The sequence below is a fragment of the Triticum urartu genome, chromosome 6A (genome assembly GCF_056163025.1).
Source record: "Triticum urartu cultivar PI428250 chromosome 6A, HENAU_Tu73, whole genome shotgun sequence".
NCBI classification, from domain to species: Eukaryota; Viridiplantae; Streptophyta; class Magnoliopsida; order Poales; family Poaceae; genus Triticum; species Triticum urartu.
In genome coordinates, this window is record NC_141878.1 from 593,084,912 (window position 1) to 593,157,000 (window position 72,089).

At 43.7% G+C, this 72,089-nt stretch overlaps 3 protein-coding genes and 1 long non-coding RNA gene across 6 annotated transcripts in view; 2 read left to right on the forward strand and 2 right to left on the reverse strand.

Annotated features, from left to right (window-relative positions):
• The window catches only part of LOC147966899 (phragmoplastin DRP1A-like), a 10,150-nt gene extending 7,756 nt beyond the window's left edge, over window positions 1-2,394 (forward strand). Inside the window, exons 11-13 of the mRNA XM_087527406.1 lie at window positions 692-942; window positions 1,598-1,926; window positions 2,166-2,394. Of these exons, the coding sequence (XP_087383532.1) occupies window positions 692-942; window positions 1,598-1,926; window positions 2,166-2,394 (809 nt within the window). The remainder of the gene's footprint in view (window positions 1-691; window positions 943-1,597; window positions 1,927-2,165) is intronic.
• A 30,642-nt stretch (window positions 2,395-33,036) lies between these two features.
• Window positions 33,037-36,194, reverse strand: LOC147966901 (rust resistance kinase Lr10-like). Its single transcript, XM_087527407.1, has 3 exons — window positions 35,364-36,194; window positions 34,362-34,385; window positions 33,037-34,224 (listed from the first exon to the last, which is right to left on the reverse strand). Exons 1-3 carry the CDS (start codon window positions 36,139-36,141, stop codon window positions 33,146-33,148), a joined length of 1,881 nt encoding a protein of 626 aa, XP_087383533.1. The 5' UTR covers window positions 36,142-36,194; the 3' UTR covers window positions 33,037-33,145.
• A 228-nt stretch (window positions 36,195-36,422) lies between these two features.
• Window positions 36,423-39,166, forward strand: LOC125513064 (rust resistance kinase Lr10-like). Its single transcript, XM_087529145.1, has 3 exons — window positions 36,423-37,489; window positions 37,597-37,766; window positions 37,943-39,166. The coding sequence occupies exons 1-3, from the start codon at window positions 36,750-36,752 to the stop codon at window positions 39,025-39,027; spliced, it is 1,995 nt and encodes a 664-aa protein (XP_087385271.1). The 5' UTR covers window positions 36,423-36,749; the 3' UTR covers window positions 39,028-39,166.
• A 124-nt stretch (window positions 39,167-39,290) lies between these two features.
• LOC147966902 (uncharacterized) lies at window positions 39,291-41,559 on the reverse strand. Of its 3 annotated transcripts, XR_015609093.1 has the most exons (5): window positions 41,445-41,559; window positions 41,256-41,329; window positions 40,907-41,018; window positions 40,337-40,442; window positions 39,291-40,245 (listed from the first exon to the last, which is right to left on the reverse strand). It is a non-coding gene; the product is annotated as an uncharacterized LOC147966902 (long non-coding RNA). The 3 variants fall into 3 exon arrangements; XR_015609092.1 differs by having other exon boundaries at window positions 39,291-40,442; XR_015609091.1 differs by lacking the exons at window positions 39,291-40,245; window positions 40,337-40,442 and having other exon boundaries at window positions 40,458-41,018.
• Between the last annotated feature and the right edge of the window lie 30,530 nt (window positions 41,560-72,089).

The window sequence follows — 72,089 nt, forward strand, 5'->3', positions numbered from 1 at the left end:
GGTCCATAATGATCAAGGCTCTATCTGGACATGTGGTGCACAAAAGTGTTAGCTAGGGTCTGACCTAGGGCCATAGCATTTGTAACGTCAAGTGGCGGAGGGTGCATACATTTGTAATAACCGACTTAGGTGCTCTCATGGTAATTTGTTCAGCATTTCACATGGTTTGGGGTATATTCTGTTTAGATTCTTTGGGGATATAGATGGTAAAGCTCCATTGCATGCAGTTGTACTTATACATGTACTGCTCATTTCCTTGTCATGTAATCTTCACAGGCTTCATGGGACCACACCCTTTTTTTTATCCAATGTTGTTGAAATGGTTCAGGTTGGATGGCTACTGTGGTGAATGGCGTAATTGGTAGTTAGATTTTCCGTTTCGAAAAATAATAATTGGTAGTTAGATTTGTATTTGCGTGGTATGCATATTTTTTTATCATAAAAGTTTGGAAGCTTGCTTTATCTGTTTTGAGGATATCTGACTCTTTCAGACATTGTCCCAGTTGATTAAATAGTTATGTATGTTTATGATCGCTGTGCTGCAGCCGGGGGGGGGGGGGGGGGGGGGGGAATCCGAAATACTGGGAATTTCTGATGTTTTGCAGTCACAAAAAACAAGCTGTACTAATTGTCTTTCTATTATCTGAGTTGATTAATTGTGTGTCACTAATTATCTTCTTCTCTTATGCAGTGAGAAAGAAAAACTGGCTGCAAGGCTATACACTCAGAGCCTATGGTACATTTCCCACATACCACATACGTACGGAAGGCGGGCCACATGATATGTACTTTGAATGCACAGTGCACGTGCAGGACCGCAAGTTCATTTCAGCAATGCTTCACCGCCGTCGCAAAGATGCGGAGGAGGACGCTGCGGATGTTGCCTACACAGCATTGATGGGAAATGAGACGCTGGAGACTTTACTTGGGCTGCTTAACAAGGTAAGCATTATCACGATCTTCTTTTGTGATTTAAAGGCAAGTGACACACATGCTTTAATTGCAACAAAGCATCATCATCTTATGTGTGTAAATCTATGTTCGGACTTCTAGAGCTGAAAAGCATATTCTATGCATGTCCAACATATGCAGATCCTTATTCTAATTCAATAGTTGCAAACAAAGAATTTGATGGTATGCATAAGATTTGCTTGTCAAACCTATTTGATTAATAGCAAAATTCATTTTCCATATTAGTGCCTAATCTATGTATTGCAAATAGTGAAGATGCATCCCTTCAAGCATTATGAGCTAATACCGTCACACATCATTGCGCATGAACATCCTAGAGCGCCTTACTCTGATAGACATATCTGTACTACATATCCAAACTACAACCTTCAGTTTTCATCCTAGATTTGTTTTAAGTGTTGGATGCATGTATTATTCTGTAAACAAGGTGTTTTCCTTTGCTGCCACTATTAAACATGCAGGACTAATCCACAACATTATTAGTCTTGGTTGAAGTTGTTTGGGGTGTACACATAATATCCTCATCGAAAGGTTTTGTCGCCTTTGTCATAATAAATTGTACATGCATGTTCCTAGAATCACCCATCGCTACATAACATCAAGTCACTCTTACTCTTCTGTACAGGATACAATATGCAAGGTTGGCCTTCTGCTACAATACGCACGCAAGAAGAAGGTTGCAGACCCAGTATATGTGTCGTCCTCCTCCAAGGTGGCTGTAGAGAGCCAGAGGACACTTTGGCTTTCCACGGTTGTCTTGGAAGACAAGACTTATATCGGGGAGGTTGCAAATACAAAGCGCCTATCAATTCAGAAAGTTGCTTCCGCAGTCGCGTCCTCGATGCTGGAGGTTGGAGATGACTTGATGATCCAGTTGCTTCTTGCCAAGAGGCTCAAGACCGAGGTGCCCAGAAGAAAGAGAGACCGAGGTGCCCAGGAAGAAGAAGATAGATTGTACTCCCCCAGGTCTTTTTTACTCCGCATATTAGATTTGTGTCAAGTCAAACTTTGCAAAGTTTGACCAATATATATTAAGAAAATATGAACCTCTAAAATACCAAATATATATTCCATGACACTACATTTCGTAATGAATCTAAAAATATTGATTTGACATTGTTAATGTTGATACTTTCTTCTATTAGTTTGATCAAAGTAGAGGTACTTTAACTTCGAACAAAATTTATATGCAGAGTAAAAAAGACCCGAGAGAGTAGTTTGTTGTCGGTAAAGATGTCGGGAAAGGCCCCCCTAGGGGAAGAAGTAAAGGAGGAGGAGCTTGTGGGCGACTACGGTGCGGCAGACGCGCCTGGACTTGGCGAGGGGACGGCATTGGAGGTAGCGGAGAATGTTGAGGAGCACGGCGCAAGGGAAGCCGATGGCATTGCCGTTGCCATCGCTCGCGTCCATCTGGCGGGCTAGCAGGGTGCTCGGAGAAGGCGCACATCTTGCGATCAAACGAAGGCGAGTAGTATAGGATAGGTGGCAATCGATCGAGTTGTGTAAATAGTAACACTGGCTGCTGGTTGAATTTGTTGTGCATATTGATCTGGCACGTGAGTTGGTTCCGAGTCCATGTCCAACACGTGTTTTGGTTTTGTGTCAGTTGAAGCTTTTTTTTTCCTCGTAGATAATTACACCCTTGTACTCGCTGGCATGTATCAATATGATCCTCGAACTCGCGGAGTGCTGCACTACTGTCCTCAAACAGAAGAATACGCTTCAATACGGTCCTGACTACATCTCCCGCTACTCTCTGTAATACCGTACAAATGTTGCCATACAGGTGTGGGTCCCGCATGTCAGCTTGTGTGAGGGAAATTTCGTAGAGAAAATTGCAAAAATGGGCTTTGAACTTGAGACCTGTTCACTAAGCTTGTGGGAGTAACTAACTTTATAAGGAGCATAAAACGGAAAGTGCATTTTCTTCGCATAGGGGATTTGGCACACGGAATTTGGTTCCAGTAATACTATGCTCATGCGTGCTCCAAGATTGCTATTCATGGCGTCTTGGCTGGCATTAATAAATTAGTCCTACACAATACAGTGCAGTATTACCCCCTTCATGTACACGCTAGGGACAAAACGCGTTGTTGCCGAAAGAATCCCTCTTAACAGGAATTTTTTTTTGAACGAAGGCTCGAGAGAGAGCCCGGCTTTGAATTAACAGAGCCATCAACCGGCCAGGAGTTACATCGGACAGCACCTTACAAGAGGAAAAAAGAAAAAGACGGCAGATACGTGGTGCTACTAGACAGCTTACAAACGTCAACAACACCAAGCACTACAACATAATGGACAACAAAGCTTCGCTTGATGTCGATGATGTCCCCGGCCGCAGAATGAGCACCATAGGCGGAGCGGAAGCACTAACAAGATGAGACCCATCATAGGCAGGGAGCATGCCCTCATCTGCACCAGGAGTGGTGAGCTGCAACAAACTACCCGAAACCATCTCCGAAGAGGACCCCTACCCCTCGTCCTGGCTCGAAGGACGCCGTACCGTCGGAAGATGGGGAAGCTCACCCTAGAGCCAGATAAGATGGCAGCCATGAACAACCTTGAGAGATACTCAGCCCCGCCCCCAGCTGAGACGAGCTCGCCTTGGAAGATCCTCGCCCACACGCATAGAGCCACACACGAAGGGATGAAGCTATCAAGATCGAAGGTGCTGAGGAAGGAAGCGCAGAACGATAAAATCGGACCACGCGACCGTCGATCCCCCAATCCCCAAATCAGAACGCCCTCGCATCTCTCGAACCACCTTAGCGGCACCTCCAGGAAGGTGACGGCGTAGAGCGCCGCTGCCGCCCCATCCAAAAGGATGAGGTTTTCACCCGGGGCGAGAGGGGGAGAGGGGAATAGAACCTCGACGGAGCCTCCAGGGAGAGGCACGGCAACAGTTGATGTCGTCACCGTCGTGGCTGGGCCACACCGGCCAAGGATTTCTCCTGGACTGCCGCCACTCCCGTACCCCAAACGCACTAGATCCAGCGACCAGGGACCGCCAAGGACCAGCAGCGCCGGGGTGGAAGGAGCTATGAGAGAGGGAGGGAAAGACCTGCAGATCTGGCGCCGTCCGCCGGGGAGAAGACCGCATGCGAAGATCAGCCACCAAACGACCGCCGCCACCACGCCGTCGGAGAGCCAGTCGTCGCCTCTCCTTCTGAGGCCGCCGCCTCGGCGTCCGTGCCTCTCTGCACGGAGGCGGAGCAGCAGATCCTCGCCGCCACCGTCCTCGTCAGCCGCACTGCCTTGCCCGGAGACCTACTCTGGTGGCAGCGAGGGAGGAGCTAGCAGGGGGGCGGTGGCGCACGTTAGGGTTTCGTCGCCGCCCGAGTCGCCCCGAGCGGAGCGACGCGGGGGCTGGGGGAAACGAGTCGTTCCTATGAGGTGATTTCAACAATGAAGTTGTAGTTTTCCTCCTAACAGGAATGAGCCATCGATAAGATCATATGGTCATGAAACTCTCATAGATTGGTCCATCTTGCGATGTCCAGCCAATGGAAAAATAGGGCGCTATACAAAATAGTGTCGCCCCTTAAATCACGCTATTAGAGCATCTCTAGCAGACCCCGCAAAAAGCCTGACCCGCAAAATAACCGCCAAAATGCGGGTCGGCACGGAAAATCCCGCCCGAACAGACCCCCAAATGTGGCCGGCCCGCAAAATATTTTGCAAGGTTGCCCTCCGCTCCCCCTCCCTCCTGCATCGGCAGGCCAGAAAGTTGCGGATCTGCGGCCCTTCATCACGGGCAGCCGGATTTGGCTTTTCTGGCCGCCGGTGGCTGCGCCAAGCGATGGAATGCTCGGGGAGCATCTCGAGCAGCCCCGGCAAAGTCGCATCACCTTGTGCAGATAGGGGTTCGTCATGTCGCCACCGCCGACGGTTTGCGGGCATGGATTTGAAGGAAATATGCCCTAGAGGCAATAATAAAGTTATTATTTATTTCCTTCTATCATGATAAATGTTTATTATTCATGCTAGAATTGTATTAACCGGAAACATAATACATGTGTGAATACATAGACAAACAGAGTGTCACTAGTATGCCTCTACTTAACTAGCTCGTTAATCAAAGATGGTTATGTTTCCTAACCATGAACAAAGAGTTGTTATTTGATTAACGAGGTCACATCATTAGTTGAATGATCTGATTGACATGACCCATTCCATTAGCTTAGCACCCGATCGTTAAGTATGTTGCTATTGCTTTCTTCATGACTTATACATGTTCCTATGACTATGAGATTATGCAACTCCCGTTTGCCGGAGGAACACTTTGTGTGCTACCAAACGTCACAACGTAACTGGGTGATTATAAAGGAGGTCTACAGGTGTCTCCAATGGTAGATGTTGGGTTGGCGTATTTCAAGATTAGGATTTGTCACTCCGATTGTCGGAGAGGTATCTCTGGGCCCTCTCGGTAATGCACATCACATAAGCCTTGCAAGCACTGCAGCCAATGAGTTAGTTGCGAGATGATGTATTACAGAACAAGTAAAGAGACTTGCTGGTAACGAGATTGAACTAGGTATTGGATACCGACGATCGAATCTCGGGCAAGTAACATACCGATGACAAAGGGAACAACGTATGTTGTTATGCGGTCTGACCGATAAAGATCTTCGTAGAATATGTAGGAGCCAATATGGGCATCCAGGTCCCGCTATTGGTTATTGACCGGAGATGTGTCTCAGTCATGTCTACATTATTCTCGAACCGTAGGGTCCGCACGCTTAATGTTACGATGACAGTTATTATGAGTTTATGCATTTTGATGTACCGAAGGTAGTTCGGAGTCCCGGATGTGATCACGGACATGACGAGGAGTCTCGAAATGGTCGAGACATAAAGATTGATATATTGGAAGCCTATGTTTAGATATCGGAAGTGTTCCGGGTGAAATCGGGATTTTACCGGAATACCGGGAGGTTACCGGAACCCCCCGGGAGCTATATGGGCCTTAGTGGGCTTTAGTGGAAAGGTGAAAGGGGCAGCCCATGGTGGGCCGCGCGCCTCCCCCCTCCCCTAGTCCTATTAGGACAAGGAGAGGTGGCCGGCCCCCTCTCTCTCTTTCCCCCCTCGGGGATTCCTATTCCAACTAGGATTGGGGGGGGGGAGTCCTACTCCCGGCAGGAGTAGGACTCCTCCTGCGCCCTCCTCCTGGCCGGCCGCACCCCTCCCCTTGGCTCCTTTATATACGGAGGCAGGGGGGCACCCTAGAACACACAAGTTGATTGTTGAGATTGTTCCTTAGCCGTGTGCGGTGCCCCCTGCCACCATATTCCACCTCGATCATATCGTTGTAGTGCTTAGGCGAAGCCCTGCGTCGGTAGAACATCATCATCGTCACCACGCCGTTGTGCTGACGGAACTCATCCCCGAAGCTTTGCTGGATCGGAGCCCGGGGATCATCATCGAGCTGTACGTGTGCTAAGAACTCGGAGGTGCCGGAGTAACGGTGCTTGGATCGGTCGGATCGGGAAGATGTACGACTACTTCCTCAATGTTGTGTCAATGCTTCCGCAGTCGATCTGCGTAGGTACGTAGACAACACTCTCCCCTCTCGTTGCTGTGCATCACCATGATCTTGCGTGTGCGTAGGAAATTTTTTGAAATTACTACATTCCCCAACAGTGGCATCCGAGCCTAGGTTTTATATGTTGATGTTATATGCACGAGTAGAACACAAGTGAGTTGTGGGCGATATAAGTCATACTGCCTACCAGCATGTCATACTTTGGTTCGGTGGTATTGTTGGACGAGACGACCCGGACCAACATTACGCGTATGCTTACGCGAGACCGGTTCCCCCGACGTGCTTTGCACATAGGTGGCTTGCGGGCGACTGTCTCTCCAACTTTAGTTGAACCGAGTGTGGCTACGCCCGGTTCTTGCGAAGGTTAAAACGGAGTCTATTTGACAAACTATCGTTGTGGTTTTGATGCGTAGGTGAGATTGGTTCTTGCTTAAGCCCGTAGCAGCCACGTAAAACTTGCAACAACAAAGTAGAGGACGTCTAACTTGTTTTTGCAGGGCATGTTGTGATGTGATATGGTCAAGGCATGATGATGAATTTTATTGTATGAGATGATCATGTTTTATAACCGAGTTATCGGCAACTGGCAGGAGCCATATGGTTGTCGCTTTATTGTATGCAATGCAATCGCGATGTAATGCTTTACTTTATCACTAAGCGGTAGCGATAGTCGTGGAAGCATAAGATTGGCGAGGCGACAACAATGCTACGATGGAGATCAAGGTGTCGCGCCGGTGACGATGGTGATCATGACGGTGCTTTGGAGATGGAGATCACAAGCACAAGATGATGATGGCCATATCATATCACTTATATTGATTGTTGGGGAACGTAGTAATTTCAAAAAAATTCCTACGCACACGCAAGATCATGGTGATGCATATCAATGAGAGGGGAGAGTGTTGTCTACGTAGCAACGCAGACCGACTCCGGAAGCGATCAACAACGTAGAGGAAGTAGTCGTACGTCTTCCCGATCCGACCGATCCAAGCACCGTTACTCCGGCACCTCCGAGTTCTTAGCACACGTACAGCTCGATGACGATCCCTGGGCTCCGATCCAGCAAAGCGTCGGGGGAGAGTTCCGTCAGCACGACGGCGTGGTGACGATCTTGATGTTCTACCGACGCAGGGCTTCGCCTAAGCACTACAACGATATGATCGAGGTGGAATATGGTGGCAGGGGGCACCGCACACGGCTAAGGAACGATCTCAAGGATCAACTTGTGTGTCTAGAGGTGCCCCCTGCCCCTGTATATAAAGGAGCAAGGGGGGAGAGGTGCGGCCAGCCTTGGGGCGCGCCAGGAGGAGTCCTACTCCTACCGGGAGTAGGACTCCCCCCCCCCCAATCCTAGTTGGAATAGGATTCATCAAGGGGGAAAGAGAGAGAGGGGGCCGGCCACCTCTCCTAGTCCTAATAGGACTAGGGGAGGGGGGAGGCACGCGGCCACCTTGGGCTGCCCCTTTCTCCTTTCCACTAAGGCCCACTATGGCCCATATGACTCCTGAGGGGTTCCGGTAACCTCCCGGTACTCCGGTAAAATCCCGATTTCACCCGGAACATTTCCGATATCCAAATATAGGCTTCCAATATATCAATCTTTATGTCTCGACCATTTCGAGACTCCTCGTCATGTCCGTGATCACATCCGGGACTCCGAACTAACTTCGGTACATCAAAATGCATAAACTCATAATAACTGTCATCGTAACGTTAAGCGTGCGGACCCTACGGTTCGAGAACAATGTTAACATGACTGAGACACATCTCCGGTCAATAACCAATAGCGGGACCTGGATGCCCATATTGGCTCCTACATATTCTACGAAGATCTTTATCGGTCAGACCGCATAACAACATGCGTTGTTCCCTTTGTCATCGGTATGTTACTTGCCCGAGATTCGATCGTCGGTATCCAATACCTAGTTCAATCTCGTTACCGGCAAGTCTCTTTACTCGTTCCGTAATACATCATCCTGCAACTAACTCATTAGCTGCAATGCTTGCAAGGCTTAAGTGATGTTCATTACCGAGAGGGTCCAGAGATACCTCTCCGATAATCGGAGTGACAAATCCTAATCTCGAAATATGCCAACCCAACATCTACCTTTGGAGACACCTGTAGTACTCCTTTATAATCACCCAGTTACGTTGTGACATTTGGTAGCACCCAAAGTGTTCCTCCGGCAAACGGGAGTTGCATAATCTCATAGTCATAGGAACATGTATAAGTCATGAAGAAAGCAATAGCAACATACTAAATGATCGGGTGCTAAGCTAATGTAATGGGTCATGTCAATCAGATCATTCAACTAATGATGTGACCTCGTTAATCAAATAACAACTCTTTGTTCATGGTTAGAAAACATAACCATCTTTGATAAATGAGCTAGTCTAGTAGAGGCATACTAGTGACACTCTGTTTGTCTATGTATTCACACATGTATTATTTTTCCGGTTAATACAATTCTAGCATGAATAATAAACATTTATCATGATATAAGGAAATAAATAATAACTTTATTATTGCCTCTAGGGCATATTTCCTTCAGTCTCCCACTTGCACTAGAGTCAATAATCTAGATTACACAGTAATGATTCTAACACCCATGGAGCCTTGGTGCTGATCATGTTTTGCTCGTGGAAGAGGCTTAGTCAACGGGTCTGCAACATTCAGATCCGTATGTATCTTGCAAATCTCTATGTCTCCCACCTGGACTAGATCCCGGATGGAATTGAAGCGTCTCTTGATGTGCTTGGTCCTTTTGTGAAATCTGGATTCCTTTGCCAAGGCAATTGCACTAGTATTGTCACAAAAGATTTTCATTGGACCCAATGCACTAGGTATGACACCTAGATCGGATATGAACTCCTTCATCCAGACTCCTTCGTTCGCTGCTTCCGAAGCAGCTATGTACTCTGCTTCACATGTAGATCCCACTACGATGCTTTATTTAGAACTGCACCAACTGACAGCTCCACCATTTAATGTAAACATGTATCCGGTTTGCGATTTAGAATCGTCCGGATCAGTGTCAAAGCTTGCATCAACGTAACCTCTTACGGTGAGCTCTTTGTCACCTCCATATACGAGAAACATATCCTTAGTCCTTTTCAGGTATTTCAGGATGTTCTTGACCGCTGTCCAGTGATCCACTCCTGGATTACTTTGGTACCTCCCTGCTAAACTTATAGCAAGGCACACATCAGGTCTGGTACACAGCATTGCATACATGATAGAGCCTATGGCTGAAGCATAGGGAACATCTTTCATTTTCTCTCTATCTTCTGCAGTGGTCGGGCATTGAGTCTGACTCAACTTCACACCTTGTAACACAGGCAAGAACCCTTTCTTTGCTTGATCCATTTTGAACTTCTTCAAAATCTTGTCAAGGTATGTGCTTTGTGAAAGTCCAATTAAGCGTCTTGATCTATCTCTATAGATCTTTATGCCCAATATGTAAGCAGCTTCACCGAGGTCTTTCATTGAAAAACTCTTATTCAAGTATCCCTTTATGCTATCCAGAAATTCTATATCATTTCCAATCAGTAATATGTCATCCACATATAATATCAGAAATGCTACAGAGCTCCCACTCACTTTCTTGTAAATACAGGCTTCTCCGAAAGTCTGTATAAAACCAAATGCTTTGATCACACTATCAAAGCGTTTATTCCAACTCCGAGAGGCTTGCACCAGTCCATAAATGGATCGCTGGAGCTTGCACACTTTGTTAGCTCCCTTTGGATCGACAAAACCTTCCGGTTGCATCATATACAACTCTTCTTCCAGAAATCCATTCAGGAATGCAGTTTTGACATCCATCTGCCAAATTTCATAATCATAAAATGCGGCAATTGCTAACATGATTCTGACGGACTTAAGCATCGCTACGGGTGAGAAGGTCTCATCGTAGTCAACTCCTTGAACTTGTCGAAAACCTTTTGCGACAAGTCGAGCTTCGTAGACAGTAACATTACCATCAGCGTCAGTCTTCTTTTGAAAATCCATTTATTCTCAATTGCTTGCCGATCATCAGGCAAGTCAACCAAAGTCCATACTTTGTTCTCATACATGGATCCCATCTCAGATTTCATGGCTTCAAGCCACTTTGCGGAATCTGGGCTCACCATCGCTTCTTCATAGTTCGTAGGTTCATCATGATCTAGTAGCATGATTTTCAGAACTGGATTACCGTACCACTCTGGTGCGGATCTCACTCTGGTTGATCTACGAGGTTCAGTAGCATCTTGTTCTGAAGTTTCATGATCATGATCATTAACTTCCTCACTTATTGGTGTAGGTGATGCAGAAACAGTTTTCTGTGATGTACTACTTTCCAACAAGGGAGCAGGTACAGTTACCTCATCAAGTTCTACTTTCCTCCCACTCACTTCTTTCGAGAGAAACTCCTTCTCTAGAAATGATCCATTCTTAGCAACAAATATCTTGCCTTTGGATCTGTGATAGAAGGTGTACCCAGCAGTCTCCTTTGGGTATCCTATGAAGACACATTTCTCCGATTTGGGTTCGAGCTTATCAGGTTGAAGCTTTTTTACATAAGCATCGCAGCCCCAAACTTTAAGAAACGACAACTTTGGTTTCTTGCCAAACCACAGTTCATAAGGCGTCGTCTCAACGGATTTTGATGGTGCCCTATTTAACGTGAATGCGGCCGTCTCTAAAGCATAACCCCAAAACGATAGCGGTAAATCAATAAGAGACATCATAGATCACACCATATCTAGTAAAGTACGATTACGATGTTCGGACACACCATTACGCTGTGGTGTTCCGGGTGGCGTGAGTTGCGAAACTATTCCACAATTTTTCAAATGTACACCAAACTCGTAACTCAAATATTCTCCTCCACGATCAGATCGTAGAAACTTTATTTTCTTGTTACGATGATTTTCAACTTCACTCTGAAATTCTTTGAACTTTTCAAATGTTTCAGACTTGTGTTTCATTAAGTAGATATACCCATATCTGCTTAAATCATCTGTGAAGGCGAGAAAATAACGATATCTGCCACGAGCCTCAATATTCATCGGACCACATACATCGGTATGTATGATCTCCAACAAATCTGTTGCTCTATCCATAGTACCGGAGAACGGTGTTTTAGTCATCTTGCCCATGAGGCACGGTTCGCAAGTACCAAGTGATTCATAATCAAGTGGTTCCAAAAGTCCATCAGTATGGAGTTTCTTCATGCGCTTTATACCGATATGACCCAAACGGCAGTGCCACAAATAAGTTGCACTTTAATTATCAACTCTGCATCTTTTGGCTTCAACATTATGAGTATGTGTGTTACTACTATCGAGATTCATCAAGAATAGACCACTCTTCAAAGGTGCATGACAATAAAAGATATTACTCATATAAATAGAACAACCATTATTCTCTGATTTAAATGAATAACCGTCTCGCATCAAACAAGATCCAGTAATGTTCATGCTTAACACTGGCACCAAATAACAATTATTTAGGTCTAATATTAATCCCGAAGGTAGATGTAGAGGTAGCGTGCCGACCGCGATCACATCGACTTTGGAACCGTTTCCCACGCGCATCGTCACCTCGTCCTTCGCCAGTGTTCGCTTAATCCGTAGTCCCTGTTTCGAGTTGCAAATATTAGCAACAGAACCAGTATCAAATACCCAGGTGCTACTGCGAGCTCTAGTAAGGTACACATCAATAACATGTATATCACATATACCTTTGTTCACCTTGCCATCCTTCTTATCCGCCAAATACTTGGGGCAGTTCCGCTTCCAGTGACTAGTCTGCTTGCAGTAGAAGCACTTAGTTTCAGGCTTAGGTCCAGATTTGGGTTTCTTCTCCTGAGCAGCAACTTGCTTGCCGTTCTTCTTGAAGTTCCCCTTCTTCTTCCCTTTGCCCTTTTTCTTGAAACTAGTGGTCTTGTTAACCATCAACACTTGATGCTCCTTCTTGATTTCTACCTCTGCAGCTTTCAGCATTGCGAAGAGCTCGGGAATAGTCTTGTTCATCCCTTGCATATTATAGTTCATCACGAAGCTCTTGTAGCTTGGTGGCAGTGATTGGAGAATTCTGTCAATGACGCAATCATCTGGAAGATTAACTCCCATCTGAATCAAGTGATTATTATACCCAGACATTTTGAGTATATGCTCACTGACAGAACTGTTCTCCTCCATCTTGCAGCTATAGAACTTATTGGAGACTTCATATCTCTCAATCCGGGCATTTGCTTGAAATATTAACTTCAACTCCTGGAACATCTCATATGATCCATGACGTTCAAAACGTCGTTGAAGTCCCGATTCTAAGCCGTAAAGCATGGCACACTGAACTATCGAGTAGTCATCAGCTTTGCTCTGCCAGACGTTCATAACATCTGGTGTTGCTCCAGCAGCAGGCCTGGCACCTAGCGGTGCTTACATGACGTAATTCTTCTGAGCAGCAATGATGATAATCCTCAAGTTACGGACCCAGTCCGTGTAATTGCTACCATCATCTTTCAACTTTGCTTTCTCAAGGAACGCATTAAAATTCAACGGAACAACAACACGAGCCATCTATCTACAATCAACATAAACAAGCAAGATACTATCAGGTACTAAGTTCATGATAAGTTTAAGTTCAATTAATCAAATTACTTAAGAACTCCCACTTAGATGGACATCCCTCTAATCCTCTAAGTGATCACGTGATCCAAATCAACTAAACCATAACCGATCATCACGTGAGATGGAGTAGTTTTCAATGGTGAACATCGTTATGTTGATCATATCTACTATATGATTCACGCTCGACCTTTCGGTCTCCGTGTTCCGAGGCCATATCTGCATATGCTAGGCTTGTCAAGTTTAACCTGAGTATTCTGCGTGTGCAAAACTGGCTTGCACCCGTTGTAGATGGACGTAGAGCTTATCACACCCGATCATCACGTGGTGTCTGGGCACGACGAACCTTGGCAACGGTGCATACTCAGGGAGAACACTTCTTGATAATTTAGTGAGAGATCATCTTATAATGCTACCGTCAATCAAAGCAAGATAAGATGCATAAAAAGATAAACATCACATGCAATCAATATAAGTGATATGATCATCTTGTGCTTGTGATCTCCATCTCCGAAGCACCGTCATGATCGCCATCGTCACCGGCGCGACACCTTGATCTCCATCGTAGCATCGTTGTCGTCTCGCCAATCTTACGCTTCCACGTCTATCGCTACCGCTTAGTGATAAAGTAAAGCATTACATCGCGATTGCATTGCATACAATAAAGCGACAACCATATGGCTCCTGCCAGTTGCCGATAACTTGGTTACAAAACATGATCATCTCATACAATAAAATTCAGCATCATGCCTTGACCATATCATATCACAACATGCCCTGCAAAAACAAGTTAGACGTCCTCTACTTTGTTGTTGCAAGTTTTACGTGGCTGCTACGGGCTTAAGCAAGAACCAATCTCACCTACGCATCAAAACCACAACGATAGTTTGTCAAATAGACTCTGTTTTAACCTTCGCAAGGACCGGGCGTAGCCACACTTGGTTCAACTAAAGTTGGAGAGACAGTCGCCCGCAAGCCACCTGTGTGCAAAGCACGTCGGGGGAACCGGTCTCGCGTAAGCGTGCGCGTAATGTTGGTCCGGGTCGTCTCACCCAACAATACCGCTGAACCAAAGTATGACATGCTAGTAGGCAGTATGACTTATATTGTCCACAACTCACTTGGGTTCTACTCGTGCAAATCCCATCAAACCATAAAACCAGGCTCGGATGCCACTGTTGGGGAACGTAGTAATTTCAAAAAAATTCCTACGCACGCGCAAGATCATGGTGATGCACAGCAACGAGAGGGGAGAGTGTTGTCTACGTACCAACGCAGACCGACTGCGGAAGCGATCACACAACGTAGAGGAAGTAGTCGTACGTCTTCCCGATCCGACCGATCCAAGCACCGTTACTCCGGCACCTCCGAGTTCTTAGCACACGTACAGCTCGATGACGATCCCCGGGCTCCGATCCAGCAAAGCGTTGGGGGAGAGTTCCGTTAGCACGACGGCGTGGTGACGATCTTGATGTTCTACCGACGCAGGGCTTCGCCTAAGCACTACAACGATATGATCGAGGTGGAATATGGTGGCAGGGGGCACCGCACACGGCTAAGGAACGATCTCAAGGATCAACTTGTGTGTCTAGAGGTGCCCCCTCCCCTGTATATAAAGGAGCAAGGGGGAAGAGGTGCGGCCAGCCTTGGGGCGCGCCAGGAGGAGTCCTACTCCTACCGGGAGTAGGACTCCCCCCCCCCAATCCTAGTTGGAATAGGATTCATCAAGGGGGAAAGAGAGAGAGGGGGGGCGGCCACCTCTCCTAGTCCTAATAGGACTAGGGGAGGGGGGAGGCGCGCGGCCACCTTGGGCTGCCCCTTTTTCCTTTCCACTAAGGCCCACTATGGCCCATATGACTCCCGGGGGGGTCCGGTAACCTCCCGGTACTCCGGTAAAATCCCGATTTCATCCGGAACACTTCCGGTATCCAAATATAGGCTTCCAATATATCAATCTTTATGTCTCGACCATTTCGAGACTCCTCGTCATGTCCGTGATCACATCCGGGACTCCGAACTAACTTCGGTACATCAAAATGCATAAACTCATAATAACTGTCATCGTAACGTTAAGCGTGCGGACCCTACGGTTCGAGAACAATGTTAACATGACTGAGACACATCTCCGGTCAATAACCAATAGCGGGACCTGGATGCCCATATTGGCTCCTACATATTCTACGAAGATCTTTATCGGTCAGACCGCATAACAACATGCGTTGTTCCCTTTGTCATCGGTATGTTACTTGCCCGAGATTCGATCGTCGGTATCCAATACCTAGTTCAATCTCGTTACCGGCAAGTCTCTTTACTCGTTCCGTAATACATCATCCTGCAACTAACTCATTAGCTGCAATGCTTGCAAGGCTTAAGTGATGTTCATTACCGAGAGGGTCCAGAGATACCTCTCCGACAATCGGAGTGACAAATCCTAATCTCGAAATATGCCAACCCAACATCTACCTTTGGAGACACCTGTAGTACTCCTTTATAATCACCCAGTTACGTTGTGACGTTTGGTAGCACCCAAAGTGTTCCTCCGGCAAACGGGAGTTGCATAATCTCATAGTCATAGGAACATGTATAAGTCATGAAGAAAGCAATAGCAACATACTAAATGATCGGGTGCTAAGCTAATGTAATGGGTCATGTCAATCAGATCATTCAACTAATGATGTGACCTCCTTAATCAAATAACAACTCTTTGTTCATGGTTAGAAAACATAACCAACTTTGATAAACGAGCTAGTCTAGTAGAGGCATACTAGTGACACTCTGTTTGTCTATGTATTCACACATGTATTATTTTTCCGGTTAATACAATTCTAGCATGAATAATAAACATTTATCATGATATAAGGAAATAAATAATAACTTTATTATTGCCTCTAGGGCATATTTCCTTCATTGATTGCATGTGATGTTTATCTTTTTATGCATCTTATCTTGCTTTGATTGACGGTAGCATTATAAGATGATCTCTCACTAAATTATCAAGAAGTGTTCTCCCTGAGTATGCACCGTGGCCAAAGTTCGTCGTGCCCAGACACCACGTGATGATCGGGTGAAATAAGCTCTACGTCCATCTACAACGGGTGCAAGCCAGTTTTGCACACGCAGAATACTCAGGTTAAACTTGACGTGCCTAGCATATGCAGATATGGCCTCGGAACACGGAGACCGAAAGGTCGAGCGTGAATCATATAGTAGATATGATCAACATAACAATGTTCACCATTGAAAACTACTCCATCTCACGTGATGATCGATTATGGTTTAGTTGATTTGGATCACGTGATCACTTAGAGGATTAGAGGGATGTCCATCTAAGTGGGAGTTCTTAAGTAATTTGATTAATTGAACTTAAACTTATCATGAACTTAGTACCTGATAGTATCTTGCTTGTTTATGTTGATTGTAGATAGATGGCTCGTGTTGTTGTTCCGTTGAATTTTAATGCGTTCCTTGAGAAAGCAAAGTTGAAAGATGATGGTAGCAATTACACGGACTGGGTCCGTAACTTGAGGATTATCATCATTGTTGCTCAGAAGAATTACGTCCTGGAAGCACCGCTGGGTGCCAGGCCTGCTGCTGGAGCAACACCAGATGTTATGAACATCTGGCAGAGCAAAGCTGATGACTACTCGATAGTTCAGTGTGCCATGCTTTACGGCTTAGAATCGGGACTTCAACGATGTTTTGAACGTCATGGATCATATGAGATGTTCCAGGAGTTGAAGTTAATATTTCAAGCAAATGCCCGGATTGAGAGATATGAAGTCTCCAATAAGTTCTATAGCTGCAAGATGGAGGAGAACAGTTCTGTCAGTGAGCATATACTCAAAATGTCTGGGTATAATAATCACTTGATTCAGATGGGAGTTAATCTTCCAGATGATTGCGTCATTGACAGAATTCTCCAATCACTGCCACCAAGCTACAAGAGCTTCGTGATGAACTATAATATGCAAGGGATGAACAAGACTATTCCCGAGCTCTTCGCAATGCTGAAAGCTGCGGAGGTAGAAATCAAGAAGGAGCATCAAGTGTTGATGATTAACAAGACCACTAGTTTCAAGAAAAAGGGCAAAGGGGAGAAGAAGGGGAACTTCAAGAAGAACGGCAAGCAAGTTGCTGCTCAGGAGAAGAAACCCAAGTCTGGACCTAAGCCTGAAACTGAGTGCTTCTACTGCAAGCAGACTGGTCACTGGAAGCGGAACTGCCCCAAGTATTTGGCGGATAAGAAGGATGGCAAGGTGAACAAAGGTATATGTGATATACATGTTATTGATGTGTACCTTACTAGAGCTCGCAGTAGCACCTGGGTATTTGATACTAGTTCTGTTGCTAATATTTGCAACTCGAAACAGGGACTACGGATTAAGCGAACACTGGCGAAGGACGAGGTGACGATGCGCGTGGGAAACGGTTCCAAAGTCGATGTGATCGCGGTCGGCACGCTACCTCTACAGCTACCTTCGGGATTAATATTAGACCTAAATAATTGTTATTTGGTGCCAGCGTTGAGCATGAACATTATATCTGGATCTTGTTTGATGCGAGACGGTTATTCATTTAAATCAGAGAATAGTGGTTGTTCTATTTATATGAGTAATATCTTTTATGGTCATGCACCTTTGAAGAGTGGTCTATTTTTGATGAATCTCGATAGTAGTAACACACATATTCATAATGTTGAAGCCAAAAGATGCAGAGTTGATAATGATAGTGCAACTTATTTGTGGCACTGCCGTTTAGGTCATATCGGTATAAAGCGCATGAAGAAACTCCATACTGATGGACTTTTGGAACCACTTGATTATGAATCACTTGGTACTTGCGAACCGTGTCTCATGGGCAAGATGACTAAAACACCGTTCTCTGGTACTATGGAGAGAGCAACGGATTTGTTGGAAATCATACATACCGATGTATGTGGTCCAATGAATATTGAGGCTTGTGGCGGATATCGTTATTTTCTCACCTTCACAGATGACTTAAGCGGATATGGGTATATCTACTTAATGAAACATAAGTCTGAAACATTTGAAAAGTTCAAAGAATTTCAGAGTGAAGTTGAAAATCATCGTAACAAGAAAATAAAGTTTCTACGATCTGATCGTGGAGGAGAATATTTGAGTTACGAGTTTGGTGTACATTTGAAAAATTGTGGAATAGTTTCGCAACTCACGCCACCCGGAACACCACAGCGTAATGGTGTGTCCCAACATCGTAATCGTACTTTACTAGATATGGTGCGATCTATGATGTCTCTTATTGATTTACCGCTATCGTTTTGGGGTTATGCTTTAGAGACGGCCGCATTCACGTTAAATAGGGCACCATCAAAATCCGTTGAGACGACGCCTTATGAACTGTGGTTTGGCAAGAAACCAAAGTTGTCGTTTCTTAAAGTTTGGGGCTGCGATGCTTATGTAAAAAAGCTTCAACCTGATAAGCTCGAACCCAAATCGGAGAAATGTGTCTTCATAGGATACCCAAAGGAGACTGTTGGGTACACCTTCTATCACAGATCCAAAGGCAAGATATTTGTTGCTAAGAATGGATCCTTTCTAGAGAAGGGAGTTTCTCTCGAAAGAAGTGAGTGGGAGGAAAGTAGAACTTGACGAGGTAACTGTACCTGCTCCCTTATTGGAAAGTAGTACATCACAGAAAACTATTGCCGCGACACCTATACCAATTAGTGAGGAAGCTAATGATGATGATCATGAAACTTCAGGACAAGATACTACTGAACCTCGTAGATCAACCAGAGCGAGATCCGCACCAGAGTGGTACAGTAATCCTGTTCTGGAAATCATGCTGCTAGATCATGATGAACCTACGAACTATGAAGAAGCGATGGTGAGCCCAGATTCCACAAAATGGCTTGAAGCCATGAAATCTGAGATGGGATCCATGTATGAGAACAAAGTATGGACTTTGGTTGACTTGCCTGATGATCGGCAAGCAATTGAGAATAAATGGATCTTCAAGAAGAAGACTGACGCTGATGGTAATGTAACTGTCTACAAAGCTCGACTTGTCGCAAAAGGTTTTCGACAAGTTCAAGGGGTTGACTACGATGAGACCTTCTCACCCGTAGCGATGCTTAAGTCTGTCCGAATCATGTTAGCAATTGCCGCATTTTATGATTATGAAATTTGGCAGATGGATGTCAAAACTGCATTCCTGAATGGATTTCTGGAAGAAGAGTTGTATATGATGCAACCGGAAGGTTTTGTCGATCCAAAGGGAGCTAACAAAGTGTGCAAGCTCCAGCGATCCATTTATGGACTGGTGCAAGCCTCTCGGAGTTGGAATAAACGCTTTGATAGTGTGATCAAAGCATTTGGTTTTATACAGACTTTCGGAGAAGCCTGTATTTACAAGAAAGTGAGTGGGAGCTCTGTAGCATTTCTGATATTATATGTGGATGACATATTACTAATTGGAAATGATATAGAATTTCTGGATAGCATAAAGGGATACTTGAATAAGAGTTTTTCAATGAAAGACCTCGGTGAAGCTGCTTACATATTAGGCATAAAGATCTATAGAGACAGATCAAGACGCTTAATTGGACTTTCACAAAGCACATACCTTGACAAGATTTTGAAGAAGTTCAAAATGGATCAAGCAAAGAAAGGGTTCTTGCCTGTGTTACAAGGTGTGAAGTTGAGTCAGACTCAATGCCCGACCACTGCAGAAGATAGAGAGAAAATGAAAGATGTTCCCTATGCTTCAGCCATAGGCTCTATCATGTATGCAATGCTGTGTACCAGACCTGATGTGTGCCTTGCTATAAGTTTAGCAGGGAGGTACCAAAGTAATCCAGGAGTGGATCACTGGACAGCGGTGAAGAACATCCTGAAATACCTGAAAAGGACTAAGGATATGTTTCTCGTATATGGAGGTGACAAAGAGCTCACCGTAAGAGGTTACGTTGATGCAAGCTTTGACACTGATTCAGACGATTCTAAATCGCAAACCGGATACGTGTTTACATTAAACGGTGGAGCTGTCAGTTGGTGCAGTTCTAAACAAAGCATCATAGCGGGATCTACGTGTGAAGCGGAGTACATAGCTGCTTCGGAAGCAGCGAACGAAGGAGTCTGGATGAAGGAGTTCATATCCGATCTAGGTGTCATACCTAGTGCATCGGGTCCAATGAAAATCTTTTGTGACAATACTGGTGCAATTGCCTTGGCAAAGGAATCCAGATTTCACAAAAGGACCAAGCACATCAAGAGACGCTTCAATTCCATCCGGGATCTAGTCCAGGTGGGAGACATAGAGATTTGCAAGATACATACGGATCTGAATGTTGCAGACCCGTTGACTAAGCCTCTTCCACGAGCAAAACATGATCAACACCAAGGCTCCATGGGTGTTAGAATCATTACTATGTAATCTAGATTATTGACTCTAGTGCAAGTGGGAGACTGAAGGAAATATGCCCTAGAGGCAATAATAAAGTTATTATTTATTTCCTTATATCATGATAAATGTTTATTATTCATGCTAGAATTGTATTAACCGGAAACATAATACATGTGTGAATACATAGACAAACAGAGTGTCACTAGTATGCCTCTACTTAACTAGCTCATTAATCAAAGATGGTTATGTTTCCTAACCATGAACAAAGAGTTGTTATTTGATTAACGAGGTCACATCATTAGTTGAATGATCTGATTGACATGACCCATTCCATTAGCTTAGCACTCGATCGTTTAGTATGTTGCTATTGCTTTCTTCATGACTTATACATGTCCCTATGACTATGAGATTATGCAACTCCCGTTTGCCGGAGGAACACTTTGTGTGCTACCAAACGTCACAACGTAACTGGGTGATTATAAAGGAGCTCTACAGGTGTCTCCAATGTTAGATGTTGGGTTGGCGTATTTCGAGATTAGGATTTGTCACTCCGATTGTCGGAGAGGTACCTCTGGGCCCTCTCGGTAATGCACATCACATAAGTCTTGCAAGCACTGCAGCCAATGAGTTAGTTGCGAGATGATGTATTACGGAACGAGTAAAGAGACTTGCCGGTAACGAGATTGAACTAGGTATTGGATACCGACAATCGAATCTCGGGCAAGTAACATAGCGATGACAAAGGGAACAACGTATGTTGTTATGCGGTCTGACCGATAAAGATCTTCGTAGAATATGTAGGAGCCAATATGGGCATCCAGGTCCCGCTATTGGTTATTGATCGGAGATGTGTCTCAGTCATGTCTACATTATTCTCGAACCGTAGGGTCCGCACGCTTAATGTTACGATGACAGTTATTATGAGTTTATGCATTTTGATGTACCGAAGGTAGTTCGGAGTCCCGGATGTGATCACGGACATGACGAGGAGTCTCGAAATGATCGAGACATAAAGATTGATATATTGGAAGCCTATGTTTGGATATCGGAAGTGTTCCGGGTGAAATCGGGATTTTACCGGAATACCGGGAGGTTACCGGAACCCCCCGGGAGCTATATGGGCCTTAGTGGGCTTTAGTGGAAAGGTGAAAGGGGCAGCCCATGGTGGGCCGCGCGCCTCCCCCCTCCCCTAGTCCTATTAGGACAAGGAGAGGTGGCCGGCCCCCTCTCTCTCTTTCCCCCCTCGGGGATTCCTATTCCAACTAGGATTGGGGGGGAGTCCTACTCCCGGTAGGAGTCGGGAGTAGGACTCCTCCTGCGCCCTCCTCCTGGCCGGCCGCACCCCTCCCCTTGGCTCCTTTATATACGGAGGCAGGGGGCACCCTAGAACACACAAGTTGATCCTTGAGATCGTTCCTTAGCCGTGTGCGGTGCCCCCTGCCACCATATTCCACCTCGATCATATCGTTGTAGTGCTTAGGCGAAGCCCTGCGTCGGTAGAACATCATCATCGTCACCACGCCGTTGTGCTGACGGAACTCATCCACGAAGCTTTGCTGGATCGGAGCCCGGGGATCGTCATCGAGCTGTACGTGTGCTAAGAACTCGGAGGTGCCGGAGTAACGGTGCTTGGATCGGTCGGATCGGGAAGACGTACGACTACTTCCTCTACGTTGTGTCAATGCTTCCGCAGTTGGTCTACGTGGGTACGTAGACAACACTCTCCCCTCTCGTTGCTGTGCATCACCATGATCTTGCGTGTGCGTAGGAAAATGTTTGAAATTACTACGTTCCCCAACAGGATTCGGCTGGCCGTCCGCCGGGCTCGGCGTTCGAGCAGAGGCTCTATGGCTCGTCGATGCCGCTGATACAGTGCGACGACTGCACGCGGACAGTGCTGCGGCTAACTTCGGGCATGCTGAAGCACCCCGGATGGGTGTTCCTCAAATGCAAAAAAGACGGGGTACGTGTTGTTTTCATTCGGGTCATTTCGATAGCTCATTCTTCGGTTCAATTGCCATAGCTCATTTCAAACATCATCGTGTGTGTAGGAAGATGGATGCTCATTTGGTTTTGGGAAGGCGAATACATTGATTTATTGATAGAAAGAAAATTAATAGACGTTTGTGCACTCCTTAGTAGAACCAAAGGCAATGATGCGGCTGCATGTGCAACTAGAGGGGAAGCAATGTCTACTTCTTTTGAACCAAAGATGAAGAATGAAGAATGCAAAATCAAGAATCCACATATCAACAATGAATGCATGGAGAAAATATTGGTCCAACTAGTGGGAGCAGTTATGGAAGTTGGAAATCTTCTAAAATGCATGCTTTTGGCTCTTGTTTTCTTTGGTCTTGCTACTCTAGCAAAGATTTGGTGATGTCCTATCAGTAGTGCAGAACCGGGCTATAGCACCGGTTCGTAAGGTCCTATAGTATCGGTTCTGTAACCGGCACAAAAGGGTGGGGACTAAAGGTCCCCCCACCTTAGTACCGGTTCAACATGAACCGCCACTAAAGGGCCACCACGTGACACGAGCCAGCGCCGAGGGCTAGAAGACCTTTAGTACCGGTTGGTAAGGTTTAGGGGGTTTTGGATTCATGATTTCTTTTTTCCTTTAATTTTGTGTTTTCCATTTAATTCTTTTTCATTTGCTGGTATTTTACGATACTACATATTGTACACGTTATGCATATATATAAATAGAATTTCTCGTAGGACAACACTATTCTAATCCCAGGATTAGAATAGTTATTTGGATCACAGCATCCCTATATAGGGCCCGACAGAACCCACCTGGTCCTGATCCCGATTCAGCCGCCCTAGCCCCCCTCCTCGCCGCTCCTTCCCTCGATTACCGGGCTCCCCCCGTGATTCCCGCCGAACTCCGCCGGATCCAACGCCTCCCCTCCGTCTCCAGCTCGTGGCTGACCGGATCCAGCGCCCCCTCTCTGTCTCCACCTCCTGGCTGGCCGGATCTAGCTCTGCCGCCTCCGTCGCCACATTCTGTCCGACCGCCGACGCGGGCGAGCGAGTGACGGTGGACACCAGCACGAGGGAGCCCGCGTCGCCTGGAGCGGCGAAGCCGCCAGACTTTCTGCCAATAACAGCCATGGACTTCCGGAAGCCTCCTCCTCGGTCCATCGTCACCGCCCGACGGCTTAGCAGTGCTCATGAAGGCCAAGGCGCAACCTACGGAGAACAGCGCGCCCAAGGAAGCATCTCGGCGGCGGAGGCCGCATCGGCGGCGCCTTCAAATCTAAGAACGGTATATGAAGTTCCTCCCCGATCTTGCGGACTCCTTCAATATTCCCTTACCTGACCTTCTTGCTTCATGTAGGTGAACTTCGCGCCCTATGCAAGACATGTATTGCCATGCGGTTCCTCTCCCAGCTCTTCGACAAATTGCTCTCAAGGTGGCCTATCAGCTGCTGGAAAAAGGTTGGCCGAACTTCTAGCCAGGGTATGGTTGAACTTCTTCCTTCTGTTTGTTATTTTCTTACAGCTATGTGAAGTTCAGGTGGTGTGTGAGCGTCAGTCCAGGCTAGAAAAGTTTTTTTTATATCTGCCTGCTTACAGCCATGTGAAGTTCAGGTAGTGTGTGAGCATCAGTCCAGGCTACAAACAGTAGAAAATCTGCCTGCATTCACATGTAAAAAGCCATGTGAAGTTCAATTATTAAGTGTATAAGAGTTCAGGTTGGTATGTATCTGGTTCTGTGGAAAAAAAAGGAAAAATAGAACATGCATGTGATCTCGCATGAAGGTCAGGTTGGTATGCACTAGTGGTTCAACCATTCAAACTCATGAAGGTTCAGGTTTTTTAACTGTAGACAGTATTTCCCCTTTGCAAAACCAGAAGTTCGGGCTATGGAGAGTGCTCATTTCAGGTACATATAAGTAATCAAATAGTGTAGAATTAACAGAATGTGAGGTTCATTCTGTGAAGGGTGCTCAGTTCAGGTACAAAAGTATTGGCAGATGCTCAGCTCAATTAAGAGTGTGACGCCTGTCCTAGGGTAAAAAATATGTACATGAACATCACTTTTATATGAGAAGTTCAGGCTATGAATAATACTAAGTTCAGTTACAAAGGTATAGGCAGATGTAACTTGTGTGCTAATAGACATTTTTTCATTTATGTCAGCAAGACGAGAGACGCATGAAGAAGCTTAGAAGTTCCCAGCAGCAAGTACACAATCCTAAGCATGTACGCGTTGCACCACCCCCTCAATGGGTCACACCTCAAACGCACCAACAACATTGCCAACCTGCTCCAGACCAAAAATGAATGACACCCGAAACACATGGAGACTTCCAAGATGTTGGGTCACAGCCCTATCCGCGCAACTTTGCGCCTCCACCTAATTGGGTGACGTCGGAAATCCCCCGCGGATTCTTTGTATCCACCAACAGACTTCTAAGCACGCCGATGGAGGAGGGGGGGTTAGCTCAAGTCCTGCGTGTAACTCTGGAGGTTATCCTGGTGTGCCTCATCAATGCCAAAGGGAAGCAACTAAACCGGATCCCAGGACAAATCCAACAGGAACACACGCACGGAGGAGAGTGCTCTGCACACTACCACCATTTGATCCTGTTGCTGCTGCTGCTACAAGTCAGAATTGTACGAGACATAAGATAGATGGATTGCTTCACAAAACAAAAGAGCAAACCAAGACCGGGATCGCAATACCTCCACAACCACCTCAAGCAAAAAGGACGCAAACAAGAGAGAGGCCATCTTCAGCCCTCCTTCCTCCTCGTGATCCACTCATGCATCCTGCTATGATTACTCCGCCGTGCCCCATCCCAGAGGGACAGCAGCAGACTCCGGTGGAGTTGTGATCATACATGCACGTAAGTGATACAAAATATTTATATACGCATCTTGTATTATCTGCAAATTTTCTGCTCCCTCTAGGATAACAAGTTCATAAACTGCATTTTAACATGCCGTTTAGATTATTTTTTCTTTTTCTGCAGACGCCGGATCTCCCAGATTATCTAATACCAAGACTAAAGATGTGATTCCAAGATGTAGAGAAAGCAAGGGAATTTTATAATAGATACGCCAAACATGCTGGTTTTGGAATCAGGAAGATGGGGGGATGACAACCACAAGTATTTTGTTTGCGTTTTCCAAGGGATACACACATCTTTTGTTTCAGAGGCTAACAGGAAGCGAAACAAAACATCGCAGAGGACAGGCTGCAATGCAAGAATGAGGGTGACGGTGCAGGAGGAAAACACATGCGTGGCAGTGGACATTGAGTACAATCATAATCACCAACTCATGCAAACTGATGACATGCTGGTATTCTTGCACTCACACAAGAATTATGACCCCACTATTTTGGAGTACGTAAAGCTCCTGCAGTACCATGATGGATAGATCCATGAGGCCCCCCTTTGGTCAATGAAATTGTTTGAAGGATAGGTCCATGATGCAAAGTTTATACTCTAACGTCCTTTTGAAACTTTCTACCTCTACTTTTGAACCTAGGAACGCATGGAGATTAAGATGATGTGTTATTTGTACTACAAAATATCACACAACAAAAAGATAAGCAAAAAAAACATGGATGAAAATTTATGCACATCCTTATATATGATAACTTAAAACAATATTCTTTTGCTTCATGAAGGGGAAATTTTGTATTGATCGACCATCCACATGCATCTCTAGACCTATCAGAATGATTGTACTATGTGGAATGCTACGCCAAGATCATCACCACCCCGACTATTGAAAATAGAATAACAGAGCTCGGATGGTAGCAAAAAAAGAAGAGCTACAAGTGCCTTCTTGGTACGTATGGCGAATCTAGAACGAAAGTAGAGGGTAGGCTAAAAGTTAGGACACAAATCTAAAGTATAAAAAAACAACGGCTATATTTTCATCTAATTTAAATTTAAACATGGCATACAAAAAATTTAAATTCATTTCATAGATCAAATATCATGGCATTCATGAAATTCCCTGCTTCTCCTAAAATTATTAACGAAAGTTTAAAGTTGTGGAATGTGAGTAACAAAAATTGATCAACCGCGGTAAGATTGTTAGAATATGGTGTACCTTCCTCGGTGTAGATTATGTTTAACTTCAGTGAAGCGGGTGAGGAATCCAAATAGGCCTTTAACTAAAGAGTCTAGGTTCTGCTACCTCTTGAGCATGCGTTGGTTTTCCCTTGAAAAGGAAAGGGTGATGCAGCAAAGTAGCGTAAGTATTTCCTTCAGTTTTTGAGAACCAAGGTATCAATCCAGTAGGAGACTACATGCAAATCCCTAGTACCTGCACAAACAATTAAGAACCTTGCAACCAACGCGATAAAGGGGTTGTCAGTCCCTTCACGACCACTTGCAAAAGTGAGATCTAATAAAGATAATAAGATAAATATTTTTGGTATTTTTGTTGTATAGATTGAAAAGTAAAGATTGCAAAATAAACGGCGACAGAAATAGCTAGTTGACGGAAGATTAATATGATGGAAAATAGACCCGGGGGCCATAGGTTTCACTAGTGGCTTCTCTCAAGATAGCATATTTTACTGTGGGTGAACAAATTACTATCGAGCAATTGATAGAAAAGCGGATAGTTATGAGAATATCTAGGCATGATCATGAACATAGGCATCACGTCCGTGACAAGTAGACCGAAACGATTCTGCATCTACTACTATTACTCCACACATCGATCGCTATCCAGCATGCATCTAGAGTATTAAGTTCATAAGAACAGAGTAACGCATTAGGCAAGATGACATGATGTAGAGGGGTAAACTCAAGCAGTATGATATAAACCCTATCATTTTATCCTCGATGGCAACAATACAATACGTGTCGTTTTCCTTTCTGTCACTGGGATCGAGCACCGCAAGATTGAACCCAACACTACTAGGAAAAGGGCTGCTAGTGGCGCACCTATTTTTGCTACTAATGGCGCAGTACAGGTACGCCACTAGCACCACCCCATTAGATTTTTTACTAATGGCGCACCACTGGTGCGCCATTAGTATCTGGTATACTAATGGCCATTAGTATAGCCTACAGTGCGCCATTAGTATCTGGTATACTAATGGCGCACCACATAGAAGTCGCCATTAGTAACAAATTTTTTTAAAATTTATTTTTTCAGAATTTTTTAAAAAAAATCAATTTTTTATCATTTTTTTCTTAATCTCAAGTCACTATGGCTTAATCTCAAGTCAAATCGCACTCTGTGGTCAAACTTCTCGGAAGGTCACCCATCCTCACACTACTCCAGCCCAAGCATACTTAACTTTGCAATTTTATCCAGCCCCGGTACCAGCTCACTTCACACGCACTTGTTGATATATCTGTCATATCAATCCTATTAAACCTTGTTGATGTCTAGGACTTTGTTCATGTTCATGAGTACGATGAAATTTTGAAAAAATATTTCAAACTTCCCGGTCATATTACGTATCATATTTTGAAAAAAAATCGTTTTTTTAAATCATTTTTTTCTGTTACTAGTGGCGCACCTAGCAAACGGTGCGCCACTAGTAAGTTTGAAATTTTTTCCATTTTTTTCCCTCTAGATCTTAAAAGCCCCGTAACTTTTTTTTGTTAGGTTTTTGGGGATTTTGAAAATGTTTAACGGGGTTCCCCTGTTAAATTCGGAAAAATGAAAAAATTGAAAAAAATTTACTAGTGGCGCACCGTGGATGTGGTGCGCCATTACTAGTTTAACAAGTAATTGCGCACTATCCACTGGTGCGCCATTACTAGTTTTGAAAAAAAATGAAAAAAAATTGTTACTAATGGCGCATCGTGGGTGTGATGCGCCATTAGTATTCGGACACTAATGGCGCACCATGTGCGCCATTAGTATATAGTAGTGGCGCACCACATGTCTGGTGCGCCATTAGTGGCCATATCATATATAGCCCTTTTCCTATTAGTGCAAAGCTAAGCACTTCTCCCATTGCAAGAAAGATCAATCTAGTAGGTTAAACTAAACCGATAATTCGAAGAGACTTGCAAAGATATTTAAATCATGCATAAAAGAATTCAGAGAAGAATCAAATATTGTTCATAGATAATCTTGATCATAAACCCACAATTCATCGGATCTCGATAAACACACCGCAAAAAGTATTACATCGAATAGATCTCCAAAAAGATCGAGGAGAACTTTTTATTGAGATCTAAAGAGAGAGAAGAAGTCATCTAGCTAATAACTATGGACCCGAAGGTCTGTGGTAAACTACTCACACATCATCGGAGAGGCTATGGTGTTGATGTAGAAGCCCTCCGTGATCGAATCCCCCTCCGGCAGAGCACCGGAAAAGGCTCCAAGATGGGATTTCACGGGTACAGAAGGTTGCGGCGGTGGAAAAGGTGTTTCGTGGCTCTCCCCGAAGGTTTCAGGGTATAAGAGTATATATAGGCGAAAGAAGTATGTCGGTGGAGCTGCGATGGGCCCATGAGGGTGGGGGGCGCGCCCTCCTGCCTTGTGGCCGCCTCGTGGCTTTCTTGACCTCCACTCCAAATCTCCTGGATTGTGTTTGTTCCAAAAACGATCCTCGCGAAGGTTTCATTCCGTTTGGATTCCGTTTGATATTCCTTTTCTGCGAAACACTGTGACAGGCAAAAAAAACAACAATTTATACTGGGTCTTCGGTTAATAGGTTAGTCCCAAAAATAATATAAAAAGTATATTAAAGCCCATTAGACATCCAAAACAGATGATATAATGGCATGGAACAATTAAAAATTATAAATACGTTGGAGACGTATCAAGTTTTGATCTTCCCATCCAGAAATGTAAGGTGCATAATTGTTTATGTAACTAAAGTCTGAACTTTTATACAACTAGAAGCTGATCAACAATATTGACTAAGGATGCAAAGAAAAGTTGTATTGCATTTATCTCACAAATTTATTTTGCGTTATCAAAGTGCTTCCCTATTTCATGGGTTAAACCAGTGCAATGGACACTTTTGAAAATCTTGCAATTGTCTAGATAAATGTTTAATAAAAATTTAAAATGGCTATAACATGATAAAATAAAAGAAACAAGTAGTTCAAAATTTTCAAGGAGTTACATTATTTCCAAGGATGGGCATTTTACAGAAGCTCCTATTTGGCGCGTGAGGCGCTGGCGAACATGCCAGCACGCACCGCCTCTCCTCCCGCGGACCCCTATTAGGCCGCCCATTAGCGGGATTGGACGCCCCAGTTTTTCTGTTTTTTTTTTGCCTTTTTATGTTTTTTTTTCTTCTTTAAATTAATTCCAAAATTCAAAAAAGTGAATTTTCGGAAAATGTTCCAGAAATCATAAGATGTTCGTGGTTTAAAAAATGTTCATGATTTTTAAAAACATTATTTGCATATTGAAAAAATGCTTGTGAATTCAAAAAATAATTATGAATTCCACAAAAACATTCATTGATTCAAACATTGTTCACGATTTCAAAAACCTGCACGTTGATGAACAAAATTAAATTCGATGGACATTATATTGAATTTTTCTGAATCAATTTTCAATCAAACAACATCTTTTCAATATGATACACATTTTTCTAAGTTTCAAGATAATTTTTGGATATGATGAACATTTTTTGAGTTTTATGAACAAATTTCGATTTGAAAACATTACATGAACATGTTGAACATATTTTAAAAGTTTTTTGAAATTTTTTAAAATATGATGAATTTTGGGTTCGATAAACAAAAATTGAAATTCAGAAAATGTTCAGCGATTTGAAAATAATGTTTCCAGATTTCAGAAAAATGCTCATCAATTTGTAAAAACCAAAAAAGAAAAAACCAAAAAAAGGAAAAGGAAAAAAACAAAACTAGAAGAGAAAGGAAAAAAAGCAGAAAAAAACAAAAGGAAAGGAAGGGAAAAAAACCTGTTTGGGAAGGTTTTGGAACCTTCGCAAAGCTGGAAAGGAGCAAAAATACAGGCCGGCCCACTTGTTCGCACGGGGGAGCAACTGCGGTGCACGCGTTCCCGCTCGCCCGCGAACTACGCGCTGAATAGGTGAACCCAAAAAATTTAAGGGAGCAACTAATAAACGAGTGCTCGTTCTGAAGCCCCACAAGGGTCACGTTGGGGTGGGCTGAGAGCGTGCCGCTTGGCGTGCTCTTAGCAGCCGCCACGTGTCATCTCTGGGCGCTCCCTTCTATTATTTTTTTTTTCCGCATGCGTTTTCAGCTTTTTAGATGATTTCTGGGCTTTTTGGTTTGTCAACTGTCTTTCCTAGCTCTTGCAAAAATGTTTTTTTATGTGTGAAAAAAGTTTTTTTTTGCTTTCGTGAGAGGCATGCCTCTCAAAAACGAATAATAATAATATATTTTTTACTTTCACGAGAGGCACGGGTTTGCTTCCGCGAGAGACACGAATTTACTTCCGCGGGAGACACGGATTTGCTTCTGCGACAGGAACGTCGAGCCTCTCAGAAACGAAAAAAACATGCTTTTTTTCTTCCGCGGGAGGCACGTCGGAAACGAAAATAATGTGTTTTTTTACTTCCGTAAGACACACTGATTTGCTTCCGCGAGAGGCTTGGCTGTCCCTCTCGAAAATGAAAAAAGCGTGATTTTTTTTATTTTCACAAGAGGCACGATCGTGCCTCTCGAAAATGAAAAAACATGTTTTTTTATTTACTTCCATGAGAGCTGTGAATTTGCTTCCACAAGAAGCATGGATTGGCTTCCGAGAGAGACATGGTCGTGCGTCTCAAAAACGAAAAATTACGTTTTTTTACCTTCATGAGAGGTATAGATGAGAGGCACAGTCATGCCTCTCGGAAAAAAAAATATGTTTTCTTTTTTTTATACTTCCACGAGAGGCACGGGTTTGATTTCGCGATAGACACAGATTTGCTTCCGCGAAGTACGGTTGTGCCTCTCGAAAATGAAAAACATATTTTTTTTCCGTGAGAGGCACGGATTTTTTAATGAAAAAAAATCGTCAGAACTTATCAACATGGTATCTAGTTTTTGAAGATCTCGACGCAAAAAATCCAACAGTGAAAACTATTCGAGATTTGGACGCAGGGTTTAAGAAACAAAACATTTTAAATAAATGGATGTATGAAAAAAATCTCATGTTGGGACAAGTGGCGTACATAGATGGGAGTGGCCTTTGCAATGAGTGATTCTTAATTATTGATTTCGGCATCTTACTAGTACAATGAGAAAAAACTCTAAATAATACCCCTCCGTTTTATTTACTCGGCATATTAGCTTTGGTCGAAGTCAAACTTTGTAAACTTTGACAAAATTTATAGACAAAATTATTAACATATACTATAACAAATCAATACCATTACCATTAGATTCATTATTGAATATACTTTCACATCATATAAATTTGCTATTGTAAATGTTCATATTTTTTCTATAAACTTGGTCAAACTTTGTCAAGTTTGACTTCAGTCAAATCTAATATGCAGAGTAAATAAAAACGCAGGGAGTAGCAAAAAAGGTTAAAAAAAATGGGGAATGACATTATTCGCGAGGAGTAGCTCTTGCACCTGAATTTTCAGTGTTTTTTTTGGAACATTTGAATTTTCAGGTAGACTGCGGTCAATCCAATACAAAACCTTGTAACGACTTGAATTTATAGGCCCACGGCCCACCAGATCGGGCAATACCTCCTCCGCCGGCCGCCCCACCACACTTCCCGACGGAGCTCCGGCTGGGCGGCGGCGATCTTGACCGTCTCCCGACTCCTAATGCCCCCCTCCCACCCGCGCGCTCCCGTGCCTGAGCATTGTCCTTTCCCGCCGCCACCGCCGCCGCTGCCGTCTCCGGTAGCCCACTGCCGCCCTCAACCTCCGAGAAAGGTGAAGCTTCTTCTTTCCCTTCCTCTTGTGTGCATTCCTGTACTGTCACAGTTCACATCTGTATGCCCACTTAGTTACCTACGCCTGAGTAGGATTTTCAGCACATGGATTGCTGGCTGGCACAGATCCGGCAACGAGACGGGGACTAGTTCAGTGAGGATTGCTTGCTAGTCGAATTCACCAATACTACTACAAATGCACGCGCCACGATTACTACTACTCCCTCCTTTCCTAAATATAAATCTTTTTAGAGATTTCAGTGCGGACTAGATACGGATGTTTATAGATGGATTTTAGAGTGAGATTCGTCTATTTTGCTCCTTATGTAGTCCATATCGAAATCTCTAAAAGGAGATATATTTAGGAACGGAGGGAGTACACGGTAAGTGGCAACTACTTTTTCCATTAGTTGTACTCTACCAATCTGCAGTCTGTTGTGGAATCTGATGTCATACCCTGCCCTGGTAATACAAACATGTCGACAGTAGCAAAACACCAGTAGCAAAGGTAATTAAGTCAAATGCGTCATATGCTAGTCACTTGGGCATGTTGATTGTTCCAGGAGCACCAATTTCCGACACGCTCAAATGCCACCACAAGTGTGACCGGTGGCTTCCTGCCCGGTCTGCCAACTACCACATTGCAGACAGTTCCGATGTCTCACGTGACAACTACACCAAAGAGCTTAACATTAGACTTCTTATTGAGCTGAAAATCAAGTGTCATATAGTACAATACAATAGGCATTACTGCAGCATATTAAGCCTCATTGTCCAAAATAAATACATTCAGAATTGCTGTGAAACAAATCTCTAGATTTGCGGCATGGGGTGGCCCGGAGACGAAACAAATGGCTTGGGGGGCATCGTTAAACTCTGCAAGGTTCCTGTCAACATGTTCAACACTTTTGGCATCGATGGGCGATTTTTTGGGTTCCACTGAATGCACCATAGTGCCACAATGGCCAGCTTTCTTACTGTATCCTTCTCTTCTTGCGTCATTTCCCTTGATGATTCCAGTTCTTGCTCCGTGCTTATTTTCTCATATATCCATTCTGGGATGTAAACCTCGTTTTGGTTCTCAATCCATGGATCCGAGTTCCTCCTACCGCTCACCATTTCCAGCACCAGCATGCCAAAGCTATAGACATCGGACTTACTGGATATTCTCCCAAAGTTCCGTGAATATAGTTCTGGCGCAATGTAACCCATTGTTCCTCTTGCTGCAGTCAGTGTGACGATGCTATGATCTCTTGTACACAGCTTCGCAAGCTCAAAATCAGAAATCTTTGGATTGAAGCTGTAATCCAGCAAGATGTTGTGAGGCTTGATGTCGAAATGGAGGATCCGCTGATTGCACCCTTGATGCAGGTATTTGATTCCTCGTGCAATGCCCGATGCTATTTCCAGCATTTTGTTAGGTGCTAATAGCTCTCGACAAATATCTGATTCATGTGCAAATATATATTTCTCGAGTGATCCGTTCGGCATGAATTCATAGATAAGAGCACGCCTTGTTCCATCTGAGCAGAATCCCAAGAGGCGGACCACATTAGCATGGTGGATCCTACCAATTGTCGCAACTTCATTCATGAACTCTTCCCCGTCACTCTTTGAGTTCTCCAGCATCTTTACTGCCACAGGTACTCCATTTGCCAGCTGACCTTTGTATACGCTTCCAAATCCACCCTGACCCAGTCTATCTTTGAATCGTCTTGTTACCTTTTTAACTTCAGAGAATGTGTACCTTGTTGGTTTTGATGTGCCATATGCCTTGAGAAACATTTCGATCTTCAGACGTACCTCTTCATCAACCTTTGATTTTAGGGATCGATAGAGTGCTGTGGCTGCCGTCAGCAAGAGAACCACAAATGTGGCTACCGATGATGTTGCTGAAAACAAGAATGCAGGCAAATAGTGAGTTTTACTTGGATTAAAAAATTCTTGCTTTCATGTCTTTCCTCTTATATTAGATAATAAAAAAAATGCAAGAATAAGAGTGATAAACAAAAAGATGTATGCATAATACCTGCAATGACTTTCACACGTGAACCTGCATGTAGGAAATAAGCGATTTAGATTTGGCATGGAAAAGAACAGAATCCAGGCAATTTCTATTTCTTTTAAAAGAGAAAAGGGCTACTGATTTATTTTTGTTAAATAAGGACACCAACTCATGCCAATTCTTTGTTGATGGAATTGAAAAGAGATTCAATTCATGTGGGTGGGGCATTATAGCAGTGTCCACATGACAGTAAACACATACTTAAATTGGGCATTGCTATAATTCTTGAACAAGTGAGAAAACTAACAGCTTAAGTTAACAAGATAAGCACCATAAATCCGTCTCGATATAATATGTTGAATGTAAATCCGACAGATATATTTGAACCAAGAGCAGCACATGTAGGTTTATCGTATTGACATATTGATTTTAACTTCCGAACTACTGAAGAGCATGCTAGGTTCACAAAATAACATAATGATGAAACTATTTGCATATATCTGAACTTTCTTGGGACATCATTTTATTTCTTCAGTAATAAGTTCAAAAGTATGAGCATCACAAAAATGCAGTTTAGTTGGGCTGGAATTCAGGCCTTCTTTCCAGAAGGTGTCATTGGTTTGTCTGCATAATCATGAAGGTTTTTCATCCCTGAGCTTCTTGATATGGCTGTTCAAGCATGATTATTTCCTAAATATGGTGAATAGTGTGTTTAATTGTTTAGAGATTTTTTACCCTGTAAACCAGCCTGTTTATCAGAAATTTTGGAGCTAAACATAGTTGCTGTTTCTGAAACAATGTGATACTTTTGTAGTAAGAATGTAACTACAAAACAGGATACTTTTCATCTTGTATATGCTATCTGTATGGGGGAGTATCAGAACCATGTGAGTGAAATAGCAAATGGTGTATAAAAAGAACTGTTCTTTATTTGGATCATTTAGGTACTCTTGTCAAAAAATATTTAAGGCATGCAATTTATTCAGAACAAATCCTTCGATGCTTAAGAATTACTAGAAAGAATACCTTGGCGCTTGCAGAATGCTTGCCTGCGTTGTGGGCTGAATCCGCAGGGATGCCTGCAGTTTTGCTCGCAGCCTAGACAAATGTCGGTTATGGTAGGAACTGACCAAGTCAAGGTTGTCTCATCAAATGCAATAACCCTTCTGGCTCTTTCGGCAAATAACACAGCAGATTTGATATCATAATCCCACGGCGTTGAAATACCGTTTGAAACCACTGTGCAGTCTAAGGGAAGAATATACATTGGTTCACTACCGTCCATCAAATACATGAACTGGCTTGTGTTGCTCAGGCAAGAGATTGGGCCAACAATACTGTCCCCCATACCTGGTGTCGTACCGGCCTTCTCCATTCGTATCAACTCTCTTGAACAGCGTACCAGGATTGCAGTTTCACCCCCGTAACTGTCGGGTATGTATACACTAGTTGATAGATTGGTGGTAGAGATGTTCTGAAGCGGGCACCTAGTCCATGATTCTTCTAGCGGGATAACATTCAGAACACCGAAATTGTAGTAGATTGAAGTGACCTTGCATAGTCCAAGAATTGGGTGAAGTAGGATTGTGTCTGCTTCCATTGAGCATGCTAGCTCCAAGCCAGGTGCTCCACAATACTGGGGGCTGGTGGCAAGGCGGAACGGAAATCGGATCTCTGTTCTGCCATCACCGCACCTGAATGGTGGGCAGTTATGGAAGAAATCCCCATCACCACTTGTTGTGGCTCTGTTACTTCCATGGTTAAGAACTGAGAATAACAGAGCTACAACCAAAGCTTTAAACATTTTCTATGGAAAAAAGTGAAGATTGGAGGCAATGAGATGAAGCTAGGCCTACAAATCTGAGCTTCTTGTAGTGTTGAAATCATAAAGAACGAAGACACTTTGACTTGTCATGCTACCTTGGCATTGGTGACTGTCATTAAATAGTTGGATGGATTCCAACTTTTCTTCCATGGAGGATGTTTCTTGGATGTTGCCTATGACAAGTCAAAGCCTATCTTCCGTACAAAGCCAAAAGCTCATGTATACTAGTTTGACTAACAAGACCACATGACTGGATACCAGGCCTGACTATTCTTTCTCTTGTTTGATTGTGTTCATCAGTCCATATATGCACCAGGAAATCCATATACAAGCCTTCTTGGGTGTTGCCAATGACAAGCCAAAGCCTATCTTCTATACAAGCCAAAAGCTTTTGTATACTAGTTTGACTGGAAAAAGATTACCAGGCTTTGGCTAATCATACTAGGCTTGATTATTCTTCTCTGGTGTCCATCAGTCCATATGCAGCAGGAAACCCGTATACCACACTGGTCAAGTCTCTGATAAGTATCCTTCTCTTGAACTCTGGTTGCAGCTCCCATGCCTGATCCTGCATCTGTTTAGCTCCCATGACGAACTCCGTTGCATTTCCACGTTCTGTTATACTCCTAGCACTAGCAATCTCCTCCACACTTTCAGTTCTTCTAGCCAAGACTGGAGCAGAAAATACTCTGGGGAAAGCAGTTTGCCCCTCTTTCTCTTGTGGACAACTCCAAGACATCAGGTATCCTTTCCGTTTGCGAGGTGATCCACCTGGCTGTGGTGTTCAAGAATACGAGCTAGTTTGTAGCAATGGCCAGGCTATAATTCACATCAACACAGGGAGATACTTCGTCACTAGCATCTCCTATAGTGACTCTGTTTTCTGGGTTGTTGATGCCAGTTTGGATAATAGCAGCTGCCCTATTCCTGAGGGGAATCAACATCCTTATATCTATGGATTGCAATCAGCTAACACGATACTGCTCTATCCGGATTCAGGCCAATGGGCTGCCTTCATGAGTTGTTCACGCATGATAAAAGATGATGCTATTTATAGGCCTGTCGCTTGCCGGAGTACGAACACTTCTTTTGTTTATGTGTTGACTACCATGTTTTCTTATTCGGTTCGAAATGTTGAGCCTTCATGTGGATACTTGGCCATGACTCCTCTGGGAAGTTGGCGTCCGAGGCCAAATGGTTATGCAAGTTATGATTATGAAGATGTCGTAAAATTTATGAGGACAGGGTTTGCTGTTAGATTTCCTGGATATCATGCTCCCTGGAAATATTCTAGGATCATCAACAGATGCCTAAATGATTCAGTGAGGTGAGTCTGCACTTCGTGGACTAGATACTTCTCTCTCTGGTTGCAGTTTCTGCCTCAAATAAGATTAAGCTGTTTATCTTCTCACCAGTCCCTGTTATAACTTGCAGTAACTTCCATGAAAAGATGTCTAGTTCAAACATCCTAAATCAGACTTCGGCGATTGTTGGTATCGACATGCATTTCTTGAGATGTGTAAATTACTACTCCCACCAAACAAAATTATTTTGGGCAGCGGTGGTCATAGTATCTGCCATAAGTATTGTGAAGTTCATTATCGGTATGATTCTGCAATCCTAAGAACTACAGCTCCATAACTGTATACATCTAACATGATTCTGCAATCTTGTTTATGCAGTGTTTGCAATACTTTACTATCCAGATTAGCCCAATCCTAAGAATTACAGCTCCACAATTGTATACATCTAACTCGATTCTGCAATCTTGTTTATGCAGTGTTTGCAATAGTATCCAGATTAGTGTTTGCACCATTGTCCGTATTGACCTTCCTTGCCTACAAGTACTGGCAAACAAAGATATCAGTTGATGCAGTTGAGAGGTTCCTCCAGATGCAACTAGCCCTTGGCCCAACAAGGTTCGCTTACACAGACATCACTGCGATCACTAGCCACTTCAGAGACAAGCTGGGCCAAGGAGGCTATGGGTCCGTGTACAAAGGTGTGCTTCCCGGTGACGTCCATGTTGCCATCAAAATGTTGGTCAGTTCCATGTCCAACGGAGAAGAGTTCATCAGTGAGGTGTCCAACATCGGAAGCATTCACCATGTCAATGTAGTGCGTCTGGTGGGTTTCTGCTTGGAAGAAATGAGGAGGGCTCTTGTTTACAAGTACATGCCCCACGGATCTCTTGAGAAGTACATCTTCTCGCCAGAGAAGAGTTTCTCCTGGGACAAGCTCAACGAGATTGCTTTGGGGATCGCGAGAGGGATTGACTACCTGCACCGAGGGTGTGATATGCAGATACTACACTTCGACATAAAGCCTCACAACATCTTGTTGGACAGTGACTTCATCCCAAAAATCGCTGACTTTGGACTGGCAAAACTGTACCCGAGGGACAACAGCTTTTTGCCAGTGAGTGCTGCCCGGGGAACAGTTGGTTACATAGCTCCCGAGATGGTGTCCCGTAGCATTGGCGCCATATCTTCCAAGTCTGATGTCTATAGCTTCGGGATGTTGTTGTTGGAGATGGCCGGGGGGCGGAGGAATGTGGACCCACAAGCGTCAAGAAGCCAGACATACTACCCATCATGGGTGTACAATCAGCTGTCTCGGCAAGAGGTGGGTGAGATCTCGGAGGCTGTTGGTATCCATCAGGTCGAGAGGAAGCTGTGCATCGTTGCACTGTGGTGCATCCAGATGAAGCCAGACGATCGACCGGCCATGAGCGAGGTGCTAGACATGCTCAAAGCTGGCATCGATGGCTTGGAGGTGCCTCCCGAGCCTTTCTTCTGCGGGGACGAGTTCGCCCCTGCTGCAGATTCTTCAGTATTATCAAAGATAAGTACATTCTCAGAGTGAAATACCTACACGTCGTAGGTTTGAGAGTTTAAGATTATCCTTGGTTAGATTTGGACCTACCTACCACAGAAGGTTCTGTTGTGTGCAATGTGAAGAAGATACTCTTTTCCTTAATACGAAGAGAAGACATTGACAATGATGATGCAAATTGTAAATGTGAACCTAGAGAGAACTGCTTTCTGTAAAATAATTCTATTGGCGCTGTTGTTACTGTTTCTGTACAATTTCGATCTCATTCAGTTGAATATTTGAATGGCAGTGCATTGTGCGATGCTGTAGTATTTTTTTACTAAAGTGTATTCTTTTATGGGTGTAATTGCACAAAATTTGCATGGATTTGTGGTGTTCTTGGCAGGAAGAGATGGCGTGATGATCATGCCGGGGTTTCATATCCTGCAAACGGATATGAAACGTTTTGCTGCAGGAGCAATCATCATTCCTGCAACACATGTAAGTGCAAAACTTTAATCATTTCACAACAGAAGTTAACTGACACTCCATGGATTGTGCACAGATAGAAGGAGCTGTATCATCAAGAAGAAGAACCAAATCGCGGACAGGCAAGATCTGCTGCAATTTGGAGGTTACTGAAAGCTTTGCCATTCTTCTTATGCTCTGTGTCACAAACCCAAGTCTCTGTTTGTTATTTAACTTACACACCCACACAACCTGTGGCGTCACCCATAGGCTTCTCTCTTCTCTCCTGCGACGCAAGGTTGATTTTCCTCTCAAACATTCACACAGAAGGATTGGAGCTACTCCTAGCACATGTTAATTACTAGGAAGTTCAGGAACTCTGTTTCAAACAAAAGTTCAGACATGGAGGCAGGGAGGGATATATAGACAGAGTGCTGTACTGTGCTGTTTGTTGCTAGTTCAGAAAAGATCATAATCTGCCCTGTTTGTCGTCGTCGGTCGTGGTTAGCTCCGGTGAGGAGCAAGACAAGCATCACGACAAGGGAGCAGGGTACGAGTGAGAAGTAGCAGTAGTATCTTCGCTGTTGCTGCTGCTGTTTCGCGCTCATCCCTCTCAAGTGTTCTGACATAATAGAGTAGCTACAGAACCGGTAGTGTGCAGTACGCCAGGGTCGGGCTACGCAACCTGTGCCCGGCAGGATACGGTGGCCCGGTGAAGTGGAGGCCTGGTGAGAGCCCCGCTGGGTGCAGGCACGGCAGGGGAACGGACGGCGCCGTGTCTTCCTCCCATCGACTTCTGGCCTGCAACGTTGAGATCATCGAAAATGGTAAGCAAGTCCAAAAATGATGTTCCACACGTCAAGTTCAGAAACTCCAAGTTTGAGCTTGCTACTCCCAAGTTTTGAAATGGGCTACTCCATCATGGTTCTTGAAGCAGAAACAAAGCATGTCGCCTCCATCCTTGAACTCTCAAGTGTCAACTGAACCTCTACCGAATCCTGTACACATTGCACCACAAAGTAGTTACAAACCTATCTGCCTTTCTTTTCTGAATTTTGCCGTGATCTGGTCTAACATCAAATAAGGCGCATTTTATTTTTATGTAGCTCAAATCCTGACCGTCGACATTGTTGGTCGTGTTAATGGTGGGCGCATATGCGGCAATGGCAGAAGCAACCTCAAGTGCCAAGTTTGCTCCAAATTCAGGCATGATACGCTACAATGCCGCAACCGCTTTAATCATGTGCTCCAGCCCGAGGATCATCGTGAGCGTTCTGGCGACGCCGCACCACTGGTTTGTACACTATGGACATGAACTGGTACACATGATTAAAGTGGTTGTGGCACTATGTCTCAACGAATGGGGATCAAACATTGGGCTTGAGGTTGGTTCTGTCGTTGCCGCGACCGCGGTATCTTGCCTCTGTTACCAACTCAAATACAACATTTTGCGGTGCGATACCCCATAGGGATTTGCCTTGAGGTCTGGCGAAGTTGAGCCTGGTGAGGGTCCCCGCTGGGTGCAGGCACGGCAGGGGAACAGACGCCGTGTCGACCTCGCATCGACTTCTGGCCTGCAAATTTGAGATCATCATCGAATCATTCATGAAGAAGAACATAGGGCTACTCTTGCACAGTGCTAGCAAAGTTACGTGACCAAAGTAAACCACAAGTAATGAGTTAGGGCTAGATATAACCAAAAACACTGGAGGCAATGATGTATCCCGATGTTCACTTCTTTGAAGAGAAACTAGTCACTGTTGGAAGGGTGGGTGTTACCATAAAGGCACACCAACACCATGAAAGCTCACCTTCTTCTCGTTGAAATATCACCAAGAAGGTGATTGCAAACCACTGATGGTATACCTTGAGGCGGCCTCCAAACCTTCACAAACGATGGGAAAAATGACAAATCATTTTCTCACCGAGGACTCCTACCACCTAGGAGTCTCCAATCTGCAAGAGTAACAAGATCCATCAAAGAAACAAGGGGGAATCACCTTTTGCTTTGGTTGGAGTGTAGATCGGGCACTTGTCTTTCAGTCCCCCAAAATCAACAAGTTTGAGTGAAATGGGAGGAACATCTCCAAAAAAATCGAGTTACAATTGATGAAGAAGTTACCACGCATCCTGGTCACGGGAAGAAAGGGGCTATTTATAGCTAGCCCCCAAATCGAACCGTTGCCACACATTTCTGCATGGTCTGAAAGTTTCGGGCAGCCCCTAAACTTTCGGGTCCTAAAAGTTCGGGGGAAGCATAGATAGTTAGCTCCTTACGGGGACGCCGCAGTGAGCGGCGCTACAGCTAGAGGAGAGCCAGATGCGAGCAGTAAGTATAGTGTATGAAACTTTTTTTAGTGTGTCCATGCAAGGGAGTCCATGTCGCACAATACGGTTTGTACGGCTATGCGATGTCCGCATGCTCAATACGGTTTGCGCGGTTACACGACGTCCACAGTACCCCAAGGAAATCAAATATATATATATAGGATATATATTTGATATTCTGTGATTTATGATTCATGGTTGCTCGTAGTTTATTCAATGCCCAAAGCTGGGCGTCTTTCAACCAACCAGTTGCTTCCCCACCCGCCCGATCTCATTTAAGTGTGTGATCTTGACCGTCTAATCCTTACAATGTATAATCCTTGACCCAACATTGTTTTCTACATATTCAACATCATCACAACATTTTTCTTCATGGTGCATAAAAAATGGGCACATTTTAGACACCTCATATAGCAAAATAATAATAATAATCAAGGTGTGCATTGCAACAAATCCCCAACAAATCTGTTTTGAAAAGTCATAACATATGCAACTAGAAAATCAATCAAAGCAACATTGGGACTAGAGTATGTAACATGTAAAAAGAATAACAACATGTAGGGATGAAAATGGAGTGGAAACTTTCCGTTTTTCCAGCGGAAAAATGGAAACGGAGAGGAAATATGAAAACGGAAATGGAAATTTGCAAGACGGAAGTGGAAGTGGAATTTTTTATGCGGAAACGGAAACAAAAATAGAACGGTTTTTTCCGGTGGAATAGACGTGGAAACGGAACTTTCCGTTTCCATGAATATGGAATTTCCGTTTTTACTATAGACATATGGCTGCTCTGTAGTCCAACCACCAACAACACACAATTATACAATGAGTAGAATGGATCATTTGATCCCAACTTCTTTTACCGCACATGTACTCAGCTTGACCCTATACACAATTGTTTAGTATTACTACAATACTACACTAAGTGTCTAACATAACGATGTTGTTTTGTAGCCATGTTAACAATTCATTAAATTTGGTTGTGTTTTGTGTGTATTTCTCTATGATTCAAGGGTTTTTTAAGTTCCAGTCAATGCCCACTTCAGTTTCCATGTCCGCTTTGTATTCGCTCTGTGTCCGTTTCCAGTAGTATCTGTTTCCGTATTCATTTCTGGGTTTCTGTATTCGTTTCCGCTTCTGTAAAAATATATGAAAACAAATATGGTAGCACCCAGTTCCGTCCGTTTCCGCTCCGTTTTCATCCCTAACAACATGACAACCCCCCCCCCCCCACCCTCCCCGGGCCCCACTTGTAACTTGCCTACAAAAACCCTAAGTGTTTGCAGTAGACAACAAAGACTCTTGCAGCATATTCAAATAGCCAACACAACATAAAAAAAACACAAAATCCACTAACCTCTCATTGCCAGCATTTTAGGTGCCTTCCTCCCCAATTCGGGGCTCAATGATGATAAATCCAACTAGCTGAACCTTGTTGGAGCCAAATGAGGCAAGCTCTATCAGGATTTTGAGGTTACTGACACTTTGACATTCCTCTTGTTTTCCTTAGTACAAATCCAAAAAGATCTTTAGCTAAAGAACATGTACCGAGCAATAGGTCATGGTCTGCGGTTGGACTTGCCTTTGCCTTGTAGGTCTCCATGGTTCGGCAGAGTGGAGGCATGATCAATGTCCCTGTTGTATGTACGTGCGGTAGGGGAATGGATGATGTGTTAATCTGCAAAGTTGAGATCATCGTCAAGCATTCAGTTAGGAGAACACAAAGCAATCTTACAATAGTGATAGCTACAGAACATGGCAAGCCATGGTCTGAAATCATGACCCATAGAGAAGCTCAGAAATCGAGAAAAGGACAAACGGAGTTTTGCTACTCCAAGTTCATAAATGGGAAAGAAAGAAAGTAGACACACAAGCTACTCCATCATGGTTCACGAAGCAGAAACAAATTAAGCGGCCCCAAATGTCTCATCATTACATAGAATAAGGATAATGGACAGTAGAAACAGAGTATGGATGAGAAAGCAGTACAGCAGCAATGTCGCTGATGTCGATGTTTCACTTCCATCTCTCTCTCTCCCTCTCTGTCTATCTCTCTCTCCACCCCCAACACTACCACCTTCTTATGCAGCACTTTCCATGAGTTTGGACTTTTGGTTGAAGTGCATAAGTGGATTGCCTAGCCCTTTACATTAGTCTAGACTTCTGGTCGTGCTGAATATATATATTTATATATATAGGACAACATTATTCTAATCCCAACATTAGAATAGTTATTTGGATCACAGCAGCCCTATATAGGGCCCGATAGAACCCACCCGAACTTCTCGAACTGCCGGCCCGCCCCGACAGGAACCCACCTAGTCCTGATCCCGATTCAGCCACCCCAGCCCCCTCCTCGCCGCTCCTTCCCTCGATCACCGGGTTCCCCCCTGATTCCCGCCGAACTCCGCCGGATCCAACGCCTCCCCTCCGTCTCCAGCTCATGGCCGACCGGATCCAGCGCCTCCTCTCCGTCTCCACCTCCTAGCCGGCCGGATCCAGCTCCGCCCCTTCATCGCCACCTTCTGTCCGACTGCCGGTGCGGGCGAGTGAGCAACAGCGGACGCCGGCGCGAGGGAGCCCGCGTCGCCTGGAGGCGGCGAAGCCGCCAGCCTTTCTGCCAGTAACAACCATGGACTTCCGGAAGCCTCCTCCTCGGTCCATCGTCACCGCCCGACGACTTAGCAGTGCTCATGACGGCCAAGGCGCAACCTACGGCGAACAGCGCGCCCAAGGAAGCATCTCGGCGGCGCCTTCAAATCTAAGAACGGTATATGAATTTCCTCCCTGATCTTGCGGACTCCTTCAATCTTCCCTTACCTGACCTTCTTGCTTCATGCAGGTGAACTTCGCGCCCTATGCAAGACATGGATTGCCATGCGGTTCCTCTCCTAGCTCTCCGACAAATTGCTCTCAAGCTGGCCTATCAACTGCTGGAAAAAGGTTGGCCGAACTTCTAGCCAGGGTATGGTTGAACTTCTTCCTTTTGTTTGTTATTTTCTTACAGCCATGTGAAGTTCAGGTGGTGTGTGAGCGTCAGTCCAGGCTACAAAAGCTTTTTTTTAAATCCGCCTGCTTACAACCATGTGAAGTTCAGGTAGTGTGTGAGCATCAGTCCAGGCTACAAACAGTAGAAAATCTGCCTGCATTCACATGTAAAAAGCCATGTGAAGTTCAGTTATTAAGTGTATGAGTTCAGGTTGGTATGTATCTGGTTCTGTGCAAAAAAATAAAAGGAAAAATAGAACATGCATGTGATCTCGCATGAAGGTCAAGTTGGTATGCACTAGTGGTTCAACCATTCAAACTCATGAAGGTTCAGGTTTTTTAACTGTAGACAGTATTTCCCCTTTGCAAAACAAGAAGTTCAGGCTATGGAGAGTGCGCAGTTCAGGTACATATAAGTAATCAAATAGTGAATTAACAGAATGTGAGGTTCATTCTGTGAAGGGTGCTCAGTTCAGGTACAAAAGTATTGGCAGATGCTCAGCTCAGTTAAGAGTGTGATGCCGGTCCTAGGGGAAAAATATGTACATGAGCACCACTTTTATATGAGAAGTTCAGGCTGTGAATAATGCTAAGTTCAGTTACAAAGGTATAGGCAGATGTAACTTGTGTGCTAATAGACATTTTTTTCATTTATGTCAGCAAGACGAGAGACGCATAAAGAAGCTTAGAAGTTCCCAGCAACAAGTACACAATCCTAAGCCTGTACGCGTTGCACCACCCCCTCAATGGGTCACACCTCAAATGCACCAACAACATTGCCAACCTGCTCCAGACCAAAAATGAATGACACCCGAAACACATGGAGACTTCCAAGATGCTGGGTCACAGCCCTATCCGCACAACTTTGCGCCTCCACCTAATTGGGTGACGCCGGAAATCCCCCGCGGATTCTTTGTATCCACCAGTAGACTCCCAAGCACGCTGATGGAGGAGGGGGTTAGCTCAAGTCCTGCATGTAACTCTGGAGGTTATCCTGGTGTGCCTCGTCAATGCCAAAGGGAAGCAACTAAACCGGATCCCGGGACAAATCCAACAGGAACACACACACGGAGGAGAGTGATCTGCACACTACCACCGTTGGATCCTCCTGCTGCTGCTACAAGTCAGAATTGTACGGGACATAAGGTAGATGGATTGCTTCACGAAACAAAAGAGCAAACCAAGACCAAGATCGCAATACCTCCACAACCACCTCAAGCAAAAAGGACGCAAACAAGAGAGAGGCCATCTTCAGCCCTCCTTCCTCCTCGTGATCCACTCCTGCATCCTGCTATGATTACTCCGCCGTGCCCCATCCCAGAGGGACAGCAGCAAACTCCGGTGGAGTTGCGATCATACATGCACGTAAGTGAAACAAAATATTTATATACGCATCTTGTATTATCTGAAAATTTTCTGCTCCCTCCAGGATAACAAGTTCATAAACTGCATTTTAACGTGTCATTTGGATTATTTTTTTCTTTTTCTAAAGACGCCGGATCTCCCGGATTATCTAATACCAAGACTAAAGATGCGATTCCAAGATGTAGAGAAAGCAAGGAAATTTTATAACATATACGCCAGGCACGCTTGTTTTGGAATCAGGAAGACGAGGGGGGGTGACAACCACACGTATTTTGTTTGCACGTTCCAAGGGATACACACATCTTCTGTTTCATAAGCTAACCAGAAGCGAAACAAAACATCACAGAGGACAGGCTGCAATGCAAGAATGAGGGTGAAGGTGCAGGAGGATAACACATGCGTTGCAGTGGACATTGAGTACAATCATAATCACCAACTCATGCAAACTGATGACATGCTGGTATTCTTGCACTCACACAAGAATTATGACCCCACTATTTTGGAGTACGTAAAGCTCCTACAGTACCATGATGTCAAGCACACAACAATCATGTCCATGCTATCTGGAAATGAAGATGGAAGCTACTTCTAAGCATGACCGGACAAGACCTACTAAACCAGTAAGTATTCAAACATCCACATACTACAATGTACATAGCATCCTAGGTCACAACCCTTTGCTAGCAAAAATAACAAATGCAAGTTTGCATGTAATTTGCAGGAAAGCCATGAATGCAAGGAAAGATGATTTGGATGATGTATTGAAACTTGTTTCATTCTTCAAAGACATGAAGGCAATCAATGATGAGTTTTTCTATGACATACAAGTAGACAAGGACAAGGATCCTATCAAGACTTTGGCGATTGCGTAACATTCGACACAACTTACAAGACCAACAGATTTCATATGCCTCTGGGAGTGTTTGTTGGAACAAACCATCACTTGCAGTCAACGATATTTGCTGTTGCTCTGATCAGAGACGAAGATGCAAAGTCATTCAAGTGGTTGTTCGATACATTTGTACGGTGCATGAAGAACAAGCACCCAACTTGCATTCTAATAGGTGAGTTAAAAAACCTCTACAAGTTTCATCATCTTTTCAGTCTATGGGTCTGTATTGGGTACATTGGTTTTACCTGAAAATAATGTAAAGCAAGCAGTTCAACCACTGTTAGCACAGAAGTCCAACTAACAGTACAAGAAAGCAAAATTATCTGTCATATGTTTAGAAAAAAAATTAGTTATGAATGTGAAGTTCAAATACAGGAACCATAGAAGTTCAAGGACAAAGCTGTAAGAAAAATATATGTAACATGTTCAGAAAAATATAGTTATTTATGTGAAGTTCAAGCACTGGTACCACATAAGTTCAAGAACACTGCTTTAAGAAAATTTTGAGTGTGACACTACTAGGTAGTCCTACTGCTACTTGTGAAGTTCAAGCACTGGTACCACAGAAGTTCAACAACACTGCTGTAAGAAAAGATACATGTGACATTTTTAGATAGCCATACTGCTACATATGAAGTTCAAATACTTGTACAACATAAGTTCACCATCAGTGCAGAAAAGAAGAAAGTTTCATTTTTTTATTCATGCAGACTAGTTCTCGTTGATGGCGAAAGCTATAGCACAATCATTTCCAAACACCGTCCACAAGCTATGCCGTTGGCACATCATGAAGAAGTATAGGGAATACCTCGCGTTGCTGTACAAAAAGTATAAAACATTCAAAGAGGAGTTCACAGCTATATTAAACTGGTCGCTGATGCCAACGAGTTTGAATCTGCATGGGCTGAACTCGTGCACAAGTACAACCTGGCGAGTGACCAGATGATGATCCAGCTGTGGAGTGATAGGAAAATGTGGATTTTAGCATATTACAAGAAAATTTTCTGTGCTAGAATGACTTCCACACGATGAAGCGAGAGGATGAACCACATGCTCAAGAAAGGGTTTGTAAAGGGGACCGAGAACCTACACAAGTTTGCTAGGCGGGTAAATGCTTGCATACAAACTCGGATGCAGAAGGAGAACGAGCAAACAATGACCAGCATGGTATGAAGACACAAAATAATACCCCCATCATGTTGTGTTTTCCTTCAACATGTGCACTTTGAATTTTAAAAAATGAAACTCATGACTCTGCTTCGACTAATATCTTATTTTTTGACATATGCAGACCAATCCTGTGACAAAAACAACTTACGGCTACGAGGAAGTCATGTCTATCAAGTACACGAGAGCCGTGTATACCGAGATGAGGACTAGGATGAGAAAAGCCACGCTATTTCGCGCAAAGCATACATCAAAGCCCACTAAGTACCTTGTGTACTACCACAACAAGGCTGGCCATGATGATGAAGAAAGATTTTCCTGGTCAAAGCATGAATTCCAGGTTGTAGCTGACCCGGAGAATGAAATATACGAGTGTGAATGCAAGCTTTGGACACACACGGGTGAGTGGAAAAACAAACTCATTAAATAGCTAAACTAGTAGTATCATACCAAAATATATGAAACTCATTGCTGGCTCACAAACTATGTATTCTGCATTCATCGCAAAATGCAGGCCTGTTCTGCCTTCACATCATGAACATACTGGACTACCTGAAGCCTGACAAATTTCCACACAAGTATATCCTCAAACGATACACAAAGACTGCAAAATCACAACCAACCTTTGATACAAGGGACTACAACACAACTACATCGGATGGCATCTCAAGACTATCGAAGCAAGACATCTTCCTGCAGCTAAATTTGATGGTTAACAAGAAAGCGATGAGATGTGACCAGCAATATGACAGAGCCTACTATGTTCTCAAGAGGCTCGTGGAAGAGCTTGATGCAATACATTCAGCAAATCAAGTGGATGCTGATGAAAGGATGGCCGAAGAGGATGTTGAAATTGAAGGTGACCTTCATTATTATGCAGCTGAAATGCTCAACGCCGCTGCTCAAGCCAACCAATGCAAGCAGGGTGTTGACCAATCAATGGAGCAGCGACAGCAGCAAACGATGAAACTGCCGTTGTACTCTGAAACAAAGGGTAGGAATAAAATTTCTGCAGCAAAGAAAACTGACAAGAGATCTCAAATAAAGGCACCACCTGCAGGAAGAGTCGTCGTGCTCGATGAGAACGGAGTGCCACTTGGACACAGGCAATGTAGTGTGTGCAAAAAGGTTGCAGGACACAACAAGCTCACCTGTCCAACACTCTTGGAAAGAAACGATGCCGAGGAGGTCAAGCAACCCAAAGTTCAAAAACAGCAGCCCAAAGTTATAGAACAAAAGAAGGGACCACACCCACAGAAAGCAAGCAGCAGACTTTGTAGCATATGCAAGGAGTATGAACCACATAAGGCAATAACATGCCCAAAGCACGCAGATACTAAAAAGACAAGCAAAAAGCCAGAGAAGAAACAGAAAGCAAAACCTAGAGCCAGCAACAAGAAAGTGGTGGAAGATGAAGAGGAAGACGAAGATGAAGACACCGTCAAAGAAGAGGAAGGCAAAGAGGAAGAGGAAGTGGAATGCGAGGAGGAAGAGGAAGAGGATGATGAAGAGGAAGAGGATGATGAAGAGGAAGAGGACGATGAAGAGGAAGAGAAACAGGAAGAGGAAGAGGAAGAGGTACATGTCAATGTTGGGGAACGTAGTAATAATTCAAAATTTTCCTACGTGTCACCAAGATCAATCTAGGAGATGCTATCAACGAGAGAGAGGGAGTGCATCTTCATACCCTTGAAGATCGCTAAGCGGAAGCGTTACAAGAACGCGGTTGATGGAGTCGTACTCACGGCGATTCAAATCGCGGAAGATCCGATCTAGCGCCGAACGGACGGCGCCTCCGTGTTCAACACACGTACAACCCGGGGACGTCTCCTCCTTCTTGATCCAGCAAGGGGAGAGGTGAAGTTGAGGGAGAACTCCAGCAGCACGACGGCGTGGTGGCGATGAAGCTCGTGGTTCTCCGGCAGAGCTTCGCTAAGCACTACGGAGGAGGAGGAGGAGTTGGAGGAGGAGAGGGCTGCGCCTGGGAAGGGTGTGGCTGCCCTCTCTCTCCCTCACTATATATAGGGGGAAGGGGGTGGAGGAGGCGCCCTAGGGTTCCCTAGGGGAGGGGCAGCGGCCACAGGGGAAACCCTAGATGGGTTTGGGCGCTCCCACCCCTAGGAAACTTGCCCCCCAAGCCGGGAGGGATGGCTGCCCTAGGAGAGGCGCCCCCACCTCTCCACGTTATGTGAGATGGGGTGGGAGGGGCGCACAGCCCCTTAGTGGGCTGATGTGCCCCCTACCCTTGGCCCATAAGGCCCCCCAACGCTTGTCGGGGCCTCCGAAACACCTTTCGGTCACGCTGGTCGTCACCCGGTACTCCCAGAACAATTCCGGACTCCAATACCCTTCGTCCAATATATCGATCTTCACCTCTGGACCATTTCGGAGTTCCTCGTCATGTCCGGGATCTCATCCGGGACTCCGAACAACCTTCGGTAACCACATACTATTTCCCATAACAACTCTAGCGTCACCGAACCTTAAGTGTGTAGACCCTACGGGTTCAGGAACCATGCAGACATGACCGAGACATCTCTCCGGCCAATAACCAACACCAGGATCTGGGTACCCATGTTGGCTCCCACATGTTCCACAATGATCTCATCGGATGAACCACGATGTCGGGGATTCAATCAATCTCGTATTCAATTCCCTTTGTCTATCGGTACTTGCCCGAGATTCGATCGTCGGTATCCCCATACCTCGTTCAATCTCGTTACTGGCAAGTCTCTTTACTCGTTCTGTAACACATGATCCCGTGGCTAACTCCTTAGTCACATTGAGCTCATTATGATGATGCATTACCGAGTGGGCCCAGAGATACCTCTCCGTCATACGGAGTGACAAATCCCAGTCTCGATTCGTGCCAACCTAACAGACACTTTCAGAGATACCTGTAGTGCACCTTTATAGCCACCCAGTTACGTTGTGACGTTTGATACACCCAAAGAACTCCTACGGTACCCGAGATTTGCACAATCTCATGGTCTAAGGAAACGATACTTGACATTAGAAAAGCTCTAGCAAACGAACTACACGATCTTGTGCTATGCTTAGGATTGGGTCTTGTCCATCACATCATTCTCCCAATAATGTGATCCCGTTATCAACGACATCCAATGCCCATGGTCAGGAAACCACAACCATCTATTGATCAACGAGCTAGTAACTAGAGGCTTACTAGGGACATATTATGGTCTATGTATTCACACATGTATTACGGTTTCCGATTAATACAATTATAGCATGAACAATAGACAATTATCATGAACAAGGAAATATAATAATAACCATTTTATTATTGCCTCTAGGGCATATTTCCAACAGTCTCCCACTTGCACTAGTCAATAATCTAGTTCACATCGCTATGTGATTAACACTCATACTTCACATCGCCATGTGACTAACACCCAAAGAGTTTACTAGAGTCAATAATCTAGTTCACATCGCCATGTGATTAACACTCAATGAGTTCTGGGGTTTGATCATGTTATGCTTGTGAGAGAGGTTTTAGTCAACGGGTCTGCAACATTCAGATCCGTGTGTACTTCGCAAATTTCTATGTCATATTGTAGATGTTGCTACCATGCTCCACTTGGAGCTATTCCAAATGGTTGCTCCACTATACGTATCCGGTTTGCTACTCAGAGTCATCCGAATGGGTGTTAAAGCTTGCATTGACGTAACCCTTTATGCCGAACTCTTCATCACCTCCATAATCGAGAAAACATTTCCTTATACCCAAGGACAATTTTGACCGCTGTCCAATGATCCACTCCTGGATCATTCTTATACCCCCTTGCCAGACACACGGCAAGGCACATCGCGGTACACACCATGGCATATCATATAGAGCCTATGGCTAAGGCATGGGGATGAATTTCTTCCTTTCTCTTTCTTTTGTCGTGGTCGAGCTTCAAGTCTTAACTTCACACCTTACAACTCAGGCAAGAACTCCTTCTTTGACTGATCCATCTTGAACTCCTTCAAGATCATGTCAAGGTATGTGCTCTTGTGAAAGTCTTATCAGGAGTCTTGATCTATCTCTATAGATCTTGATACCCAACATGTAAGCAATTTTACACAGGTCTTCCTTTGAAAAACTGCATTCAAACAACCCTTTATGCTTTCCAGAAATTCTACATCATTTCTGATCAACAATATGTCATCCACATATACATATCAGAAATGTTGTAGTGCTCCCACTCACTTTCTTGTAAATACAAGTTTCTTGCAAACTTTGTAAAAACCCAAAAAGCTTTGATCACCTCATCAAAGTGTATGATCCAACTCCGAGATGCTTGCTCCAGTCCATAGAAGGACCACTGGAGTTTGCATACCTTTTAGCATCCTTAGGATTGACAAAACCTTCTGGTTGTATCACATACAGCCTTTCCTCACGGAAACCATCAAGGAAACTTTGTTTTGACATCCATCTGCCTGATTTCATAAATGAAAATGCAGCAACTGCTAAGATAATCCTAACAGACTTTAGCATCGCTATGATTGAGAAAGTCTAATCACAGTCAACTCCTTGAACTTGTTGAAAACTTCTTTGAGACAAGTCGATCTTCATAAATGGTGACATTACCATCAGCGTCTGTCTTCTTCTTAAAGATCCATTTATTCTAAATGGCTTGCCGATCATCGGGCAAGTCCACCAAAGTCCATACTTTGTTCTTATACATGGATCCTATCTCGGATTTCATGGCTTCCAGCCATTTGTTGGAATCCGGGACCACCACCGCTTCTCCATAGCTCATAGGTTCATCGTTGTCCAACAATGTGACCTTTAAGACAGGGTTACCACTCAGAAGTTGTACACACCCTTGTCGACCTACGAGGTTCGATAGTAACTTGATCTGAAGCTCCATGATCATCATCATTAGCTTTCTCTTCAACTGAGGTAGGTGCCACAGAAACATCTTTCTGTGATGCGCTACTCTCTGGTTGAAGTAAAGGTTCAACAACTTCATCAAGTTCTATCTTCCTCCCACTCAATTCTTTCGAGAGAAACTCTTTCTCGAGAAAGGACCTGTTCAAAGCGACAAACACTTTGCCCTCAGATCTAAGATAGAAGGTATACCCAATCGTCTTCTTTGGGTATTCTATGAAGACACAATTGTCCGCTTTGCGTTCGAGCTTTTTTAGCTGAAGTCTTTCGACATAAGCATCATAGCCCCAAACCTTAAGAAACAACAACTCAGGTTTCTTGCCAAACCATAGTTCATACAGTGTCGCCTCCACGGACTTAGATGGTGCCCTATTTAAAGTGAATATTATTGTCTCTAATGCATAACCCCAAAATGATAGCGGTAGATCGGTAAGAGACATCATAGATCACACCATATCCAATAAGGTGCGATTACGACGTTTGGACTCACCATTACGCTATGGTGTTCCAGGTGGCGTCAAATGTGAAATGATTCCACCTTGTCTTTAGTGATTGCCAAACTCATAACTCAGATACTCTCCCCTTGATCAGATCGTAGGAACTTGATCTTCTTGTTATGATGATTCTCGACTTCACTCTGAAATTGCTTGAACTTTTCAAACGTTTCAGACTTATGCTTCATTAAGTAAACATGCCCATGTCTACTCAATTCATCGGTGAAGGTGAGAAAATAACGATATCCACCGCACGCGTCAACACTCATTGGACCGCACACATCAGCATGTATGATTTCCAACAAGTCACTTGCCCGTTCCATTGTAAAAGAACGGGGTTTTAGTCATCTTGCCAACGAGGCATGGTTCGCATGTGTCAAGTGATTCAAAATCAAGTGACTTTAAAAGTCCATTGGCATGGAGGTTCTTCATGCGTTTTACAGCAATATGACCTAAGCGGTAGCGCCACAAGAAAGTGATACTATCATTATCAACTCTACATCTTTTGGCATCAATGTTATGAACATGTGTATCACAACGACCGAGATTCAATAAACCATTCACATTGGGTGCATGATCATAGACGGTGTTACTATGTAAATAGAATAACCATTATTCTCTGACTTGAATAACCATATTGCAATAAACATGATCTAATCATGTTCATGCTCAATGCGGACACCAATGCAAACAACATTTATCTAGGTTCATCACTAATCCCGAAGGTAGAAGGAGCGTGCGATGGTGATCATATCATCTTTGGAAATACTTCCAACACATCGTCACCTCGCCCTTAGCTAGTATCCGTTTATTTCATAGCTTTTGTTTCGAGTTACCAACATTAGCAACTGAACTGGTATCTAATACCCATGTGCTACTAGGAGTACTAGTAAGGTACACATCAATAACACATATATCAAATATACTTTTGTAGAAGTTGGCAGCCTTCTTATCTACCAAGTATTTGAGGCAGTTCCGCTACTAGTGACCGTTCCCCTAATAGAAGCACTTCATCTCGGGTTTGGGTTCTTGGGTTTCTTCACTGGAGCGGCAACTGGCTTGCCATTCTTGAAGTTTCCCTTCTTTCCCTTGCCCTTCTCGAAACTAGTGGTCTTGTTAACCATCAACACTTGATGCTCCTTCTTGATTTCTACCTTCACGACCTTAAGCACGACGAACAGCTCCGGGATCAATTTCCCTTGCATGTTATAGTTCATCACGAAGCTCTAGCAGCTTGGTGATAGTGACTGGAGAACTCTGTCAATCACTCTCTTATCTGGAAGATTAACTCCCACTTGATTCAAGTGATTGAAGCACACACACATTCTGAGCACATGCTCACTGGCTGAGCTCTTCTCCTCCATCTTGTAGGCAAAGATCTTGTCAGAGGTCTCAAACCTCTCAACACGGGCATGAGCCTGAAATACCAATTTCAGCTCTTCGAACATCTCATATGTTCCATGGCGTTCAAAACGCTTTGGAGCCCTGACTCTAAGCCGTAAAGCATGGTGCACTAAACTATCAGGTAGTCATCAGAACATGTCTGCCAGATGTTCACAACATCCACAAATGAAGCCAGAGGGGTTTGCACACCTAGCGGTGCATCAAGGACAGAAGCCTTCTGTGTAGCAGTGAGGACAATCCTCAGACTACGGTCCTAGTCCGCACAATTGCTTACAATATCTTTCAACTTAGTATTTCTCTAGGAACGTATTAAAACAAGGAGCTAAAGTGCGAGCTATTAATCCACAACACAACTTGCAAAGACAATTTAGACTATGTTCATGATAATTAAGTTCATCTAATGAAATTATTTAATGAACTTCCACTCAGATAGACATCCCTCAAGTCATCTAAGTGATACATGATCCGAATCGACTAGGTCGTGTCCGATCATCACGTGAGACGGCCTAGTCATCAATGGTGAACATCTCCATGTTGATCGCATCTGCTATACGACTCATGTTCGACCTTTCAGTCTCTTCTGTTCCAAGGCTATGTCTGTACATGCTAGGCTCGTCAAGTCAACCTAAGTGTTTTGCATGTGTAAATCTGGCTTACACCCGTTGTATGCGAACGTTAGAATCTTTCACACCCGATCATCACGTGGTGCTTCGAAACAACGAACCTTCGCAACGGTGCACATTTAGGGGGAACACATTTCTTGAAATTTTAGTGAGGGATCATCTTATTTATGCTACCGTCGTTCTAAGCAAATAAGATGTAAACATGACAAACATCACATGCAAATCATAAAGTGACATGATATGGCCAATATGATCTTGCGCCTTTGATCTCCATCTTCGAGGCGCGGCATGGTCACCTTCGTCACTGTCATGACACCATGATCTCCATCATCATGATCTCCATCATCGTGTCTTCATGAAGTTGTCTCGCCAACTATTACTTCTACTACTATGGCTAACAGTTAGCAATAAAGTAAAGTAATTACATGGCGTTTTCACTGACACGCAGGTCATAAAATAAATTAAGACAACTCCTATGGCTCCTGCCGGTTGTCATACTCATCGACATGCAAGTTGTGATTCCTATTACAAGAACATGATCAATCTCATACATCACATATATCATTCATCACATCATTTTGGCCATATCACATCACATAGCATACCCTGCAAAAATAAGTTAGACTTCCTCTAATTGTTGTTGCATGTTTTACGTGGCTGCTATGGGTTTCTAGCAAGAACGTTTCTTACCTACGCAAAATCCACAACGGTGATATGCCAATTTCTATTTACCCTTCATAAGGACCCTCTTCATCGAATCCGATCCGACTAAAGTGGGAGAGACAGACACCCGCTAGCCACCTTATGCATCAAGTGCATGTCAGTCGGTGGAACATGTCTCACGTAAGTGTACGTGTAAGGTCGGTCCGGGCCGCTTCATCCCACAATGCCACCATCAAGATAAGACTAGTAAAGGTAAGCAAATTTAACAAATCATCGCCCACAACTAATTGTGTTCTACTCGTGCATAGAATCTACGCATAGACCTAGCTCATGATGCCACTATTGGGAACGTAGTAATAATTCAAAATTTTCCTACGCGTCACCAAGATCAATCTAGGAGATGCTAGCAATGAGAGAGAGGGAGTGCATCTTCATACCCTTGAAGATCGCTAAGCGGAAGCGTTACAAGAACGCGGTTGATGGAGTCGTACTCGCGGCGATTCAAATCGCGGAAGATCCGATCTAGCATCGAACGGATGGCGCCTCCGCGTTCAACACATGTACAGCCTGGGGACGTCTCCTCCTTCTTGATCCAGCAAGGGGAGAGGAGAAGTTGAGGGAGAACTCCAGCAGCACGACGGCATGGTGGCGATGGAGGAGGAGGAGGAGTTGGTGGAGGAGAGGGCTGCGCCTGGGAAGGGTGTGGTTGCCCTCTCTCTCCCTCACTATATATAGGGAGAAGGGGGGTGGAGGAGGCACCCTAGGGTTCTCCAGGGGAGGGGCGGCGGCCACAGGGGAAACCCTAGATGGGTTTGGGCGCCCCCACCCCTAAGAAACTTGCCCCCCAAGCCGGGAGTGATGGCTGCCCTAGGGGAGGCGCCCCCACCTCTCCATGTTACGTGAGATGGGGTGGGAGGGGCGCACAGCCCCTTAGTGGGCTGATGTGCCCCCTACCCTTGGCTCATAAGGCCCCCCAACGCTTGCCCGGGCCTCCGAAACACCTTTCGGTCACGCTGGTCGTCACCCGGTACTCCCAGAACAATTCCGGACTCCAATACCCTTTGTCCAATATATCGATCTTCACCTTCGGACCATTCTGGAGTTCCTCGTCATGTCCGGGATCTCATCCGGGACTCCGAACAACCTTCGTTAACCACATACTATTTCCCATAACAACTCTAGCGTCACCGAACCTTAAGTGTGTAGACCCTATGGGTTCGGGAACCATGCAGACATGACCGAGACATCTCTCTTGACAATAACCAACAGCGGGATCTGGATACCCATGTTGGCTCCTACATGTTGCACGATGATCTCATCGGATGAACCACGATGTCGGGGATTCAATCAATCCCGTATTCTATTCCCTTTGTCTATTGGTATGTTACTTGCCTGAGATTCGATCGTCGGTATCCCCATACCTCGTTCAATCTCGTTACTGGAAAGTCTCTTTACTCGTTCTGTAACGCGTGATCCAGTGGCTAACTCCTTAGTCACATTAATCTCATTATGATGATGCATTACCGAGTGGGCCCAAAGATACCTCTCCGTCATACGGAGTGACAAATCCCAGTCTCGATTCGTGCCAACCCAACAGACACTTTCGGAGATACCTGTAGTGCACCTTTATAGCCACCCAGTTAAGTTGTGATGTTTGATACACCCAAAGCACTCCTACGGTACCCAGGAGTTGCACAATCTCATGGTCTAAGGAAACGATACTTGACATTAGAAAAGCTCTAGCAAACGAACTACACGATCTTGTGCTATGCTTAGGATTGGGTCTTGTCCATCACATCATTCTCCCAATAATGTGATCTCATTATCAACGACATCCAATGTCCATGGTCAGGAAACCACAACTATCTATTGATCAACGAGCTAGTCAACTAGAGGCTTACTAGGGACATATTATGGTCTATGTATTCACACATGTATTATGGCTTCCGATTAATACAATTATAGCATGAACAATAGACAATTATCATGAACAAGGAAATATAATAATAACCATTTTATTATTGCCTCTAGGGCATATTTCCAACAGTCAAGCAAAAACCACTACAACCAAAGCCTAGGAGGAGCGCAAGGCTGATGAACAGTTAGAATAGGTCAATTAAAAAAGCAAACTTATGTCATGTCAATGGGCAGAATATTATTCCACTTTTGAAAACGATATTTTAGGAGAAGCTTACTTGAACTTTTATTGTTGAAGTTTCAAAGAAATTATACAGCAGAAATTCAAGTAAGCTTACTACAGAAGTACTAGTATAGTATAAGAGGGGGTGCTGGTGATGTATTGCATGAAAGAGCAAGCAGTAATAAAATGAAAAATATACACTGTGAAGTTTAAGTAATATTACTGCAGAAGTCCTGCTATATTATGGCAGGAAGTGTTGTGCTGGTGATGTATTGCATGAAAGAGAAAGCAGTAATAAAAATGGAAAATATACATTGTGAAGTTCAAGTAATATTACTACAGAAGTCCTGGTATATTATGAGAGGAAGTGTTGTGCTGGTGATGTATTCCATAAAAGTGCAAGCAAGAACAAAAATGAAAAATATACACTATGAAATTCAAGTAAGATTACAGTGGAAGTTCTGGTATATTATGGCAGGAGGTGCTGGTGTTATATTCCATAAAAGAGCAACCAGCAAATAATTATATAGTTTGAAGTTCAGGTCAGCTTACAGAAGAAGTTCTGGTATATAAAATTGATGTAGGAAAAAATATGCTTAAAAAATAAAGTTTTGCCGTATGAACTAAGGTTAGCAAGCCTAAGACAACGCGCTCAGATATGAAGTTCTGTTTGGATACGTGCAGAAGTTCATGTACAATGCCGACAAAACATAAAGAAAAGTTAAGGAGTGTATGAGAATATTTTTGCACAAAGTTATAGTTGAAATCCATTCACAGTTGAAAAATCACAAAAAAAAACAAATATAGATTCTATGCAAAAGGCTACGTATTGGTTGGGTTGAAAAATAACAATACATTACACAACACAGAAAATCCTATCCATCTGAAACCAGCAGCCCAGCCAGATCTCAAGCAGAAGTTCAAATCAAAGATCATATGTTGGGCCCAAAATTAAACAACACAAAAAAATGAGCAGTTCAACCATAGCTGAGGGAGAAGTTCAGGTACATCTGTTGGGGAAAAAACATACAACACATGGATACTGAAAACGATGCAATACATTGAAATTCGCAAGCCAAATCATTCTTCACACCAAATACATTTGTCCTCAATATCATAAGTAATAGTGATGCAGCTATAGATACACAAATCACTAAACAATTCTTACAACCAAATCTTTACAGAATCGTTCCAATCATTATCAAATCTAAATCTTTACGAGATCAAATCTACACTGAAACTAATGCTTCGAATTCACGGGCCCAAGGACTGGATCTCTTTAGGAAGCTCTGCACGCACGACTTCATTCTTCTCGTTAAAGATTAGAGTGTGCATGAACTCGGCCTTCCAGTCATTTGCAGCAGCCTGCCAATAGGAAATGAAACGATGGTTTAGTAAAGGATAACTAAAACCACAGCCGGAGCGTCTCAACAAAAACACACAACAAAAATGAAAGGATGATCAGACAAGAACAAGGACAAAACATACCTCCACATCACCAAAATCATCAAGAAGCTCATCGCCATCATATGTAGATCAGAACTTCACGGCAAAGAAACCACAATCATTATTCACTTGCTTTGGAACATCGATAAAAGTTGGCCTATTTGCAATAGTCGCCCAGTTAGGCTGCTTGCTCGCTTTGTACGCAGCCTTGCCGTACACCACCTCGAGCAACCGAACAAATCTCTTGATCTGCAGGAAATGCCAAAATAATATGAAGTCAAAAGCATGTTAACTAAAATAGTTTGGTTCGGGTACATAAAAGGGACACTTGCATATGATCCAGCTAAATGAATACCAGAAGTTCAACTGTCAAATGATAGTCAGTTCAAGCAGTACTACCAGAACAGAGACAAACATATTTTGTCAACACAAGCCATAATAAACTTTGTGTTAAACAAGCATATATGAAAGGAGGTTCGGGCTAAGAAACACTCACGATATGTTGGCAGTCTCCGTGGAAACTTGTTCGTGACGTTCCCTTATTACTGTAAGGAAGTGAATCAAGGATGTCAATGCTCCCACGATATCTTCAACACATACAGACTGTAGTGCGCCATTGTGCCAATTGGCTTGAATAGTATCAAAGAAACCTGCCAAGAATGAAAGAAACGGTGAACACAAAATATAAAGCATAGGTATTGAACAACCGGGATGAACAAAAACTTCTTTACAAACTCAGCAATAGGATGTACATAAAATTTTAAAAAGCAAGAGTTATGAAAAACTAACCAGCTTTGTGTTAAGAAGGTCTTCTTCCTTGCGAACAAACATTCGGAGGAGACCAGCAGATTTTTTTACATCAAACTTTGGAACTGTTGCACCGAAAAAATCATACTCCAGGCAGTAATGTGCATTCACAAAAACACAATTAAAACACCTCCCAAACGCCACTACACCAAAACTAGAGCAAAAAAGGGAGATAGGAGTGCAAAAGAACTAAAACTTGTATGAAGTAGGGACTAAGTACAACCCTGTCAGCACAAGAGAATATCTCAGAGGCCTCCGGCTTATCCTTCCACAAATTTATGAGATAATCCATTATGTCTCCTTCCATTTGCTGCCCTTCACCGAAAAGAGTATAAAGGACATGTACTATAAGGTCAATCACATTCCCAGGGATGGTAAACATGCAGTAGCTTGTGCTGCAGATTTAAAAGGATGGTAAAAAATATTAGAAGTTCAGATACAATAACAAACAGAAGTTCAGACACTATAACTCAAAGGCAAGGAGAGATGAGCAGAAGTTCACATACTACAACAACAGAAGTTCAGACACTATAACTGAAAGGCAAGGAGAAATGAGCAGAAGTCCACATACTACAACAACAGAAGTTCAGACACATAGTAGCCTCTCTGGCAGCAACAAAGTTAAGAAGAAGAAAACTCACTCAGAATACTTCTCCAGGCCATCTTCACTAAGCACATACTGTCTCAACTTCCGGGCCTCGGATAGATGAGGGTAACTGTATTTTTTTAGGGGAGCGAAAGCAGAACGCCACTTCATAGGCAATCTTGATGCTCTCTTGGAGGAAGTTATGTTGCCAGACTCAACTGCCGGTTTCCTCCTGGTGATGACAACATTCTTCCCACCTCTCCCGGCAACAGTACCAGCAGTAGATTTACCATTCTTCGGGTAAGCAATCATCTCAAAATCATCATTAGACGAAATCACTTCTTCTTCGGCTGCTTCGACTGCACCAACCTTCCTGGAGCAAGGGTTTTTTGGAGTACCACAAATACCACCAGCCTGCTTAGCCAGCTTGGAAGGAATAAGGGTTCGAGGTCTATCATCTTCTCTCAGAGTTGTACTCATCGATTCCTCCCTAGGCTGCTATTCCTGTGACCCGAGGAATGAGTAGTGGTAATCGGTTAAGTCCAACGGATCCACTATCAAAGAAAAGGAAGAGTAAAAACACCATTAAATATAACTGAAGTTCAGTCATAGCACAATGTGCAGTCCAACTAATATAGATGACATGGTTACTACTCAAACTGACCTAAAAAATTAGTTGCATTTAAAAACTAAATGAAGTTCAGGCACAACCAAAGGCACAGTTCAAGATAAACTGATGAACTGGAAAACATTCAACTACAGCTAACAAAAGCATAGAAATGCATCATCTCTGAAGTTCAAGTAGAAGAAATGCTCGTGTCCAAGTAAGCAATGTAAGGAAAAAAAATACTGAAACAAAACACACAAGCAAAATAAAAAAGATAAAAATGAAGTTCATGTACAAGAAATGCTCCTCTCCATCTGAAACCAGCAGCCCAGCCAGATCTCAATCAGAAGTTCAAGTGCAAAAAAAATGAAGTTCATGTAGAATAAAAGATGCAGTACAGGTGAGCAGCCCAAGTTCCAAGACTTACATGTGTAGTAGCCAAACAGAGCTTGGAAGTATGTCTCAATTAGGTTAGAAGAAGCGATTGAGTACAACCACGTCTTCTTGATATCCGCGATATTTTCATGGGAATAATTTGCAAGAACCCCATCATGATACGAATTAACATTCGTAAGCATGAAGAATCCGCAGTCGATACTGCCATCAAACACAAAAAAGAATAGTGTTAGAACAAAAAGGAAAGCCAATGAATAAAAGACGTCGCAGCTTACGTACAACTACAGTTAAACAGAAGTGATCAAGAGAAAAGTGGAACTCATACTTGTTAGTCTGCTGGGGGACATCAATCCAATCCAAAGGGAAATGGTCGATAGAAAGAGGACTGAAGGGTGTCTCCCTGTCGTTGCTGGCATCGTTCCAAAGCTTCTTGATGTTATCAGTCATCCGCCGAAACAGGCGTACCGCATAGTCATCGCCTGGTCCATAGTAGGAGTCGAGAAGCTGGAACCTTGAATTCTTCAGGTCAAGAAATATTGAAACCCAATGACCAACACCACCCATGGATGCAGGAATTTCAGGCGTGTCAAAAGTGGGGAAAACAACCTGAAGCAACATAAACACACGAATCATTAAAAACTAAGAATTAATATGAAACAGTAAAAAGGAAAATAAAACAATATTAACGCAGTAGATCGCAGTGCAAAACTAATACAGAGGCAAAGAACAAGATATTGCATACAGAATCATGTGCATCTGTGCTATCTGGACCAGTCACCAAGAAGTACTTCCTCACACGCGAATCAAGTTGACCTATGAAAATCTTGTCCTAAAATAATGCAGACAACACCAACATATGAAAATAAAAAATGAGACAAACAAGTTTTAACTAAAATGATAAGGAACAAAGTCGAGAAGAAATCACTATATGGTTGACTCACACAAACCCAATATGGCAGGACAAGTTTGTCCGATCCCTGGTACTTCGCACGTAGACAGTAGAGTGCAACCTCAGCCACATTAGATCGAAGCATTCCACGAGGAGCAAAAGATATTGTGACATCTTCAACAGAAGATTCACACTCCTCTTTTTGGAACATAATCATTGATGTAAAACAAGCAATAGAAAGTAAAACACGTTCAGCATCAGGAAACTCAGGAAGTTCATAACACATACAAGCACTGAAGTTCAGCTATATCACAACATGCAGTACAAAAAGGCCAGAAATTCAGCACCAGAGAAGTAAAATAGAAGTTCAACAACATAGAGTAAAGAAGTTCAGGTATGAAACCACATGAAGTTCACAGGGGGTAGATGGATGTAAATATTGAATAGCTGCACTCACCTCTTGGAACGAACATTCTTAAGCCTAGTTACACTATACTAAAAGTCATCAACCTTCTTTCGGATGACAGCAAGGTCACTATCTGCTCAGCAAAAAGAAATAGAAATAAAGAGGAACACTCGAGCACATAGATTCACGACAGTTTAATTAATAGCAACATTCAATCACAACATTCAAACACAAGCACATCTCAGCTGCTACACTAGAAAAGATAAAACCACAGGATCATAAACATCACAACCCATGCATTAGAAACCTTCCCCCACATAGAAAACATGTTCACTTAACTTTATTTACAACCCACACGACAAAGCACTAAACCATAAGTTCAACTTGCACCACACAGGCAGTTCACAGGGATATCATGGACAAAAACAAACAACAAAAGGGCCGGGGTTGGACAAAGAAGAGAGAAGCATGCTCCTCTCTTTATGGATTCTTGCCTAAACCAGTGGCAGCACTGGAATGATCAGCCTCCTCTACATAGCTATCGCTTTTAGTCTCTTCATCGTCATCTCCAGTAGACATTGCAGCATCGTCGGGAAGGACACCAGCAGCAGCTGGAGAATCTGAAACGACAAAAACCATTGGTTCTCCTGCACTAGGAAGAACTGGAGAACCAACATCAACAGCAACTGATGGCTCTGCTGCAGGAGACTTCTCCGGGCCTGCAGCAGCACTACCACCAGTCTCAACAGCAGCCTCGACGGGATCTTTCTCCAAACTAATATTTCCAGCTGTCTTGCCCTGCTCAGCATCAGAAACCTCAGTTGTCTTGCCTGCTCGGCATCAGAAACCTCAGCTTTCTTGCCCTGCTCCGCATCAGAAACCTCAGCGCCAATTGACGACTGAGGTTCAGTCGGGTCCACCCCGTCGGAGCAGCCGGTGCCTGACACGGTCTGCAACCTCTCTGGAAGAACACTAGCATCATCATTCTGCAGCAAGAATAGAAAGTCATTACAAAGGGCCACAAAGTGATAAAATGCACAAACAAGTAAAATAAAAAATGAGACAAATGGAAAAGAAAAATGGTACCTTATTTTCACTGCCATGAACCTCATCAACTAATACATCACTAGCTGGAGCAGGTTCATGCACAGGGGTAGCTTCATGCACAGGGGAAGCTTCATGCACAGGTAAAACATCCTCCTCAACTCTAGCACCATCATTAGAAGTCTACAAAAAATCATGTAGAAAACAAATACCTAATCAGCAAAAGTTCACATTACATAATCAGAGAAGGTCAGCTATCACAACTGACACATAATGGAAGTCCAAATACAGTAATCATAGTAGGTCAGATATCAAACTACTCTAAAATACAAAAGGGAACAAAAAGGTCCAGCCATAGAAGTTCAGGTGCTGTAGCACTTGAAGTTCAAGTTCTATAAATAGAGAAGGTCACCTAGGAAACACTAGTACTAAAAAGAAAAAGTTTATGACACATAAAATCAATAAGGGTCGCCTATGACTACAAACAGTAATAACTAAAAGCTAACAATGAACATTAGTGCAAAAGAAATATCAAAAGCCAACATAAACAAACCTCTTCTGTATGCTCCACGTGGCGTCCTTCACGACCCAAACGAACAAAATCCTGCCTCTGAATCTGTCTCACAACAACACTTGCCTCATCTTCAAAAGGCTTGCAACGAGCATCCTGCATTTCCTTGAACAGCCCAAAGCTAGTCCGCAGGTGGGAAGTGCTCTGACGAAGCTCTTCAAGAAATCTAGCTTCAATTGACAAGACCTCCTTCGAAGACTCAACATCAAATCCGTGTCCGGGAGGAAGAATCCCATCAACATGACTAAGACGCCCAACAGTTGAAGGTACACAGGCCAACTCCCCACAAACAGTTTCAAGCAGACCGTCAATCCTAACCAGGGAAACATTGGCAGCTTCAAACAAACTCTCGGAAGACACGCCACCTGCAGCACTCACACGGGTAGAAGAACCTCCTGGATCTACAGGGGGCACCAGTATTAACATCCCGGGAGAATACAAATCTCGGAGAAGTTCCACTACCTAGGACGGCGGCACGAGGCATAGTAAGAACAAGACGTTCGATATGCCTAAAGAACACAACCTCAGCATGTGTCTTCCGCTGCATACAAAAACAAAAGTCAACGCTTCAGAAAAAAAATGAAGGAACATGGGAACAAAAATATAGAAGACAGTACCAGAAGTTCAAGTTAAACTACACAGGAAAGAATGATGATATAAACACTCACGGGCAATCTCCCAAACACCAGTTGGCTGGGTCATCATCACCCTTCTTGACCAAGTCAGCCGCAGCAAGCTCAAGAAGCTTGACCTGATCCATGAAATTGATGCGAGGGGTCCTCAAGTCAATATTAGGCGTCTTGCCAATGATAAGGCAGTCCAGATACATAAGAAGCGACGCGATGGCACAGCCTGTGACGGCTTTTCCTCTGCTAGTACCTTGTTGATACCTAACAACAGCACTTCGAATATCGTCACCAACCAATTGGCAGTAGTCCATATCTGCCATATCCTCGAACACAAGATTCCCAGCCATTGCTGCCTCCCTGGACACTCGTGTAGACGTTCCAGGAATAACCACCTTCATGAAAACAATCAGGTGAAACACCTGCAGAGCAAGAACATCCTTCGTCTCATCCTTCTCAAGTTCCGCAAGGATATTCCGCAGATCCTTTGTCTTGATGTCGTCACTCCTAGCGTACCCAAGCTTGCCCTTCAACCTCATAATAGCATCATCAAACCCATCATTCGAGGGCCTAGGAGGGGTACGATTACCTTGAGGGAATCCAAACAGATGGTGAATAGCATCACTTGTAATACGCAAAACCTTGTTCGCCTCACCCATGTCCAGAATCATGGTTGTAGGGTCAATCCTCGTGTAGATGTTGCCCCTCAAAGGATGAGAAATGTTGGAATCAACCTTCAAGTCAAACACACAACCAAAACCAGCCTTGAGAACCCTCGTCTTGTGCCTAAGTTGTAGCATTTTCGCACATGTCTTGACCTCTCTTAGTGAGCAGCGAACCGTCTTGTTAAAACGTTTCGCCTCATCTCATCCTTGGCCACCTTCTTCGGGCGCTTTGCATCCTCTCTTCCTCCTCTCAGGCCGCTCCACAAGCTGATACTGAAAAAAATGCAATGACAAGGAGAAAAGGCAGAACAATGAGACACACAAGCTACACCAAAATTCCACTAATGCCTACATACGCAGTACATTTCAGAAGTCCAACTATGTCTACATAGGCAGTACAACCATGTATGACCAGAAGTAAAGATGCTTTCAAAATGTTGGAAATTTACATAGCAGAAGTTCAACCATGTACACCAAGGCAATAATAAAACATGTATTTCAGAAGTCCAACTATGTCTACATAGGCAGTACAACCATGTATGACCACAAGTTAACATGCTTTCAAAATGTTAGAAATTTACAAAGCAGAAGTTCAACCATGTACACCAAGGCAGTAATAAAACATGTATACCAACAAGTTAAGCTAATTTCTTCATGTATATATCCAGAAGTCTAACTATGTAGACAAAGGTAGTAATAACATAAAAGCAAAGTAGTTCGGCTAATTTATTTGTCTATATGAAGCAGAAGGTCAGCTATGTACGCCAAGGCAGTGCTAAAAACACAAAAAATACAACAATAGCGACAAATGCTCTAAAAAGCGGTAAACATGAGACATTCATACCTGATTAGCATCATCATCATCATCATCATCATGGTCCTCGTCATCAGCGTTGAAATCAGCATCATCCTTGTCCTCTGGATTAACACGAGAACGCTTCTTCTCACCCTTGTTGACCTTTGCAGGTGCAACCTTGCGCTTGACGCCGCATTTCTTCCCTTTACCAGATGCACCAGCACCAAGTGGAGAAGGTGTAGGCGCGGCAGTGACAAGCACACGAGGACTATGGCGTGACGTACCACCGAGGCCCATCCTTTCATCTTCAGCAACTTCTGCAGGCCTTGAAACACGTGGGCTCCTCCGAGGAGTAACATCACCAACTAAATGCTTCCTCGCAGCGGTCTTCTTGATTTTCTTCTTAACAGGGACAACCGTGCCATCAGTGCCACATGACACATCTTCCTCAGCAACAGAGCAATGCCCAACCGTGAGCTCAGCAACATCAACAGATTCAGGAACATCATAACCTTTCTGAAGGCGGGCCGCCCTCTTCTTCTCAAAATCTTCTTGCTTCTTCCTCTTGCGTTGGTCCTCCAGAAGAAGCTGAAGAGGCACATCCTCAGGTTGCGTGACAGGTTCAGTACCATCAACAGACTGCGACTGCGTCTCTGACATCTGAAGAGAGCACAAAGGATCCGGGATGGAATCACAACCTTCGACTGACAGAGCCCCCTGCTCGGCAGCAACAGTGTTTTTTGATAAATCCAAATCAGATAGAACATCGTTGATGGTGTTCACAGCTTCCTCCTCTATGGACACATCTGCAAGAACACAAAAAATAAAAGCAAAAAATTAAAAACTCAGGAACAAAGTCAAAAACACCCGACGGGAACAAGTTAAAAAAACATGGCTCGAGAATTTAAAATGAAAAGAAAAGGAGTTGCACATACTAGGTGAAGCAAGAGCTACAGAAGCAAGATCCTCGAGGCTTGAAATATTCTCAAGGCTCGAAGCAACCTCAGCAATCACAGTCAAAGGAAAAATGGGTGATTTAGCCGCATCAGATATTGGAGCATCAGTATTAACTTCTGAAGCTCCATCTCGACCGCAGGCATTTTTCCAAAACTATTCAATTCATCACCAACTACAAAAAATGCAAGTAAAAAGGCAGTTGAGTTCTAATCCGCAATCCTACACCAAAGGGAGTTCTACTTTTACATCAATGTCCAATACCTAGAAGTTCAACAATACCTAACAAAGCAGTAAACACAACAAACAATCTACAATTTACAAACTAAATATAGAACAATCTATACATCGGAGGGGCTACTACATAAAAGATGAATGTCCAGAAGTTCAACAATATATAACAAAGCAGTAAAAAAATGCACAGAACAGAAGTTCAACCAAATTTCATTATAAACAAACAATAATTAAAACCAGAAGTTCAACTATGTGACCCAAGCAAGTAGCACATAAAAAAGATGTAGCATGACCACAAATACTATTTCACACGTAAACTAAATATCAATACCATGAAAATGATCACACACACCAAAAACAAAGATATACACTATAAATATGAAACATTTGGGAAGTCCAACAACACTTGGTGACATAGTTCACCTGCAATTCATCAACTAAAAAGTAAGCAACACTCTACTAACTCAAAATAAGGGTAAAATGCATACACATAACCTTTGTTAGAAGTTCACATTATTAAGAACGACAGTCCAACAAGACAACCAAGTGAAGATATGGGCAGACATATATAAGAAAACTGCTATTTAAAATACAAGATCCAACTACATTAAAATACCCAGAGAAGGTTTTTAAGCCATGAAAACACAACCCCTTGATGAATGGAACTCCACACCCTAGAACAACCTACTAAAAACAGGGGATAGATTGCATATAGTTAGCAAGTAGAAAATCATACAACAAATACAAAAAAGCAACTAAATCAAACCCTAGGATGAAAACAACTAGAACATATCAACAAGTATGAAAAGATGAACAGTAGCACATCTAGGCAAACACAACAAAAAAAGTATCCATAAACTAACTAGCATGTGACAGACACAATCTAGACTTCGAAATCAACAACACTAAGACAATTAGATACATCAGATCCAGCATCAACCATCACACCACACCCTCTCTTACATGCATCTGACTGCTAAAATCACCAAAGGGGAAATGGAATCCACTAAAGTATGAAGGGAGAAATAGCACACACAAGCATCTCACATACAAATCTGACCACGGGGGAATGGAATCCACCCACCACACGCACAAGAACCCTACCTAATCTCCAACCCAACCATCAGAACAAAGGGGAGGACGCGGATGCGAGAGCACAGAAGAAACAGAGAGCCCTCGTCAGATCTGGCGAACACTAAGAGCAAGTATTGGGGGGAGGGAGCATTTGTACCTCTCCAAACGAACCCCGCACGCACGAATCCGGGGCGGTTCTTCCACCCCCACGAAGCCAAGCGCACCTTGCAACCGCGCAGGCAGTTGCCGCCCTCGCTTCAGAGCAGAAGGGCTGGGCGAGGGACAGCGGTCTGGGCGAGGGAGAGCGGGGCGTGGGGGGAAATAGGAGCGTCGCGGGCGCCAGTAACTACACGCATGACCGTAGGGGACAGCAGCGGAGAAATCGGGGGAGGTTGGAGGGAGCGGAGCGACGGAGTGGGAGAAGAGAGCGAGCGAAAGGGAGGGGGTTTCAGACACGTGGTGGCGAGGGAGACAGAGAATTAATGCCTCTCTGTAGTGGGGTATTGCAGCGCCGTGGTAATTACACTTTTACCCCCCCCCCCCAACAACTAAAAAAGTAAATGCATCTATTGGTAAATAAATGCACCATTTGAGTGCATCTATTTTTAAAAGTTAAGATCACATAACAAATCTGCTGGTATCCTCAAAACAAAAAATTGATTGCAAGCAGAAAGGTCAAGTACTCTACCAAGGGAAGAAAAATACATACACAAATATGCACGTACAAAAACAAGAGAAAGAAGTTCAAAAAATAAAGAACAGAAGTTCAAGTACACTAATCAGAGAAGTAAAGGCATATGAATAAATAAACACTAAGAAACAAAAATAAGAAGTTCAAGTACAAAAAACAGATGAAGTCCATATCTAACTTACACAACTTAAAAACAATATAGAACTTCAAAATTCAAATACACACAAAGTACACGTGCGGCTCGGCCTCGCGCTACCGCATTGCTGCACGCTAGGTTATGACAGGACGCAATGCGGTCATTCTGTTTCCACCCCCACCGCATGCACCCCAGAGCCACACCTCTAAGATAGATAGTGGGGTCACGGATGTGACGGACTCACCTCCGCATGCGACAACGTGGCACACCGCGTCGTCGCCTGCTCCGGCTCGTTCCTGTCTCGGCCTCGCAGGGAGGAGGGGAGGGGGGTCCCGACCCCCCGACCCCCTGCTCGGTCTCGCGCTACTGCATTGTTACGTGCTTGGTTTTGACAGGACGCAATGCGGTCATTCTGTTTCTACCCCCACTGCACGCGCCCTAGAGCCACACTCCTAAGATAGATAGTGGGGTCACGGATGTGATGGACTCGCCTCTGCATGCGACAACGCGGCACGCCGTGTCGTCGCCTGCTCCGGCTCGTTCCTGTCTCGGCCTCGCAGGGGGAGGGGGTCTCTCCCCCCTGCTCGGCCTTGCGCTACCGCATTGCTGCGCACTAGGTTTTGACAGGATGCAATGCAGTTATCAACGATTAAAAAATCCAAAAAAAATTATCAACAATTACTGATGAAGTTCAAGTTGTAAAAACACGGAAGTTCGGGGTTTGAAAAAACATCAAATGAACATGTAAAAAAACAAACTACACAGAAGCAAAAATCTTGTAAGTTGAGGTTAAACACATACTAAAGTTCTACCACTGTTCGAAGTATGCAAACATGCTACAAAAAAATAAAGAGGTATGTATGCATATTTGTGAATAATCCCATAGTTGCCCACGGAACAATCTCAAACCCAAATTCAAAAAATTGAAAATTACAAAAAAAAATATATAGAGCACGATGTTGCACCGCCTTGACATGTGGAAACCAGGAAGTTCAATCACTGGTACCATAGAAGTCCAACTTCTGCCACAGAACGTGCAAGATCTAAAAAAACTAATCCCGAAGGCAGAATAAATATAAAAAAGAGGATCCGTGTGTCTATGGACCAGCTCCACATTTACATATATGAGTACTCTGAAAAACAAAAAAAACGTACAGAAAATTTTTATAACAACACCAACCGAACAGATAGTATTGCAACATCACCTAAAAAACATGCATAAAAAACGACGGAAGTTCTAGCACAAAATGTGCAGAAGTCCAGCTTGTAAGACAGAGAGTAGAATTATTGAAAAAATACACGCTACCGAATTTGTTTTTCAGATTTAATCACTAGACAAACTCAAAACCAATTCAAAAAAATTTGAAAATTACAAAAAAAAGCGAAGAAATATAGAGCACAATGCTGTACCAGGTTCAAACGTGGAAACACAGAAGTTCAATCACTGATACAAATAGAAGTTCGGCTTCTACTACAGACCTTGAGAATAAGAAGTTCAAAGAGTGATGATATAGAAGTCCGGGGTTATCTAAAACCTTGAAAAGGCATACAGAAGTTCAGGAGAGTTAATAACCGAAGTCCAACAGACTATTAGATAACGAGGACATACTAGAAAAAAAATAAAAATATATATATGCATATCCATCGGCCAAACAATTCAATGGTTGCTCATGTGACTCAGTCATAAAATCAAAACCAATGCAAGAATAAAAAATGACATTAAAAAGGAAAGGAATACAGAATACTTGCTGCATAA

Coding starts and splice junctions, on each gene's coding strand:
- LOC147966901 (XM_087527407.1), bottom strand. CDS start 36,141: ATGTTTAAAGCTTTGGTTGTAGCTCTGTTATTCTCAGTTCTTAACCAT. Junction 34,386..35,363: donor AGCATTCTGCAAGCGCCAAG/GTATTCTTTCTA, acceptor TCCTACATGCAG/GTTCACGTGTGAAAGTCATT. Junction 34,225..34,361: donor ACGTGTGAAAGTCATTGCAG/GTATTATGCATA, acceptor TCTTGTTTTCAG/CAACATCATCGGTAGCCACA.
- LOC125513064 (XM_087529145.1), top strand. CDS start 36,750: ATGACGAACTCCGTTGCATTTCCACGTTCTGTTATACTCCTAGCACTA. Junction 37,490..37,596: donor TGCCTAAATGATTCAGTGAG/GTGAGTCTGCAC, acceptor TATAACTTGCAG/TAACTTCCATGAAAAGATGT. Junction 37,767..37,942: donor TATTGTGAAGTTCATTATCG/GTATGATTCTGC, acceptor TTGTTTATGCAG/TGTTTGCAATAGTATCCAGA.